This window comes from Engystomops pustulosus, chromosome 7 (genome assembly GCF_040894005.1).
Source record: "Engystomops pustulosus chromosome 7, aEngPut4.maternal, whole genome shotgun sequence".
Taxonomy (NCBI): domain Eukaryota; kingdom Metazoa; phylum Chordata; class Amphibia; order Anura; family Leptodactylidae; genus Engystomops; species Engystomops pustulosus.
In genome coordinates, this window is record NC_092417.1 from 37,951,893 (window position 1) to 38,008,572 (window position 56,680).

Genomic DNA, 56,680 nt, shown 5'->3' on the forward strand with positions numbered 1-56,680 from the left:
CGGCCACATGTGGGGGGTCTTTGTACTCAGGAGAAATTACATAACAAATTGTATGGTGGGTTTTGTATTTTTATCTTTTGGAAACGTGTAAGTTTTAGGGCTAAATGAACGTATAACCGGCACAATTTGACCATTCTAAATTTCGCCTCCATTTTGATGTAATTACTATGAAGATCTCAAGGGGTTAACAATCTTCGTAAATGCTGTTTCTGATAGCTTGAGGGGTGCAGATTTGAAAATGGGTAGATTATATAGGGGGTTTTGATGCTAAATATGTAAAATTTCATTCAAAACTGTATTTATCCCCAAAATAGTCAATTTTGAAAATCCAGAAAAGCGCTATTCGATTTGTAAGCCGCGTGACATCAAAATAAATTATCCAGACATTTCAAAAATGGTGAAAATGTAAAGTAGACAAATGGGAAATGTTATTCAGCAACTTATTTTGGTGGTAAATCTATCTGCCTGAAAACGCAATGATTTTGAAATTCAAAAATGGCAAATTTTTTAAAAAATTCATCATATTTTCTTTTTTTTTGTAAATAAACGCAAAACTTATCAGTCAAAATTTACCACTAAAATGAAGTACAACATGTTGGGAAAAAACAATCTCATAATCGCTTTGATAAGTAACAGTGTTCAAAAGTTATAACCATATAAAGCGACGCAGGTCAGAATCCAAAAAATGGGACTGAGCCTTAAGTTACAAAATGGCTGCGTCTTTAAGGAGTTAATAAATCTCCCCAATTGTTTGGAAGAGGCTGACATGACAGCCAGAAAATGAAAGAGAACTTCTCCAATCAAAGACGTCCTCTGTGGATCTCCAGATTTACAATAAGTGCTTGTATTACACATGAGCTCACAATTGTGCCACATCTCCCTCTCTCATTCCCTGTTATTTTTCCTTGGAGGGGAAGCTAAATGGAGACTTTATGTAATTTATTTTACCTATAGAGTTAAAGCAGCAGTACACAACTATACATAGAGCTACAGCGGCAGTACACAGCCATACATGGAGCTTCAGCGGCAGTACACAGCCATATATGGAGCTTCAGCGGCAGTACACAGCCATACATGGAGCTTCAGCGGCAGTACACAGCCATATATGGAGCTTCAGCGGCAGTACACAGCCATACATGGAGCTTCAGCGGCAGTACACAACCATACATGGAGCTTCAGCGGCAGTACACAGCCATACATGGAGCTTCAGCGGCAGTACACAACCATACATGGAGCTTCAGCGGCAGTACACAGCCATATATGGAGCTTCAGCGGTAGTACACAGCCATGTGTCACTTACCAGGGGTAGTGGACCCACTGGACCACCGCAGATGACATAAGCCCACACCTGGGAGCACTTGGTTTTCACCAGAGTGGGCCACAAAGTGGGTTTGACTTCCTGCGGTGTGGTACCACCATGTCGCTCCACAGGCGCAACTTTGTCCACGGTGGCAACCAAGTCGAGTTACTAAGTCGTGAGGCAGAAGCGTGGTTGAGGACAGGCAGGAGGTCAAGACAGGCAGCACAGGATCAGAGTCAGGGACATAGCGGTAGGTCAGGACAGGTAGCACATTAGCGAAGTCACAAATGGAATCGAGGTCACAACAGGAAATCTGTTTAAACGCGGGAGGCAAGGAATACGGCTTTCTCTAAGGCATAGAGCACAAAGATCCGGCAGGGGACACAGGAAGGGACTGGAATTTATCAGGGCAGGTCGCCAGCCATGGCCAATTATCGGCTTACAGAGCCTAGGAGACCGGGACGTGGGCCGGGCCGCAGGGACCACAGAGACCGCCACTGGTGCCAGGGAAGGTAAGTCTGTAGTAGGATAACAGAAGCACGATCAAGAATTTTCCGAAACTGTGTTTTAAATTTTTTACTTAATAGAGAATTAAAGTACTTATTGAGATGACATATGAGGAGAGATGCTGCTCTTGGCACCATTTTAAAGTGACACATCCTTGGCTGCTTGGGCTTGCAGTTAGGTGTGGACAGCGTTGATTATGTTTGGAGTTCCTCCTGTTAGCCCCATAAATCTACCTGTACAAAGGGACCCTGGAGAGAAGCTACAATGATAGTCCAAATTTGCTCTCTTCCTTTCAACTGTGTTAGTGTCTTTAGGAGGCTGATATGATTGAAAGTTGTGTAAGAACAAGGAGCAGTAAGTTGTTGTATTGGCACTTTACGATAGATAAGTGGCTTTTGGTTGAAGTTTGGCCACGCAGTCGCTAAAAGGTTTGCCATCACTGTGCTATGCGTAGAAGACTATGTTACATGGGGTAATTTGATGCTCTGTGCAATGTATTTCTGGGAAATAAGTCCTGACTTATTGTGAATGTTACTGTGACTGTAAGCATATGACTATGTTTTTACTCTGCGTTGTCTTATTTTATTTTTCTATATCCCCAATGTTTTGTAAAGTGATGAGAAATATTATTGGGTTATTCTTATTATTTCTGTGCCGTATACTTCTCATGTAAACTTCAGACTGAAACCCAAAATAAATACAGATCCCGATCCTCTAAATGAAGTCAGACTTAAACCTCCAGAACCAACAACCTCAATGGTTGCAGATTTACTTACCCGGTCCTGTCGCGATCCCACAGCGCATTCTCTGACGCTGATTCGGGTCTATCGGGATTCACTAAAGTTGTGCGCCGGATATCCACCAGGTGTCACTGCTGCGCTGAAGTCCACCGGAGTTCACCTTCTTCGTCCCGGTGCATGTAAGTGCTGATCTTGCGACACAATTTTTTTTTTTAATTCTGCGTTTTTTCCGAATCCGGCGGGTTTTCCGACGGCCATGCCCCCCCATTTCTGTCGCGTGAAAGCCAGTGCCGATGCGCCACAGTCGGGAAACCCAACAAAAATGCACAATTCGGACCCTTAGTAAATGAGCCCCAATGGGACTACCTTCATAAATCCCGTCCGGACCCGAATCCTGTGCAGAGAACGCGCCGCTGGATCGCGAATGGGCCAGGTAAGTAAATCTGCCCCAATGTATTCTGATTCTATTGGATACTGTGTGATCCAGTACACACTAAAACAACGTGCTATCAGGACTTGCTGTGTTCAGTTCTGACCGGGGAAGAAGAGGCCTATAAAGGAAGGAACCGCTAAATTAATAATGAAGTGTCTTTGCCCCACAGAGCGCAGCCTATTCACTGGAACTCCACTTCCAAGAAATTCCCCAGATGTCAGGTTGATCGATGATCTGAGAGATGTGCAGGAAAAGCAATTCTGACCCATGAAGACTTAATCTTGCAGCTCTGAACTCTGAACGCAACTGAAAGAATCAGCTGCTAACGTCTTGGTGCCAGATACCACAGAGCACTTCAAAATATCATGTGGAGTCCATAAATTAATAGGTTAATGCTGTTTCGATGCAATATTAGATGTTATGGATTATTTTTTTATATGTAATGAAGAACCGAAGTCACAAAAGTGACAGCGGATTGCTAGAAACAATTTATGACTCCAACATCAAATTTACACATTAGATTTCTGTAGACACCAGTTGTCTTTTACCTTCAACCTCCCACACTACGAGGAATTTATGAAGACTGACGTTTAAAAACCTGAATCCAATCCTCTGATGCTCCGGCAGAGTGGGCAGAGTTTCCACCTGGTCATTACTGTGTAGACCAGGTCTGAACTGGCGGAGATTTCAAACCCCTGCCCTCCAGCCTGATGTGCCATACGGGGTGGAGATGGGAGATTTATGTGCCTTCTCCACCAGAAAACTGTCTGAGAAGGCATAATAAATGTCACCCATTATGTAATACACACCTTAACACATCTTAGATCACATTTTGATTAAATTCCTTTCCTATACTGCAGGTGTTGTGTTGCATTGGTGATGGATGTTATGTGTGGCCTCATCAAATAGCTTATTCATGATCAAAATATGTATGAATACAGGCTAGTGGTGTGTTCACCTCTAGCGGATATATCCGCCGCTGAGTGCTAAGTGCTAGAGCTTGGCAACTGATATATCCGGCCCTGAGTGGCAAGAGGTAAATAAATGTGGGCCAATTTATGCAGATTATAGGCAACCTGCATCAAGTCTATGAAAAGCTCACCTGTAATTCAGATGAAAGGCATACCTGTAATTCAGTCGCCTCTATTCCAATTTTTAATAGATTAGTAGCATATTGACAATAAACTGCAGTACAGTTGCACAGTGTCTTGATGTCACCAGATTTGTCACCACATTTTTCACAAATACATCTAGAAGCAGGTTCCTACGGAGCCCTAGTAACTATCTGACTCTCTTCTTTTAGCGAAAATTGTTTCTCTCAAATCCCCATAAAATCAGAATTATAAACTTACCTGGTAACTAGGGATCTATAGAGCGAGTTGAGGGGCATGAACTAAATGTGATGTTACCAGGGTGTTATCATCACAAGTCCTTTAGCCTCTTAACATTAGCAAACTGGATCCCATGCAGATATCTGACCACATACAAATTACCAGCATGCCTGCTACTCCTCTTCATATGCTTAATATGCTGTGATTTCATGAGATATATGGTTGCCGTACAGTTTGCTAATGTTAGAAGGCTAAAGGACCTGCAATGATGTCACCCTGGTCACATACTGCTGCATAAAGAGAAAGCATGGGGGGAGCTACTGGATTTAGCCTGAGGAGGCCACGCCCACCTCAAATCGCTATAGACATCCGTGGATACCAGGTAAAATTCTAATGTTGAATATACGGGAATTTGAGGTGTCAGTTAGTTATTAGGGCTCCATGGGAACCTGCCACTAGCAGTATTTGTGGAAAATGTGGTGACAGGTTCCCTTTAAGAGCATTTAGACTGAAAGCTCTCTACCCCACTCTGCAGTGATCAAACCTCTCAATAGCAGAAAGAATCAAAAGGCTAGATTCACTTTTGCTGAGGAGCATGTTGTCTGGACAGAGGAGAAGGAGCCCACAGTTCATTTTACTGATGAAAGCAAATTTAATTTATTTGGAACGTTATGTTCGTTGACAAACTGGGGAAAGACTGAACCTAAAATGTGTAAAGAAGTCAGTGAAAGGCAGTGGAAGAAGTGTTATGGTTTGAGAAATGTTTTCTGCAGCAGGAATTGGACCTCTTATACAGCTATAGTGAATGCAAGTGTGTATCAGAACCTTCTTCAACAACACGTTGCTCCTTCCTTGCGTTCACTCATTTTCATGCAGAACAATGCCCCCTGTCACACAGCAAAACGGATAAAGCAGTTCAATGAAATGGCCATGATCTTAACCCAATAGGAAACCTCTGGAAAATCCTTGGTTATAATGTTATGGCCAAGAAACCCACAACAGTCACAGAACTGTGGAAGAGAGTGGAAGAGAATCCCAGCAGAGCCATGAGACTAGTGATGTCCTGTGGATGTGCTGAAGTCCTTCAAAGCTACAGTCATTGCTGTTCTTTAATTACGATCATCAGGGGTTTTGCAAAATAAAGGTTTTATGTTGATATATGGTAATTTTGTAAAACACTGCTCTAGTTGGATGGTTCAACCCTTACAAAAATTCCATCAAATGTTGATGAATGTAGATTACTGATCATACATTGTTCTCTAATTTTTATCTCCACTGTATGTATATCTAGCATTAAAAAAACAACAATACGACAATAAAGCCCATCAACAGCCATCTAGACTTTTCCTGAAAGCTGTGTATATTGTCCATACATGCCTGTCCTTTTTTTCCATTTCTCTACATGACATAGAACATCACTATGTGAACACTTACTGGAGCCTGTGTGTCCTACCTATTTCTGGCCATGCTGATCATCCTTCCTCCTCCCTCCTCTGTGTAGGGTGGCTGTTCCCTGTGTATGTCTCTTTCCCACCAGTCTCTGTGTTTTCCTCACCAGCTGTTCCCTGTGCTGCTCCCCCTCCTCCGCTGGCTGTTCCCTGTGCTGTCCCCCTCCCTCCTCCACTGACTATTCTTCACACCCTCCTCCTCTCCCTGCTATCTAGTCGCTGTCCGCCGCTGTGGTGCTGAAATCTCTGTGCTTTACACACCCGACTATTCACCCTGAAGTGGGAGATGAAGGTAACTGGGAATAACCTATGATGTGATTGAATGTCACAGTCATGATTGTGCATCGGTTAACCCTTGTTGTTTGTATAGTGTTGTGTCTCATATATAAAGGCTGCATCAATCACCTACATGTACGTCCTGGTGTATTGGTCTGGATTGTTAGCAGTGACAATGACAATGGAAGGGATAGTATGTTACAAGGTGCTGTAATCTCTATCCATTGTGGTGTCATGCTACTTCACAAGCGGTCATACCCTCCTCCTTCAGTCCCCATCCATCCTACATCCATCTGATTTTCTCAGAACTACTGGGGATTAGTAAAGCATCTGGCAGAGGGAGCGAATTACATTGGGTATAAGGACAGGGCAATGCACAGAATTGGAAATCAGTTTATAATATCACGGTGATCAAATCAGAGATAGGCCCTGGATGTTGGCCCCATACATGGAGGATGGTTACTCTCTCTAATATATATACATACACCACAAGGCCATATCCTCAATTCTACAAATAGGAACCTGTAATTCCCACCTTGCAATTATATGTAAAGTGAAGCTGTATATAAATGAGTATCTCTTACTATTACCTGTAAAGTGAAGCTGTGTATAAATGATATAGTAATAATCCTCTCTTACTATTACCTGTAAAGTGAAGCATACTAAAGAACTGCATATCAATCGATTTCCTAATATAATACCATGTCAATAATTGCTATTTATTGTCATCAGGATGAATATTGTTGGTACATTGACAGAATACAGATCCTGTAGCCCAAGGTGTGTAACAGGTTACTGTAAATGCTGTTCTTCCCCTGCGGTAAAACTTGTAAAGGGAGTTATTGCAATAATATTAATTAATCAATATTAATATTAGTTGTAATGTCAGAATACATGTTCTTGGGAAAATTCTGTGCAATGATGTGAAATCAGAATTGCAGATAAAAACAGGAGCTTCACGTTCACTTTCCACGCTGTGCTATCAATTAGAGATGCATGTAACACATCACTAATTAATGAATGTGCAAATGTATGTAAATGAAGGGCATATGGCTGTGTCTGTGTCTATTGACTTATAGAGTAAGAAAGGAGATCATCAGTAAGTAACATATGGCACCAGGACCTACCTGCATTGCCTCACATTGAAGGGGTATTTCATGCACACTTTTTGTACACGGATCTTTGTTTTTACTCACAAATGTATTTATTTTTTTGATTTTTCCATTTGTAAGACTCTATTCACATCAGCAGTCAAGGTTTTGTAGTTCTGCTCTTTTATAGAAACACAACCACAAGAATAATTAAACTCCTGATTTTCGGAGTGAGACTATAACTGACCCCCATAGATTCCATGGAGTACTATAATGGGTCAACTGTCCCAGTGTTTTGTTTGCAATTTTTGACAGAGATTTGATCTTAGCCCAAAAACTTAGCCCAACATTATTATTGTGTACTTTTTAAATTATATAATTTAAAATACCGTATATACTCAAGTATAAGCCGACCCAAGTATAAGCCGAGGCCCCTAATTTTACCACAAAAACCTGGTAAAACCGATATTTTTTAATTGAGTATAAGCCGAGTATAACTAGGCTTATCCTTGAGTATATATGGTATATATGGTATATATATATATATATATATATATATATATATATTTGTGCACAGAAATTGGACTAATAAACCTCCACCTGTATGTTGTGGAGCATCTGAGCAGCTTCTAGATGATGTTTCTTTCAAGGCCTGGTGCGGTGGTCATCCAGAAAATCTACTTTGAAGTGAGATGTGATTTGGTTTTATGAAGTCAAGGAGGAGGAGAGTTTAACACTAAGTCAAGCTTTCCCTGCCTTGGAACGTAATTGATGGTCCTGCGTCCAAGGACATCATTTCTCAGATCTACTGAAGTCTGGTGCATTAGGTCAATCACATGGGATGGTGTGTTTAGAGGCAGGGAGACCTTATGAAGGTTAATTAGGACTAGATAGCATTGCCTGACCCATTGAATGTACTGGAGAGTGTAACAATGTAATGTGTGTGTAGGCTCTCTGCCTTCTTCAGTGGATGGTGTCACGGATATGTAGGATTGGGCACTTCAGTTTCAAAATCCCCTCTCATTTTGTGCCCAGTTAAGATAATCCTCTTTCCCTCCTCGCCCCCAACGCCAGGTTTGGGAGTGCTGATCAACTCTATGTTAACCTTGGGCATTCGATCAAGTATCTTGGGGATGCCAGGGGCAGAACCTAGAAGTGGCAGTGTCATCCTATGCATGTGCATGCATGGACTGTACTAATACACTGCCACACATTAATATGCCAGGGTATTAGTCTGAACAAGTTATCATCTGATCACTTGTTCAAATCCCAGAGTGGTAAAGTGAAAATAATGTTAAAAAAAGGTAAAGAAACAATGGCCCGCATTTATTAAAGACCCTGGGCCAGACATGTTTGTGTCGCGGCTGCATTATACCCAATGCAACACAAATTTCTGCACCACCCGTCTGCACTGTCCAACAGACTTGTGTTGCACGCCCCATGTCAATGGTGGACCCAAAAAAAAAATTTAGTGCACTCTGTCAGAGCAGTGCGGGGGGCGCCAGATTCATGAAGAACGGACGCCACAATGTGGTCAAATATTTACAAATGAAATAAATATATTAATTTCCCCTAAATGGTTAATATATTATAAAACTTCCAAACTACATAAAAAAGTGAAAATCACCACACAAACCATCTATATTAGGCATTGCTTTGTCTGTAACAACCCCTAAAATAAAATATTGTTCCATATGACTGTTTGTACTCTCTTATGTAATATTATATTTGTATATGTCCCCTACGATATGTAAAGGTCTGTGGAATTTGATGGCGCTATAGAAATAAAGATTAATATTATTTTTAAATAGAATCATTACTAATCCCATACAGTAAACAGCAGGAAAATATTAAATAAATCTATGGGCCAGATTTATCAATAGTGATGCAAACTGCACTATGTGAAGTCTGCCTCACTTATTAGCAGAGTGCACCAGGTTACCTGCACACAAAAAATCTGGTGCCCCCTGCAAGTGCTGATTGTGTTTTTCTTGGTGCAATCAGTTTAATGGCCGTGCACCACATTTATGTTGAGTCACAGTAATAAATATGGTGCACAGTATGAATTGGCACAGGAACTACCCTTCAGGTGGAGAGTTTTGTGGCATAGGGAACACTTCATAAATAAAAAATACAAGGAGTTTGCACGTTCTTTTTAGTGCAGTCAGACCTAAAATTGGCAAAAACACTGTAATAAATATGACCCAATGGGGCACATTTACTTACCCGTCTGGAGGAGTTCACGAAGTATGGAGTGTCCGACTATAATGCACTCTGGCGTGATTCTCTAAGAAAGCGCGCCTGATATCCTGCATGTGTCACTTTCCCGCTCAGGTCCCCCGGAGTTCACCTTCTTCGTGGTGCATGTAAGTGCATTGTCTTGCGACACAATTTGAATCTTAAATCCCAAGCTCAGTCTGAATTATTCGGATCGTCTGATGCCCCCCCCCCCTGATTTTCAACCAAGCCACACTATAAAAACTGATTAAAAAGTCACATTTACCCTAACATGATACCAATAAAAAGTACAAATCGTCCTGCCAAAAATAAGCCCTAAAACAGCTCAGTCAACAATAAAATAAAAATGGTATACTTCTTAGAAGATGGCGAGGTAAAAAAACAAGTGACACTTGAGTTTTTATTCTGCAAAACAACTCAAACATCAAAAAAGTTTTACATGCCAGACTGTATTGCTGTGCATAGTAAAAGCCTCCAACACTTGACTGTGTAATTTGAATACTTACTCTACTACTATTTAATATTTACTTGTGTCACGGCGAAGACGCCGCCACCTCATCACGTGACTTGGGGTGCAACTGTAAGGGTTAATTTAGCCTACTCAAACTTGCGCTCACTTTTCACAAATTGAGCATAAATCACACCTCATACAGCTACAACACTAGACCCGCTGCCACCACTTATTGCATTTATACTGGGACCAATAAGTATCCCACTCTACATCAACTCTTGTTTCTCAAGCAGACACCTTGTCACACCACTAGACATGCACACTCAGCTCTCTAGCAGTCACACAGCTAACCACACTTCACAAGGCTATGATTTCGCAGAGCATACATGGACCAAAATTAAAGTGAAAAGCTTTAATTACAAAAAGTTGTTCAGTGCATAAAAAAAGGTAAAAACAAAAGAATTACAGAATAAAAAGGACACACACACAGGAAAACAGTTATAAAATAAAAAGGGAGAAAAATAACAGAAACTTAAAGTAAATCCGGATTCCCTGGAGGTGGGAGAAATAAGGAACACACTCAGCTTGTCAAGCAGCCCCCAAAATGTGAATCCATTTCCTGTATTTCATATTGTTTTATATCTTCTCAGTTTGGTTCAGGTTTAAGAACCTCCCATTCATTAATTAGTCCACAGGGTCATTCAGGATTGGGCAAAGTGTTAATGAGGGGGGAGAGTCCAGGAATATTTAAACAGTTCTTTGTTTCCAAGGCAAGATGTATAAATGGGGGGAGGGAGGGTAGGTGCAGAGGACAAGTGACCAAATGGCTTTTGAAGTCACCACATAACATTCTGCAGGTCAGAGTTTATCAGGTTGTAAAGATCTCCAGGATGTTGTAAAAGCTGCCTGGACGCTTCAATAGATGCCATATATTTCAACAAAGTTTGTAATTGCCCTGTAGTTAAACAAATTTTATACATACACAATTAATATCTCCTTGACAACTTGTAATAACTGAACTTGTCTATTTCTATCAGGTATGATGATGGCTGAACCCACAGAAGATCCAGGAGGAGAGGAGGCCTCAGGAGGGGCACCAGTACGGCAGAGAGAGCATTCCCCTATGTTACACTTGGACCTTTATAACTTTGAATGTGCAGAAGCAGAAGGAAGTCGATATGTATTGACCAGTCCCCGCTCCCTGGAGGCCTGTGCTCGATGTTTGGTGAAACCAGTAGAACTTTTATCTCGAAGTCTTTCCGATCTAGTGAGAGAAGCTCCAGGGCGATCCATGCGAGTAGCTACTGGTCTTTGTGAAGTTTATGAGATAGAAAGACAGAGAAAGCTGAAAATGTGTAGGGAAGAGAGGGAACGGATTATCCGGCAAGAAAAGAGAAGGATACTACCACTAGTGCTTAGCAGCAATCTTAGTTCTCCAGGTAGCTCGAAAGCGCCATCTCGGGCTGAACTTTCAAATACTCAAACATCTAAGAGAGGTGACACCCCATCAAGCACTGGTTCCCAAAGAAGAAATACACATCTTTCCAAAGACAGCGAGAAATCTCATTATTTACCTCCACAAGCCACACAAAGAGGCAAACCAACAAGACCCAAAAGGAAACCTGCCTCAACATCCACAGCTCAGAAGAGCAGTAGCTCCCAATCTGAAGATACTCAAAGCAGCACTGAATCAGTGGCAAAAGATTGTGTGAATCCAGTGGCAAGAAAAAATAAAAGTCAGTCTTTGGACTCCCTACAAAAAATGAGAGATGGTATCTCTGGCAGAACATCCTCTGAATCCATGACCTCTTCATACAGTGGGGATAGTTTACGTGGCAGGACAGCACAATTTATTCCAAAATCCAGGACTTTGGATACAGTTAATTCCCTTATGGGCCGAAGTTTTAGTCTTGGAGATCTTAGTCATTCCCCCCAAACAACAAAGAAGGTTGAAAAAATGGTCAAGGAAGTAAAGAAAAAAGGGATTCACGAATTACCTCCAAGAGACAAAAAGATTGCAGCTATTATGATTGCCAAGCATGAAGAGGAAAACATCATGAAAGAACAGCGTTACTGGGCTCACTTACAGTGGGAAACCCAAAGGAAAAGCTCCGATTTAAGAAAGGAGCTGGAGGAAAAAGAAAGACATCGAGCTTTATTACAAGGACAAAAAATGGTGGAAAGGCAAAGTAGACGGACAAGTGGGAAAATGGAAGGAAAGCAAAAGACGACCAGCCAAATAAAGAGTCAAAAGTCTAAACAGCAAGAGTCAGGCGATGAGGACATACAAGAAAAGTATCTGTTAGCCCAGAACAAAAAACAGGAGAGGTCCCAGCAGCTCCAGGTAAACAAAATACTACAGAACAAAATGGAGAAAATAAAGCACCAAGCCGTTCTCCAGGATCTAGCTCAGAAAGAAGAGTCTGACAACGAAGAGCGAAGGAAGACGCTTAAGCAACATCTACATAAGGCCCAGGAAAATATGGATCAATTACTTGAGAAAAGGAACCAAGAATTAAAGACTAGAGCACAAAAAGAAGAGCAACAAATTCTACGAGCAAGGCAGGCGGCAGAACAGAAAGAGAAAGAACGTGAAAAGCATCTGAAAGAACTGGCCAAGACCGCAGAAAGGAGGTTGCAGCATGCAGCTCAGGTAGCTGATGAAGTTGTTCAGCACAAAGCAAGGAAAGCGGTGGAAATTCGAATGGAGAAGGAGAAGCTCCAAAGGGAAAATCGTCAAAAGGTACTGAAAAGTGAAGATATGAAGAGGCAGGAACTTCTTATGTCCATAGAGAAGAAGCTGGAACGCAGTGAACAGATATTTAAGGAAAAACAGACTGTGCTGGACAATGCACGATCGGTGGCCAGGGCTTCCTTTAATATACGGGAAAAAGTAAGAGCGGAAACTAACACGCGTACTTTTGATAAAATGGCCCTGGAAGCAAAATTATATGCAAACATTAATAAGAAATGACGGACATAGGAGTCAAAACAACACAACCCCACGTCTATGCCAACCTCTGCTAATACAGGGCACAGGGTATGTCTAGTTTTAAGGATTGTTGTAAAAAATTGACATCACTACTGCCATAAGGGTTTACTATGATAACGACTAGACAGAGACAGTCAAAGATTTTTGTGTAGGTCAGAATCAAATGCACTTAATTGTAGTCATAACTATATATAAATGACTGGTTCCTATAAATACCTTATTACTTTTAAAAGTTGTCAGGATAGGCCATTAATTAATGGTTTCGGCTCTGTGTTTTGCTGGAACACATGATTGGGCACAAGGTTGGCCATCAGTAAAAATCCTGGACAACCCCTTTAAAAGGAATAAGCTGTTCGTATAGTCTGTCATAATTTAAGTTATTTGATAATTTATGCACAATGTTGTATAAAGCCACTTCTATTGTTCTCTTCCAGTAAAAACTGGACTTTAGTAGATACAACAACAACTGATCAGTAATACCCAATAAAACGGAAGGCAACAAAACCGTGTTATTTGTGTACTACCTGAATTTTTTAAGGTATTGGCCACAACCTGCACCAAAATTCTGTTTGCTATGGTTTTTATAGGATCATTTATGACAGTGAAATTCAGCTTTATGTTTATCTGCAGTTTTTTTTTACATGAAATCCGTGCATCAAATTCACATCACATCCCTGACAAATCTTGTATTAGTGCGGATTTCATGTGAATTTTAATCTTTGAATGTTATAGGATCATTGTTGAAAAAATGGTTAAAGGGAATCTACCATTTCATTTGACCACCAGTTCTTTGTAAAGGTTACAAATCTGACCCCTGACATACTTTTATAAATAATCGCTGGCTGTAAAAACGGATTTTCATCTTTATGTAGATTAGCCTGAAGGGCTCCCAGGGGTGTAAGCAGAGCTTTTAACCAACCCTCTGCCTCCTCATTCCCCGCCTCCCTCCTCCCAGCTGCTTCATGAGCCGCCTGATGTCATCATTAGAGGAGGGCCTGGGTTATAAGCATTATGGGAGCCCAGAGGTTAAATGATGTAGTAAAAAAATCTGCATCAAAACAATACAAATAACATAAATCTGCATGGAAAATAGATACAGAACTTGTGCAGATTTTCAAACTCCGATCAAACTTACTATTTTAACTGACCCAAATCATATGAGTTAGATCAGAGTTAGGTCAGATACAGTCCCAGTGCTATCTCTTCATCCGTTTCTTTAGTCATAGCCACATTTATCAAATTTAGTGCAGTTCATGCACAACTTGGATCAGGATAGTACTGTGAAAAGCATCTGATGTGTGAATAGCACAATAGATTATCAATAAGTCAGACTTCTGTCTGAGATGTAGACAGACAGCTCTGGTTTGAAAAAATTGTGTGTATCAGATCACAGAGTATCAGTGCAGTGTGTAGTTTCTCTGACTGAGCACTGTGCTAGAAATGGGAATCCAAGCATCATAGATGCTTGGATTCAAGGAATCCAAAGATTCAAGGAATCCCTACCTCCCAGTGGAAAAGCAGTACCGAAATCATTGAAAGTTATTCATAGGGGGACATGTATTTTAGCTTTTTTTTTCCTTTGGTGTATAATTGAGACTTTTGGTATTTATGATCATGTCTTTTTTTTAAATCTTTTATTTTTCACTCTTCCTCTCCTGGCAGGGGCAACTTTTTGCTTTTTAATTTTTTTTAATACTCTTTGTTGTAAATGTCTCAAATTAACCTAGACACAAGCCATGTGAGGGGTTATATATAGGAGTGGACACTACTGTGAATTTTGGATTTGAGGCCGTGGCCTGCATTTTTAAGCCCTTTAGTCACACCCCAGGGAGATGACAACATATGAGGGTGCAGTAATACGTGGCGTTTGGGACACATCTTTAAAAGCATTGCAGAAACGCATGCGTTTTACATATTACCATGCATTTGGTTGGTTTGAAAGCGTTTCCCTTCTTTGTTGGAAGCAGCTGTGTTAACCTTTTCACAGCTTCTTTCACTTCCAACAATTAAGAAAAAATACTTTCTAACCAGCCAAACATATGGCAACATGTAAAATGCATGCGTTTCTGCAATGCATTTAAAAAAGCATTTTAAATGCCACGTATGAATGCAGCCTTAAAGCATGTCAACTAATTCCAATTTTTTTTTTGTCCCAGTGACAATTGGAGTTTCAAAATTTTTGCAGTAATGGGACCAAGAATTATCAGTAAATCTTCATTACAGACACCTGATCACTGCAGTCTGGGGCTATAGTAAAGCATTCAGAAAGCTTCACCAGAGGTCAGAGGGGTCTGTCTGTAACTATGGATTGTCTGTAAGTCGGGTGTCCTTAAGTAGGGGACCGCCTGTACATTGCTTTACTACCACAGACTTATATACAACATCTCATTCACAACACATTTTAATAAAATGTATGATTTTGCCCTTAATATGGAGATTATTATTTGGGACAGATGGGGAAAAAAAACCTGATTGTATTCTGAATGTAATTTCCTCTTTTTCCAAGCCCCAACCAAAGCATTGTATCACAGACGTTAAAAATAATTCAATATCATCAAATGTAACACACAAAATAATAAAACAACTTTTAATATTTTGTGTTTCATCTGGAATGCATTATTAAGAGAAATGAGAGTGTTACACTACCAGTGGTGCTGGCGCAGGGGACTTTCTAATGTTATCAATAGAAGTACAAGGTATTTTTAGAACTTGCACAGTAGGAAACTTTTCTATGTGGGACAGTCAGGGAAACCCACAGCTGAGTAGATTGTAATTATCTGTGCAGGTTGTACATAGTGTCCTATCTGCAGGCAGCAGGTTATAGAGCAGGAGGAGCTAAGCAGATTCTACATAGTGTCCTGTTTGCAGGCAGCATGTTATAGAGCAGGGGTAGCTGAGACTATCATACATCGTGGCCTATATGCAGGAAAGATGTTATAGAGCAGGAGGAGCTGAGCAGATTCTACATAGTATCCTGTCTGCAGGCAGCATGTTATAGAGCAGGAGGAACTATCTATGTTAAAGCTGTGCCAAAATTGAGCGACAAAAAACAGACGCACGCATTGGAAAAGAAGTTTAATTGTGCCAACATATAATAAATATAGCTCTCAAGGTGTAGCAACAGAAAAAAAACACTAGCATGCCGCTGCTATTGTAGAGCATCATTGCTGCCTGATGACATCAATGAGCGACCACCATCTGCAAAATGGTCATATAAATGCCACTTGCAACTTTGCAACTGATTTCGGGTGTTACAGTTTGGGTTCTGGGTTCTGTAGCCGGACCTGAAGAGATTTTTAAAACCCGAATTTTAACGGGTCTGCTCATCATTAATGGAGAGCATACACACATAATCTTCTAGACATCACACATCAATATTAATCTTTTCTTATATATATCTTCTAGCAGCACTAACCTCTGTGCATGGCTTATGATGAGCATTGCAGATAAAAAAAATCATAAGAAAATCTAATAATAGACTGGGCTGTATGCATTCATTACATGTTTTGTAATAAAGCTATTAAAGAGAATCCTCTACAAGTAATGGTGATAACCCGGATCACTACGTATCAGTAAATAATTGAGAATTACTGAAAACCTCACTGTAGAGTCATAATATTGCATGGCCATGCACTGATAACGGCACGATGCGTTGCGATCCTTCGTCCTCCTCACTTTGCACCGTTTGATTTTTATTGCTTTGTGAAATGTATTTTTGTACAATAAATTTGACTACACTTGTACACTTCATTGTGCTGAGAATATTATTAATCTTTTGTCACAGAACTAAAATTTGACTGCTATAGGCCAGAGGTGCACAAACTTTTTTGGTCTGCGGGCAGGTGCGTGACAAAAAAAATGAATGTTTACTCACGTCACGCACATTATTTTATGTGCAAACTGCTTGCATATGTATTTAAAGGAAACCTACCACCGCTGTTCTAACTATTATGGTAGATCGGGTGGTAAGTGCCTCTATTGTACGTGAGGATAGCCCTTTTTAACGGCTAATCCTCACATCCCCTGTATCTTTTTCAAACATTTATTGTGTTAATATGCTGAGGCTATACGGCGTGGCTACTCCATGCCCCAGTAGCCTCTTTGATCCTCCTACCCACATATCTTTGGCGCGCAGCTCCTCATTCACAAAGCCGGAGTTCTGCGCATACGCAGAACGCAGGGCCGCAGCGGCACAGTCACTGCTCCAAAGCCGGAGCTACTGCACATGCACAGAACTCCGACGTCGTGGACGATCAGCTGCACACCAAAGATATGCTGGTAGGAGGATCAAAGAGGCTACTGGGGCATGGAGTCGCCGTGCCATTTAGCCTCAGCTGTAGCTACTCCACGCCCAGTAGCCTCTTTAGAAAATTAGCATATTAACACAATAAAATGTTTGAAAAAGAAACAGGGGACGTGAGGATTATCTCTTAAAAGGGCTACTCTCGCTTACAATAGAGGCACCTACCATCCGATCTACCTTAATAGGTAGATCCTTGGTGGTAGGTTTCCTTTAAGAAGTGTCCGTGCCACATATGTGTCACACAAGACCCTTTTGTGTCGCGGCTGCACTATACCTGATGTAACACAAAAAAAAAAGTTGGTGCACTCTGTCAGAGCAGTGCAGGGAGCACCAGATTCATGAAGAACGTGCGCCACAACTCTAGCGCCCTCTGCACACTACACAGGCAAACTGCACCTGGTACAGACTGCACTGTTTTTAGTAAATGTGCCCCTGTGTCTCTTCTATATTTACTGGCTCAAACTTAGAACAGCTGAACTCGGCATATTAGTTCAGTTTCAAAGTTCTATGCTCAGCCTGATATACTCACTTGTGTACAACAAGCCTTAAGATTTTTATTTAGCACCCATAGGGGCACATTTACTAAAAAACATTAAAACTGCACTATGTGCAGTTTGCCTGTGTATAGTGCAGGGGGCACCAGATTCAGGATTTCTGGTGAACCTGGCGCCTTCTGCACTGCTCCGACAGAGTGCACCACTTTTTCTTTTGGTGCACCATTAACATAGGGCGTGCGACACACTTCTGTCAGACTTTGCATGTTAAATCTGGGAAACGGTCCAATTGAGCACCGGAACGCCCCATTCGGTGCAGAAATTAGTGTCGCTGCGCCACAAAATGGTCACAAATATGGCGCAGACATTTCTTAAATACCTGTGCAAGCAGTTTGCATCTAAAAGCAATTGCAAAGTTCAAAAGAAAACTGGCCCTTGGCCCTTATTAAATGTGGGCCATAGAGTTACTCATATTGATTTAGGTCCAGGAGTAATCCTGTTACCACTTGGATCACTCCCATCATCGGCTGCCGGCATGACCCACTCTGTCGGTGCTGTGGGTGGATGAGATTTCAGGCTGGGGATTCAAGAAGCGGAGCAGAAGACATTCTAAGTAACACATGATAAATTATTAATGCACAGCGAGATGTTAGATGTTGCACTCTCTACTGCAGCCATGTTACAGCTGTATAATTGTCTAGCAATAATGCTAAAGAAATAGGTCAAATATACCAAATAGTAATCCAATACTGTAAAAGCCAATGACACTCATACAACTCATTCTTATGGGCGCTGATGCGATGAAATACCTATATATATCAATGGAAGCAAAAATAACATTCTTCGCTTTGATGTAGCAGTGCACAGATTCATAGTAGACCTTGAGGCTAGAATATATATAATTTTAAAAAATTGCACATTTTGTGATCCATTTTTCTTAAAGAAGCAGAAGCTTCCACTGAGATTAGTCAAGAGAATCCTCTAGTATGTGACTTCATATAGCAGTGAGATAGTGTGGCCTGTAGTACTGACTCATTACCAAGGTAGTAAGTTATAACACATAAACAGATTTATGAGTTATGAACACAGTTATAACACATTGGGGCACATTTTCTTACCTGGTCCTGCAGAGTTCACGAAAGTTTTTTTTAAACCAAAAAGAAAACATTCCACCTCGTTTTGGTCATATAAAGGTTAAAAGTCAATTTTATTGTAAATACATCTTAAAACCATTTTTACAATTAGACATGTGCTCAGGGGACAATATCCCTGGCTAGAAACGGCGTGGGTACAAGTCAGAATCTGCTAACATTTAACTTTCAAGTGAAAAAGTGCTATATACACATGGGAAGAGGGGAAAGGGAGCAATCCAGTAGTCGATGCCCATATATAGACAGAAAATATTAGTTGTTGTTACTTAACACATAAACCCTTACGACCCCGACGTACGTTTCAGCCGTCAAGCCTTCATCAGATGAAGCCTTGACGGCTTCATTTTGGTGCATATTTGACCAGTTTGAATTAAGATAATTGGTCAAACCTGTCAAAAACGCATGCGTTTTCAAAAAACCTGGCGCATGTGTTTTTTTTACGATCTGAAAAAACGGCCCAAAAACGGCCTAAAAACGCCATGTGTGTCACCACCCTCAGGCAGAGGAATAATGTCCTAGCATGTGCAGCAGATACAATGTATGTTTACAGGGTTACCCTACCTATCAACCTTCAATTAATACATTCCTCAAAACCCTATCACCTAATGCATAGACTGTACATCAATGTCTCAAATAGACAATAGGACACATTTAGCCAACAGGATCCTTTCAATGACAAAAATCAGGAAAGGAAAAGCTCCTACTAGGGGGGAGATTACTGTATTATGTTTTATTCCTCTACTATTGAACACAATAATTAAAGGAGATGGCCATCTTCTTATGGCTAAGCAAATCAGCCTGCAAGTGCAACAGGGTCAGGACTGATTTCTCATATTTGTCAACGGAAACCCACAATGACTCCGGCTCTCCTCTGGAATTGTCTCCTCTTTAGTCTAGAAATACACTCTCATCCTCTGCCTGTGTTGTGACGTATGGCATACAAGGCATGAAAAAAGGTTTGGATCTGACATCCGTAATCCCCATCTATCGGTTGCTCAATGCAGTCGAGGTACTTGGTGCACACTTCTTCCATACCCATGCCTGTGAGGACTTATCCATGCATCCCGTTTCAGCTCAGTCCCGTTCAAGCGAAGAGCGATGATCTGCAATACCACTGTATGACAATGTGCTTGAGTTAAAGAGACCCCTGTGCATGTGAGTGCTGCAGTCTCTCCATCAGTGGTCTCGGACTACCATTAATTCATCCCATAAAAAGCTCCAAATAAGTTATATTCCACTTGTTAATGTAGTTTTTCTCCTGAATATACTATGCAGATTTAGGCTGAATTTACACAAACGTATGAGGGGCGTATGTATGGCCGCAAGCTTACGGCTGTACATATGTCCCACATAGATGGCAATAGGCACACGGAGCAATATGATGCCACACACGTGCGGCACCGTACCGCTCCGTATACAGGGAAAAGATAGAACATGTCCTATCTTTCCCCGTGTGCGTGGCTGTACATCGTACATCTCTATGGAAAAGGGTCACCCATCCTCCTCTCCAGCGCACTGGTCCATAGTCGGACCATCAAACATTTGTGTAAATGCAGCCTTAATCCATCAACATATCTACTACCGACTATATGTCATCATACCTCCCAACTTTTGTTAAGGCAAAAGAGGGACAAAAGATGTGGGTACATTGTATGCCGTGGAAATTTTATCTGCCCTAAGCCCTGCAATTTACTCCACCACTACATACATTAAAGAAGACCTGAGTCTTGGGACTCTAAACCAACTACAGGTCCTTATCGACTTTTTTGACGTCTTTAATTTTGGAAAAATGAAAAAAATAGATATGTATACTTACCTAGATGTGAGTCCACTGAGGCTCATTGGACTCACATCTTCAGATGCCACGCAGGCACCTTCTCTCGATATGTGGGATATGAAGCCGGAACAGTATTAAGGCTTCACTCCAAATGCGTCGTAGTGAAGAAAGGAAGATATATTTGTCCTATATTTTATTATCAATCATGTAAAGTTTGCAGAAAATATGTTGATCACTTTACACGTGCAGGTATGTGATGGTTTATTAGGTGTTGTATTCGCTGTCTATAGAACATGATAAGACACATTGCCCAGATGGTAGAAAACAAAGATAAGAAATATTTTACACTATATATATATATATATATATATTAGTACTAGCGATGGCACATTATCTGAAAATAAAAGTGCTGGAGGTATTGGGGGAGCATATGTGACGCTTGGGAAGGAGCAACGTCATGGCTGGAGCGATCCTGCAATTTGAATGGTATTTCCCAGGACATGGAAGCTTTGAAGTAACATCATACGTAGTGGCTTGAAGATACAAGTACATTGTATTCCCTGGAACATGCCAATGGGCTTTATGTGGGCACAGTATAGCGCCGTATGCTAACAAGTATGTAACAAGATCATTTGATTTTAAGTGGCAACAACATAAAAAATGTTCATAAATCCCAAGGGTTAATGGATATCACTTGTCATGCCCTTGTGAGGGCTCCTTCTGAGTGATAATCTGAAAGAGGGTTTCCCGGAAATGTTTATCTCTGGTTAGATTTCTAGCAGCTTCTTTGAGGCTCTGAATGTCGGCGGCTTCACCCGGAGACATCAAGAAGGAATGTGAGTGTCGCACTGAGAATACAAAGAAAGGGTAAATGAAAAGAAGAATGAGGAAAAAGTTGAAGTGATGCCTATGGTATTAATATACAGTAAGTCAATAATAATTTCTATGATCAGTGATCCTATATTTTGTTTGCATTAGTTTCTATAGATAAGCCATATACTTAATGTATACCTAACCTTTCAATGCAACTTCGCAGAAGTGAGTAGTAGCCATAATGTGACTAGTAATTTGCAATTTCTAGTAGCTCTCATCTCTGAAGACTATATCACTGTTGGGTAGAGACCTAGCAGCTGTGACTGTCCTTCCCCTCCTCCATAGACTGTTATGTAATATTCTCACTTAGATTTTGTCTGTCAAAAAAGAAATTCAGAAGTGAAACCAATTTTATCAGAAAAGGAGCGAGGATGAGTGGAGCCAAGTCAATGGAGAAAGAAGGTCTTTTCTCAGATAAGATATACTAAACTTTCTTGTGTTGTTCACTTGTATCATTGATTTATGCTAAGTTTTTTCAATGTTATTAACTCTTTACAGAGTTTTATACCTAATATATAGTAATGGATTGCCAGAAATTTGTGAAATTATATGGGGTGAAAGATAATGATCGCATTAAGTTCAAACGTGGACCATTTATTTGGATGATACTTGTAGATGTCCGGCTCCTTTTCACCACAAAACAATGTCATCCAGATTAATCTTAACTTATTAAATTAGATAACTATAATAAAATTAAAGATGAATAGTAAGTACCTTGAGGTCAAAGTAAAAGGGGTCAAATAGCATTGGCGATATTGGCATTAGGACTTTTAGGACCATTAGGAGAGCTTTGGGTGTTCCCAAATTGGGTGTTTCGGCAAATTAATGTTATTTTTTGTATGATTAAAAGTTATACAATTTTCCAATATACTTTCTGTATAAATTTCTAGATCTCTGCTTGTTGATATTCTATAGAAAGCTTCTAAGTTACTTCCAGTGGATAGAAATCTGACCATGGTCACACAGGTGCACGGCTCGTTGTATCACACAGCTCTGATTACTCTCTATGATACTAATGAGCCGTGCACCTGTGTGACCATGGTCAGATTTCTGTCCACTGGAAGTAAACTTAGAAGCTTTTTATAGAAGTACAGCAAGCAGAGATCTAGAAAATCATGAGGAATTGATACAGAAAGTGCATTGGAAAATTGTATAATTTTTCCTTATACAAACAATAACATTTATTTGTTGAAATGGGAACACCCCTTTAAGCCACGGCTAGGTTTATGTCACAAATGTAGATAATCATATTATTATAGTTTGATGAACCATAAGATGATAATGTAGGAGCAGAGCTGTGGATACAAACCGTTCTGCAAGTTCTCTGAAGATGATGCAAACTATACATAAATGTAGCAAAAAAGAGTAATAAAGCAAACTCCTTCACTCAATACAGTATCCAGATATTTTACTGTTCTAGAATTTACTTGTTACACACAGAGTTTGCTTTTCCACTCTAGCGGATGGAGATGTAGATGGGTGAGCAGATTCAAGACTTTATACAAAAAGGGTCAAAGAGAGATAATCTCTTGACTCTTTTCTGCCAAATCCTGCCGTGCACGCACCTGTCAGGGTCGCTGCCTGCAGCTGTCAAATAAGAGAGAGAGTGGTCACTGAGCATGCTGCTACCAAATCCTACAGCCAAATCCTAAATCCTCTGAAAGGCCTTGAACTGATAAAAGTGAAAACAAGCATAGCAGTGCGCCTTAAAGCTGCTGGGCCTCAAATCTGTAGGGCCCCTAATGAGTTTATCATTTGTTGAATTCTCTCTTAATTTAGAGAAGATGCACAGATGCAACCATCCAGTTTCCTTAAATTAATTTCTGAATCTCCACCATAAGGAAAAAAGAGGAGAGCCCGAACTGTTAAAGGGGTTGGCCCCCATACCTCATATTTTTTGTAATGTGTGTTTAAGTATGGGGGCCAGGATATTAGGTAATTTACCAATATACATCTATTAAAAGTTCTCCACCAACTTCTTGAAATATAAATTAAAATGTCTTTTATCTCATCATCCAGACATTCCTGTCCATAACATAGCCACAGAAGGAGGGTCATGTGAACCCTAACTGTCCACTAACAATCTCCCTGCCAGGACCTTGATCTTATATTCATGAATACAATCATAAGGTCCTGGCAGGACAGTGTCTAATGCTACACTATAGAATACTAATAGTACAGTATATAGTCTAATGCTACACTATGGAATACTGAAAGTACAGTATATAGTCTAATGGTGGGAAATGCTTTTACTCAGGGACTGATGCAAAACTAATTACTGTAGATAACGTAATCTCATTCCTACTAAATATCTTATCATGTACATTTAGCATCTGCTAAACACAGAAAGATGACACACTCAAGGAGGATTCCCAGTATGTGCATGTATTCCCCATCCATAAGAGTAGATGTGGAGAGAACCCCGTTATGGGTTAATGCATTTTGCTTTGTTGAGGCAATCTGTTGCACCCATTACGCTGCTGGCATGGCTGGTATTTGTAGTTCCAAAAAAACTGTTATCATATAATATTCTAAGAGACTTCTCTTCTGTAGAAACACGTCACTCACAGTGAGAGAAAGTTGGCCTCTGTTGGTGGAAGCGGCAGCTCTTGATACGCCTGGTGGCTGCCCTTGGCACATATACAGAATTCTTCATGATTGCGGGCTTCATTGCCTCAATCTCTGCGTTCCGGATGCATTCTTCAAAAAACTCTACAGAGAATTCAGAGGCAGAGCAAGTGTTAATGACATATTGGCTGAGCTTTCTCAGTGCAAGACAGATATATCCTTCCCTTTGTATTTCACTCAGATATATTATATACCATCTCCCTATAGTTATGCTGACTTAAAGGAACACTCCAGTCAAAGCTAATTCCTTGAATATACACGGTGTATGGCCTAAAGGAATGAGCAAAACTCATTTTCATTGTATTTCTAGAAACTTTGCTAGAACCTAGAGGCCTGCGCTTCCCTGCTATTACCATCAATACAAGTTTCCTATATGTACTCAGGATAACAAAATAACACACTCTCTAATTCACTGTTATTAACAAATATGCAGCATTTCACAGATATATGTGCAACTTGTCTCTATCAGTCCTGCTGTACACAATGTCAGTTGCCCCTAGAAAAAACACTGTAATTTCTGACTTTAGGGGAAGCCATCTTGGATTTGCTGTGCTTTCTGAGTTTCTGTGTCTCTGAGCCTGTAGCCACGTCCCCTGCACAAGATCACACTTCCTGCCAGCACATTGTAAATAGAGAGAAGCTGCAAACTACAAACAGATAAGAGATCTGGGGGAAGGGGGAGGAAGGCACATATCTGTGAGAACACAGATGTAGCAGTGCTGATAGTGTGTAATAGGCATCTCATGTATCTCTGATCTGTCTCCTCTCTCTCTCTATGTGTCAGTGTGTTAGTACAATATCAGAAGGCAGATGAAAGTGCATTTACACCTGTACCCTAATAATGTGACCACATTGTCACCCCACAGAACTAGATGGATAATAATGTGTCTGCATAGAGAGTGAAAAAGGTCTGCCCACATCCCCTGTGCACCAAGAAGCCAATTTGCATCAAAACTAAGGGAGATTAATCATAAGTCTCTTAGAGCAGAACTGTTCTAGTTGCCCATGGTAACCAATCAGAGATCAGCTTTCATTCCCCACAAGTGTTTATAAAACTAAAGCTGAGCTCTGATTGATTTCCTTGGGCAACTAGAACCTCAGAATCTTGATGATAAATCTCTCCCACTAAATCTCTCTAATTATAATGTGCATGCATAACTATAAAACATTTTGCAAGTAAACTACAAGTAAAGTACAGTCTATACTAAGACATCAATCATATGACATGCATATACATAATATGGCAGTGTGTATTTTTAGTGTTATTAGCTACATGCATCGAAATATGTAAAGAAAAGAGTCCAGCTCACCTCCCTCAGTTCCTGGTGCTACAGAGCCAAACCTCGAGAGCCTCAGGTCCACCAAAATCTTTAGAAAAGGCATCCAGCACACATAGGGACTATTTAATCCAAAGCTTTATTCAATTAAAAGCATAGGGCATACACAGGTGTAGGAAAGTCAGCCAAACTCATGGAAAGTCATGGTCTGGACCATGACTAAGCTTTCATAGCTAAACGTGGACCTGGTCACATGAGGTCGGTGGACCTGTGTCCGAGTTAAATAGTCCCTATGCGTGCTGGATGCCTTTTCTAAAGATTTTAGCTACATGCATCATACAATATTTTATATTGTGGTTAGGACTAACTTCATGCACCAGTATTCAATGGGGTGATGGTGGCATTGAAACCTGACATCAGCAGTAGCCGCTGTAAGATAACATGGCAACTTGCTAAAACAGTGGGGATCAGAGATAACTATCATCCTGGCCATTGAAAGAATTGGATACCACAGTTAACTTGCAGGGTGCTCCCTCCGATACCCCATTAATGATGAACTAAATGGGATTTTGAGTTCAATATGGAGATATAGGTAACAAGACTACATTACACTTACTCTTCAGATGACTGACATCTGCCCGCATTTTTTCCTCTCTGTCTTGGTTTAAGATGGTGGAATTAAGGCCAGCCTCAAGCCTCCTTAAAGCCTCCTCTGCTTCATGAAGCTTTTTCTCAAGATCCATTTGAACTTTTAACTGCAGCTGATAAAAAATAGTAAGGTATGACTTAGATTTACATATATTACTAAATATTCAGAATTTGAAAAAAATTGTTATTACAATTGTTTAGCCAGGACACAGAACATTGTAAAATATAACATGATATATTTAGATCTAATCTAATACCAAATACTATACATACATGTTCTGTATGAGTATTACCACATTACACATTTATGGCAAATATGCCAAAATAAAGTTGTCCTGTCCCCGGTACTGGTGACATGAGGGCTGCTTCAAAAATGAATGGACTTCTGCCCACAAGTCTGTAGTTCTCTCCATTCTACATATAGAACTTATAGAAACAGTTGGAAAACCTCAGTTTGAAAAGTTTCCTAGATAAGTTCAGATCCTAGAGATGGAACCCATATGCTTCTGTCATGATGTGGAGGATATGCCATAAATACCCTAAGTGAGATGACCCCTTTACCTACATGGTGGATGCCATATTGGTGAGTATCTTGTCATTTATTTTTTAAGCCATTATATGCCATTTTAAACAACTTCCTTCCCTAAAATACTCCTTACAGTCTCATGTCAATTTGAGGTTCTATAAAATGGAAACCAATGACCACTTTTCAAGTCCACGTTTTAACATATGTCTTCTTTTTTATATTTACTACTATGGAACACATTTCCTAATGCCATTTTGTTTCCAGAATCACAAATCAACAGAAAATTAGAAAGCACAATATCTGTCCTAGTCCCGTCACACACCAGGGAGTGTGATGCATCCAACTCGCATCACACTCACAGCGCCTTTTGGCTGGAACGTCCGGCCCAAACTGAACTAACATGCTGAGTTTAGTTCCAGTTGCTCAGTATTCAGGCTGGATGTTCCAGCCAGCACACTTGCTCATGTGTAAGTGGTCAAAGAGCTGCTAGGAGGAGGCGTAGCGGCAGTGACTCACTCTCTGCATTAAGCATCTGTCTTATAAGGCTAAATTCACACTAGTGTTCCTTCCCTCTGTTAAAAACGGACATTTAACGTATCACAGAAACACAGTTGTTCGTGGTGCACAGTTTGCCCCTTAAGGAGCTACTCACGGTATAAGACCGGTCCAGACATTTAACGTATCAGTTAAAAATCCCATTGACATCAATGTAAATTTTATGTCATCCATTATGGTCAGTTCGTCGTGGCATCCATGTGTTTTTTTTTCAAATGGGGGAAAAGTAATGCAGTCTAATTTTTTCCATCCAAAAAGCACATGGATAAACAGATCCCTGTCTAAACGGAACATAACGGATGACATAAAGTTTACATTGATGTCAATGGGATTTTTAACTGATACGTAAAAAATCCATTAAACCTCTGTTCTTTACTTTTTTTAATGGAGGGAAGGAACGTTAGTGTGAATTGAGCCTTAGCAAGTTGGAATTCAGTAAGTGGAGAAAGGGGAACTGTTCTCAGATAAGAAATATTACATTTCATTATCAATGTCAAGGAAATATTAATCTTGAATGTGTAAGATTTAATAACTGGGCAATTACTAACTTCGTTGAACTATATGACAATTGACATCTATTGAAGTGTCCAGGCAGCTTTTACAACATGCTGGAGATCTTTACAGCTGGATAACCTCTGACCTGAAGAATGTTCTGTCATGACTCGGTATGTCTTTACTTTTGTTATGTTGTGAAAATTCAATAAAAATAATTTTAAAAAAATTAAAAAAAAAACATTTGGTCATCTCTTCTTCACACCTACCCCCACCCCTGCATCAGTTTGAATATTCCTGGACTCTCCCCCTCATTAACACTTCCTCCAATCCTGAATGACACTGTGGACTAATTAATCAATGGGAGGTTATGAAACCTGAACCGAACAGAGATCTTATAAAACAGTATGAGATACAGGAAATGGCGTTCACTCTTTTGGGGGCTGCTTGACAAGCTGAGTGTGTTCCATATTTTTCCCACCTCCAGGGAATTAGGATTTACTTTAATTTGTAAGCTTATGTTACTTTTCTCCCTTTTTATTTTATAACTGTGTTGTCTGTCATTTTATTTTTTGTATTAAAGACTTTACTTTAATTTTGATCCATGTAGGCTCTGAAAACTCGTAGCCTTATCAAGTGTGATTAGCTGCGTGACTGCTAGAGAGCTGAGTGTGCATGTCTAGTGATGTAACAAGGTGACTGCTAGAGAGCTGAGTGTGCATGTCTAGTGATGTAACAAGGTGACTGCTAGAGAGCAGAGTGTGCATGTCTAGTGATGTAACAAGGTGACTGCTAGAGAGCTGAGTGTGCATGTCTAGTGATGTAACAAGGTGACTGCTAGAGTGCTGAGTGTGCATGTCTAGTGGTGTGACAAGGTGACTGCTAGTGCGCTGAGTGTGCATGTCTAGTGGTGTGACAAGGTGACTGCTTGAGAAGCAAGAGTTGATGTAGATTGGGATACCTATTGGTCCCAGTATAAATGCAAAGTGGTGTCAGCGGGTCTGGTGCTGGAGCTGTATGAGGTATGATTCATGCTCAATTTGTGTCCTGAGTGAAAGGTGAGCACAAGTTTGATAAGGCTAAATTAACCTGTACAGTCTCACAACGTGACAAAGCAGCGGCGTCCTCTCCATGACAATCATTTTAGCCCCTGTCTTGCTCACTTTATCGTATAAACATAGCAATACAAAGACCATGACCCTTTCATTCACCACATGTACATAAAAGATCTGTGGTATTTTTATGACTACAGGTGTACAGATACATAGTAAACAGCTATGCCCTCAGTTCTTGTGACTATCCGGTCTTCATAACTCATATACTAATCCCTTATTTGGCAGAAGGTTCTTCCTATATCAAAGTTTATGTGCCTGATTTATCAAAATTGAGGCAAAGTGCACAAAAGTGCAGGGTCACCAGATTATTGAAAACTGCTGCAAGGTCTTCAATTGTCAGTAACTCGCCCTTTTAGGTACACATTTTTTCTGTATCGCCGGATACAAATCAGCCGCGACACAAAACTGGCGCAGACACTTTATAAATACATGTGCAAGTCGCAAAGATGTTCTTTCTAGCACAAAGTCAAACAGAAAACTGGCACAACCAGAATAATAGACCTGGGCCAATGCGTTCAGACAATGGGCTGCTGGTAAAGGTCTTACAGATTGTATAGTAAAGTTATATTTCTACCTTTAGTTCTTTCTCTGTGTGTTCTTTCTCTACGGTGAGTTCAGCTAGAGAGTTCTGTAGAGCCTGAGACTCCGAGACATAGAAAGCCCTCTCCTCCTCCAGTAATCGGAAGCGCTCTTCATTTTCTTTCATCCTGAGGGGCAGATGATAGCGCGGTATAAGAACATGAAATGTTGCATTCATAAAAATAAGCATCAATGGTTCAATAGCTTGTATAACTTTGAGAGGAATGTGTCCTTTGGTTCTTCACTGGCATTTAATAGAGGCCGGCTACACAACTGTGTCTGTGAGCTTCAATGCTTACTACCGGTATCTGCCAAATCTGCTAGACTATTACAGATTTCTAGTAGCAATCCTAGAAATCCTACAAGTTCTTACATGTGGAACAGTTCTCATTTTTATCTATTTGTTACTATGAAAAATGTAGTGTGAGGGTACATGCACACGGACCTCTGTTATTATCTACAGTTGCGAAAACGATAAATAAAATAAAAATAAAGCAACTTTGTTCCTCGAGTGGGACATCTTCTTTAAAGGGGTTGGCCACAATTTATATAAGTTGCCCTGTTCGATTCAGGGATTATTATTAAGGCAGTAATAATGCCTTTACTGCGTTAATAATAATCTCTGAATATTCATCAAGTGATTCAACATTAATTATACTGACTTTAGTGCTGTCTGCAGAATCTCCATGATTCTTTGTTTACATGTCTGAGCTCTGCTGAATAGGAGGAGCTGCAGCAGAAAATTATGACTCATCATGCACTCCCCCCTCCCCTCTCCCTGTGTGTGTCAGTGCGATGGACTTTGAGAGAAAGGGGCACAGTGGGTGATGCGATTAGGAAGGACTGAAGGAGTGAGAAACAGGAAGCTGTGTATATATGCAAAGGGCAGCATGGGGAGAACAGGGAAAAGCTGATGCTGTCAAAGAGGGCAAAGGTACAGGCACATATACATGCAGAGACATGTCTAATGGAACAGGTTTACTGAAAAGTGGCCAAACCCCTTTAGGTTCAAATGACATTCATAGATAAATCCTGAGAATGAGAATTATCTCTCATTTGTTATAAACTGCTAACACCCAGTGGCTGAAGGGGCCCAATAGCCCTGCCATATGAGACACCAGTACTATAATCAGTATATGAATTACAAATGTGGACAAAATTGTTTGTTCCCCTCTTTAATAAAAGAAAAACCCACAATGGTCACAGAAATAACTTGAATCTGACAAAAGTAAAAATAAATTACATTTCCATGGAAATTAACAAATTAAAGGCAGACATTGTTTTTCAGCCAGGCTTCAACAGAATTAAAAAAAATAAAATAAAACACATGAAACCGGCTTGGACAGAAATGATGGCACTGAAAAAGGGTGAGCAAAGGGAAATGTTAAATCAATGTTTCTACACAGGTTTCTACAATCTGTGACTAAAGATGCACATATTATTCAGAAATTTAAGATCTATGGGACTGTAGCCAACCTCCCTGGATGTGGCATCAGGAGGAAAATTGATGAGAAATCAACAATACAAATAATATGAATTGTAACAAAAAAGCCCAGAAAAACTTCTAAAGAGATTAAAGGTGAACTTCAAGCTCAAGGAACATCAGTGTCATATTGCACCATCTGTTTGAGCCAAAGTGGGCTTAATGAGAGACGCCCAAGGAGGACACCATTGCTGAAAACAAATAATAAAAAAGCAAGACTGGAATTTGCAAAACACCATGTTGATAAGCCAAAAAGCGCGTGTGAGAATGTCCTATGGACAGATGAAACTAAAATTTAACTTTTTTGCAAGGCACATCAGCTTTATGTTCACAGATGGAATAATGGAGCATATCTTGAAAAGAACACTATCCCTACTGTGACACATGGAGGAGGTTCTGTTATGTTCTGAGGCTGCTTTGTCCTGGATCTGTGCAGGATACAATGAAATGTCAATGCTATCAAGGAAGTCTAAAGCGAAATGTGCTGCCCTGACTTGGTCTCAGTCGCAGGTTATGGGTTTTCCAACAGGATAATGACCCAAACCACAAAGCAACAAACACCCAAGAATGGCCAAGAGGAAACATTGGACTATTCTGAAGTGGCTTCTATGAGCCTCAACCTAAATCCTATTGAGCTTCTTTGGAAGGAGCTGAAACGTGGAGTTTGGAAAAGGCCAAACCCCAGACACCTGGAGCAGTTTGCTCATGAGGAACGGCCCAAAATACCTGCTGAGAGGTGCAGAAGTCTCATTGACCAGTGGCGTAACTAGAAGCTGATGGGCCCCAGTGCAAAGTCTGTGCCAGGCCCCCGACTATAATGTATGGTTTATAGTAATAGTCTTCTCATATGGGAAAGTGACACCAATAAGGGCCCCCTAAACCTCTTTGGGCCCGGGTGCGACCGCAACCTCTGCACCCCCTCAAGTTACACCTTTTTGTTGACTGTTACAGAAATCGTGTGATTTCAGCGATTGCTGAAATTCTGTTGAAGCATGTCTTCCTTTCATTTGTTCATTTTTCATAGAAATGTAATTTAATTTTTACTTTTGTCAGATTTAAGTTATTTCTGTGACCATTGTGGGTTTTTCTTTCATTAAACAAGGGGAACAATTTTGTCCACACCTGTAAATGACCCATTCACAGATTTTGCTCCACAGCAGTTTTGCTATGCTGGTACCACATATTTTATGCCTTTATGTTTCCCCATCACCTGCTTTCAGCCTGAAGCTTCTCTTCTAGTAATTTCTGCATCTTGTTCTCTATCTGCTGTAGGTCACCATGCACACTTGGTCTTGCATTTTCTGTAATATTGTCTGCTGCCTGAGGTTGTTGGCGGCTGGCTTCTAATATAGCTATGGCCTTCTGCTTCTCTACAGACAGCTCCTGTCAAGAAGTTTTTAAAAAAAAGGATACTGCATTAAAAACATATTAAATACAAATTTTACATTCAAGAATTAGGTTACATGTATTATGGACTGTTGGGGGTCTGATTGCTGAGACCAATTGGATGCCTCAGACTACGTGTCTGCAACACTTCATTAATAACATAATGGGGCTTATTTACTTAGGCCGGCGCCACACAGGGCGCTTTGTCTGCGCTTGCGAACGCAAACGCAGACAAAGTCGCGCCCACCGGGGCGGGCCTCGGCCCGATCGCATCGGCGTTTCTATGGAAACGCCTGCGATCGGGAACGAGCCGCCGGTGTTTCGCGTTAAATTAACGCAAAACACCGGCGGCTCGTTCCCGATCGCAGGCGTTTCCATAGAAACGCCGATGCGATCGGGCCGAGGCCCGCCCCGGTGGGCGCGACTTTGTCTGCGTTTGCGTTCGCAAGCGCAGACAAAGCGCCCTGTGTGGCGCCGGCCTTACCCGGTCCAGTCACGATCCTGCGGCGCGTTGTCCGACGTTGATTCAGAGCCTGCCGGGATTCACTAAGGTCGTGCGCCCGATATCCACTAGGTGTCGCTGCTGCGCCGAGGTCTGCCGGAGTTCATCATCCTCTTTCTGGTGCATGTAAGTGCGTGTCTAGCGACACATTTTTTTTTTTTAAATACTGCGTTTTTTTCTGAATTCGTCGGGTTTTCTGACGGCCACGCCCCGTTGTGTAAAAACCCGCCGCCGATGTGACACAATCCGATCGCGTTGCGCAAAAAACCCGGGGCAAAACGGAGCAAAACAGTAATTTTTGGAAAACCCGACGAAAATGAGCGATTTGGGCCCTTAGTAAATGAGCCCCAATATGATATAATATAAAACTTAAAAAAAGACTCATCATCATTGAACTAGATATCCTGGACGAACCTCCATTGTCTTCTGCAGGTTCTGTGTGAGGCTGCAGAGTTCCTGTTTCTCTTCTCCCACTCCTTTGAGACTATGTACCGTCACCTGCAGCTCCCTAAGATCACAGCGTAGTTCAGATATCAGGAAATGTGGGATATACAAGTCATAAAGGGAACAGAGAAAACTGATCATAAGAACATGGGAAATAATGTAGAATATCAGGAGTATCAGAAGAGGATCGGGTGATTCCATGATCTCCTTATTGCTTTCATTTAGAAAATCAGAGTAGATCTAAGCTCACAGAATCAGACCAAATGCCATTTTCTGACCCTAGAATAGATGAAATGTCACTTTAAATATCAAAAACTACAACACTGCAGATACATATGTGTATTAATTGTCTCTTCTTATCTGCTGCAGTATCTTTTAGAAACTACTATTAACTTAATGGACTTTTCCAGTTTCTTATTTTTAATTAATGTACAGTGATTTTTTTTTTTTTAACTTCATGTTAAATTCATTAAAATTCAATTAGCTAAAAGCCTGAACCGAGCTGAAGCCTCTCAGAGCTGGAAGGTTACTACAATTCTACCTAGTTTAGATAGTTGGGGAGTGAGTAGGTAACTTTAGGTTTGTTATCAGAGCTAAAAAGTTAAAACTGATAATCTGATAGTAGCCATGATGACGTATGTGACTATAGACTATTCTATAGAGCGAACCTATTACCAGGAATGTCATTTTTAGCCGATGCCTGGTTCCAAAAGCCTCTGCTATCACTATTTTTAAGAACATCTATCACTAGATCAAGGATTGTAAGGCCCCTTCCACACTAGCGAGTGTGATGCGATGAACTCGCATCACACTCGCAACGCAAGCTGCCGGGAATGCACGGCCCGAACGCTGCACCGCGGGAGTGAACTCAGCATGTCAGTTCACTCCCGCGGTGCAGCGTTCGGGCCGTGCGTTCCCGGCAGCTTGCGTTGCGAGTGTGATGCGAGTTCATTGCATCACACTCGCTAGTGTGGAAGGGGCCTAACCCAAATATACAGACATACTGGTGTGTGCCCCCTCTGGCAGGATCTGCTGTTCTTTCAGCTTCTTATGCCCTTGTTTTTAAGAAAAGGGGGCTTTCAAAATTATACAAATGAGCCTGAGAGGCTCCAGGCTCCATTAACTCCTCACACTCATTTGCATAATTGTAAACGCTTTTTTTCTTAAAGGAAACCTACCACTGCCCGCATGATGAAATCATGCGAGCAGACCACCCGGTAGGCTACTTAATGCTGATGCCGGCACACAGTTTTGTTAGGCTCGGCAAACTTTAGTTTAGCTAAAAAAAACTATTTTCTTACATATTTAAATGAGCCCTCCGGTGCTACCCTGCGCCATCTTCGGGCTGGCGGTGGCTTCCGATGTTTATTTATTCCTCCTTCAGGTGCTGAGAGCTGTGACGTCACCAAGCTCTCGGCACCTATCGCCGGCCGGCTGTGCGAGACTTAGTGTCTGCGCATGCGTGATAGGTGCCGAGAGCTTGGTGAAGGAGGAATAATTAAACATCGGAAACCACCGCCAGCCCGAAGATGGCGCAGGGTAGCACCGGAGGGCTCATTTAAATATGTAAGAAAATAGTTTTTTTAGCTAAACTAAAGTTTGCCGAGCCTATCAAAACTATGTGCCGGCATCAGCATTAAGTAGCCTACCGTGTGGTCTGCTCGCATGATTTCATCATGCGAGCAGTGGTAGGTTTCCTTTAAATACTAGCGCATAAGAAGCTAAATGAAGAGAAGGAGCACACCAGTATGTCAGTGTGCTTGGTTTACAATTCTTGATCTGGTGATTGATGTCCTTTAAACATGTCTTTGTCAGCATTCTGAACCATTTCAGTACTTTATATAAGTTGAATTCACATAACGGGTATCTGCATGAGTGTGGGGCAGAGGAGACTGAGCCACAGTCACACACAGGCAGCAGCTGCCCTCCTTCTCCCCCCAGACTCACTACAGGGGGCAGGCTGTGCTGGCTGTATATTACAGGGGTCAGGTTGGGCTGGCTGTATACTACAGGGGGCAGGCTGTATACTACAGGGGGCAGGCTGGACAGGCTGTATACTACAGGGGGCAGGCTGGCAGTATACTACATGGCGGCTGGCTGTATACTAAATGGGGGCAGGTTGGCTATATACTACCGGGAGCTGGCTGGCTATATACTACTAGGTGGTTGCTGGCTATATACTGGGGGGAAGCTGTGATCAATGCATTTCCCACCCTTGGCTTATACTGGTGTCAATAGGTTTTCTGAGCTTTTGGTGGTAAAATTAGGGGTCTCGGCTTATACTCTGGTCGGCTTATACCCGAGTATATAAACTTCTGAAATGACACAAAATGCTGACAAATTCATTTTAAAAATCCTTTCCTATAGACATTTTAATTCAGGATTTCGGTAACATTTGTCTCTACTTAGGTACAGGCTCAGCCGAGTATCCGCTAGACACATGTTCTACTTTATCAGGAATAATTAGATACTTCACCGCTTGATTTTCTCTTGCTCCAGTCTTAACTCTTGTACAAGATCTTCAAACCGACTCTTTTCTGTCTCCAAGACCTGATTTAATTTTTCTAGCTCCTGTAGGGAAATGTAAAACATCAGAGAGATTATATGCTGAAGTTGACCTAAATATTGTTTTTTACATAAAATGAAGTCCTGCCGTTGAAAACGGTATCTGCACATTTTAAATGTATCTTATCTTTTAACTTACCATATATACTCGAGTATAAGCCTAGTTTTTCAGCACATAAAAATGTGTTGAAAACCCAAACTCGGCTTATACTCAAGTAAGAAAAATATAGGTTTTACCAGGTTTTTGTGGTAAAATTGGGGGCCTCAGCTTATACTTGGGTCGGCTTATACTCGAGTATATACAGTACATTGCAGAAATCCACAGTATAGTGTGTGTTCATCAAGAATGACAGTATTTCTGGCTGTAGTATAATGTTTTTATGTACCATAGTTTTGGCCGATCTGTGATTCTCAGTTTTCTATGAGCTGGTGACTGGAGACTAGCTTCTAGCATGTCTCCCATACACAGCTCATAGAAGCTAGAGGAGATTCTGCTGATTTAACTCTCTTTCTCTCAGAACCTTCCGAAGGATAATAAAGGACATCCATTAGAAGAAATCTGCACTGATGTAGAAACTCGCTATTTCACTTCTGTGGCATTTGTATTTCTCTCTGATGCTGGTGGCTTTTTTCGAATGAATACAAAAACTGATCCTTCTAAACTTTGATATGCAGGTAGTACAAGATAGGGTCCGGAGGTTTGTTCTTAAAGGGGTTGTCCGAGTTTTGAAAAAAAACTATAGGTGGCCGGGAGGGGGCTGCTTAAAACAATAAAGCTGTACTTACCTCCCGGTGCCCTCCGGTATCCAGCGCTGCTGTTGCTCCGGTCCGGGCGCCATGTAAACAAACATGGCCACCGGAGCAGCGCTGCATTCAGCTTCTGGCCGGCGGTGGCCGGGTACGCCTATCCATCCCTATACACAGCATTGTGTATGGGGGCCGGAAGGTTGTCGGGTCCGGCCGGAAGCTGAATGCAGCGCTGGTCCGGTGGCCATGTTTGTTTACATGGCGCCCGGACCGGAGCGACAGCAGCGCTGGATACCGGAGGGCACCGGAAGGTAAGTACATCTTTATTGTTTTAGGCAGACCGCTCCTGGCCACATATAGTTTGTTTTCAAAACTCGGACAACCCCTTTAAGTTGAATTTGTTTGTAAGTCGAAACTGTATATTTTATAATTGTAGATACAGACAAAAAATATTTTGGCCACAGTGACAATTGGAGTTTCAACATTTTTTGGGACCAAGGATTATCAATAAAGCTTCATTACAGACACCTTACAGCTGATCATTGCAATCTGGGACTATAGTAAAGCATCCAGAGACTTCACCAGAGGTCAGAGTGGTCTGTCTGTAACTATGGGTTGTCTGTAAGTCGGGTGTCCTTAATTAGGGGACCGTCTGTATTCTTTCACCAATTTGTTACTACATGGCAGATAAAAAACAAAAATCAACATTCAACTGTTTGTTCAAAGGACAATTAGAGGAAATAACAGTTTTTTCACACCTCTTTTTGTTCTCGTTGTGAACATAGTTCTTCTGTTTCTTCCATTAGTTTATCTGCAGGAAAAACAATGAGATGAATGTGCAGGATGTGGAATAGTTGGTACGTTAGTGACAATGCAATATAGTCTAGAACCCCTTAAAGGTGTATTCCTCCCACAAAGACAAGTTTCTTATATGTACTCAGGACAAAAAAATAACACATTCTCTATCAGTCCTTTTGTACACAATTTCAGTTTCCTCTAGGCACGATCTTATGACTTGGGGTCGGGCCGCCATCTTGGATTTCTGATGTGAGATTGTGGAGATGAGATTTCTGTGTCTCTCTACTGTGTGTACTGTAGCCACTCCCCCTGCACGGAGCTCAGAGACACTTACTGATCACTTCCTGCCAGGAGATCGTGAGCAGAGAGAGCAACTGCAAACTACAAAGTGATCCGGGGGAAGGGGGAGACAGGCACATATCTGTGAGATGAAGCAGAGCTCACAGTGTAACAGTTTACAAGTCTGCAGCCTTTGTCTGTCAGCCTATGTGTAAGCATCTCATGCATCTCTGATCTGTCTCATCTCTTTCTATGTGCCAGTGTGTAAGTATAATGTCAGAAGCCAGATGAGAGTGTATATACACCTGTACCCTGATAATGTAACCACATTGTCACCCCACAGAACTAGATGGGTCATAATGTGTCTGCTTAGAGAAGTCCTGCCCACACCCTGGGATTTTACACTGAGCAGCCAAGGGAGTGATAGGAGCTAAAACAGCAATAAAACACATTGAGTCACATTGTAACAAAATGAAGGGTTAAAATGAAGATAAACTTTATTGTGTTAACATTACTAGGGGATAGAAATCTGAGAATTTTCTTTCGTGGGAAAACCCCTTTAAATCCCTGCCTTGGAATTGTTAATCAAACCAATGGACACTGGAGGACTCATAATATCAGCCAACCATCTAATGTGTTTGGTGGCCTCCTAACTCTGCCATGATAGCAGATGTCGGGCAAGCGTTGGAACACACCTATACAGATAAGCAGGTCAGTCAAACCCAATAATTTCTGCTGTACACATAGTTGTTACATGTTTCACTGCCATGTTTTATAAAACTTTACATTTGATAATGCAAACTGACCAAAATACTCCTGTCTTTCCTTGGCTAGCTGTAGGCCCTGAGCCTCCAGGCTCTCAATCATTGCTTCACCAAGCTGGGCGTTCTGCCAGGTCCTACGAGGAGAAGGAATAAGCATTAGCACAATTAGAACTTTATGTCCGTATCAGTCAAATCATTGCGTGGGACAGATATACTAAGCAGAGATATGACTGAAGACCTAGCCTGACATGCAGAAGAATAGCCTAGAGCAGTGATGGCGAACCTTTTAGAGACAGAGTGCCCAAGCTACAACCAAAACCCACTTATATGTTGCAAAGTGCCAACGTGACAATTTAAGCAGTAACTTATTGATCCCTGCTGTAGTACAGGTTTTAATTGTATTGGCATCCTGAGGACACCAATACAATAGAAAGATGATGGAGAAATTTGAATTGTAGTTTCCCTCCAGGGTCTCCTGAAGAGGAAGAATCAGGGGACCCAGAGAAGGAGCTACAACAATAATCCATCTCTATCCACACCTTGTCACTCCTCCTGTAGTTCTGGCAGACAAGGATGTGGCTTTAAAATAGCCCTGAGCATGGCACGTCATGGGCTGTATTGAACTACAGGAGAAAGCCCTGTGTTGGGGTGATGGCCCGGGTGTCCACAGAAAGGGCTCCGAGTGCCACCTCTGGCACCTTTGCCATAGGTTTGCCACCATTGGTCTAGAGCTACTGGAGATATCCAGTTCCATTTTTGTAACCTGCAAAGAACATAAAGGCTTAAGCGCTACAGTAATATTTTCAATGTTTGGGCAGAGGCATGTTCTAACTTTAAGCAAGGACCCCATATGTATAGAGCACTGGTGTCCATTTTTGACCAGAGCTCCCTTAACTTCTATAAATCTTTGGTAGGCATAGAGGGAGACGTTGTTGGTGCTTTTACACAAATTTCTGGGGCAAAGCTAGAATTTGCAATTGCTTTTGGCGAGGAGGGAGTGTGAAGGGGGAGCATGAAGGGGGAGCGGGTAACATCTGCACACTAGTCATAGACTGAGTAATTTTAACATTTTTTAAAGTTTGCTGTCTTTTACTGTAGTCCCACACCAGGCTGGGCTGTGGCGGATATGTGAAGAGGCCCATAGCCTGATGATGTATCCGCTGCGGTGGGTCGGAGGGGCCTTTGTCGTGCGGACAGAGCATTAGCTATGATAAATGTCCCCCAAAGTGGGCATAGCCGGCTCCAGTGGTCAGGATTAGTTTTCAGCCTTCTTATTTAAATAAGAAATGTTTCAATTCACTAATCAGAAAACAAAGATCTTAAAGTGAACCTAACTTTTCAATAAACTCTGCAAACACAGCACAATGGCACAATGTAGTGTGCAGTGTGCGCCAGATTCATGATTTATGGCGCACGTTCTTCATGAATCTGGCACTCCCTGCATGGCCCCCAGCAAAGTGCACTAACTTTTTTTGGGTGCACCTTTAACATGGGGCATGCAACACACTTCTGTACTTTGTACCCTGGACATTGTATGATAAATGTGGAAAATGTGTTGATGAGGGGGAACAGTAGATCTGCCCATTGTGCATTTATTAATAGGATTAGCCAACTTGCATAGCCAACTCTGCATTCGGCCCAACCACAGTAAGGGGGTTAGTGCAAGTACCAGAGGTGGGAACCACCTTAGGGTACATGTCCTAAATGTTATTAATGATAATACAACTATAACTCAATGGCAGGTTGCTTAGGTTCCTACACACGACAACGTTCCATTCTATTTTTCACAGATATGGAACTCACAGATAAAAGATCATAGACTTCTATTGAAGTGAACAGGTCTATGATAAAATGTCCCACACACTATCTGATTCACAACCATGAAAAAATCGGGTGAGAATCAGCCACGGTCATGTGCACAGAGCCTAGGGTTCCACATTTTTCATGGATCACTTGACTATAAAACTTGCATGTGTGAATAGATCAATAGATTGTCGTGTAGGATTTCCAGTAACAGAAACCTCTGAGCGGGTCCAATAGAATGTATGGAAATAATATATATTTCCATTTTACCTTAATCAATATCAAGATAAATATTAAAGCAGGAGCTCATAACAAATAAATGCACATTGTTCCACAATAATATACAGTAATTACGTTATATATACAATTTTCCAATATACTTTCTGTATCAATTCTTGTTTTCTAGATCTCTGTTTGCTGTCATTTTATAGGAAGCTTTATTGCATACTTTCTGTGCATAAAAAAACTGTTCTGGTCATGTGATGTCACACAGGTGCACGGCTCGTTATATCCCTGGTCAGGTAATATCACACAGGTGCATGGCTCGTTACATCCCTGCTCATGTTCAGTAATGTTACACAGGTGCACAGCTTGTTATATCCCTGGTCATGTGATGTCACACAGGTGCATGGCTCGTTATATCCATGGTCATATGATGTCACACCGGTGCACGGCTTGTTATATCCCTGGTCATGTGATGTCACACAGGTGCACAGCTCGTCATAACACACAACTCTGATTACTCTCTTTGATATAATAAGCTGTGCACCTGTGTGACATAACATGACCAGGGATATAACGAGTCGTGCACCTGTGTGACATCACATGACCAGGGATATAACGAGGCGTGCACCTGTGTGACATCACATGACCAGGGATATAACGAGTCATGCATCTGTGTAACATTACATGACCAAGATTTTTCCACAGGAAGTAAACAATGAAGTTTCCAATAGAAGGACAACAAGCAGAAATCAAGGGAAAACAGGGAAGAATTAATACAGAAAGTGTATAGGAAAATTGTATAACTTTTTATTTCACAAACAATATCAACTACTTGATGAAAGTGGACAATCCCTTTAATATATTCCTGAAATCAGGTTCTGTATGAGTGATCATAGTCAGAAATATTTATGCGATTGGGTGTTAGGTGATTACTCTGTATAAACTATAGACTCCATTATGGGAATTATGTTCTTTTAAGCTTTTTTTATTCATTTAATTGTACTTTTTTTTTCTTTTTGGCAGGACAACAGCAGAAATATTATGACACTTACACTTTGCCAGATTCATGCAGCATTTCCAGCCACTGACTTTGCTCAATCGCAGACTCGGCTGCCAGCAGTATGTTCCCCTGCAGAGTACAAGGAGAGAGCTGCAAGTGCTTGTAGACAGGATAGGGAACCAGATATTCCAGTACTAGTAGGGAACATTTCCGTCATGTGGCCAAGTATGTGACGTGTCCCATTGGTAAGACAAAAAATCCCTTGTGTGTGGATACCTTTCCCAAGGAAAATAAAGCTGTCTATTCATATGGAATCATGGTAGGCCATAAAATAGACAATATATTGTTGCACAAAGTTGCAAATGTTCAGCTTTGGCTATGTATATAGGATTATGTTTTGGCTTATGTTCTAGTTTTGAACATAAGATGAATATCAGCAGAATCCAAAAATTTTGAGAATTTGATGTCTATTGGAGAGTCTGGAGTTATCCCTACAGTAGAATTTAAAGGGCATGTGCAACACAGGTGAAGTACACACCTGTATTCCATATCCACTTGTTTTCTTTATGACACAACCAATTGGTCGAACCAAGTGTGCATGTGTAATTGGTAGATGAAAGGAATAACTGAAGACTGAATGAGCAATCAACTAGTGGTTATCTAAAGTGTATGGTCAGGCGTGGAGGCTTTTGGGACTGCAATAGGGGCTTTTGATCAGGTATGGTTGCCATAGACTGACTCAGGGCCGGCCTAAGGTTCCGGTAGGCCCCTGGGCAACAGAGCCTCAGTGGGCCCCTTTGTAGTGAACTCATTTTGTGGCATTACAAATTCAGAAAGTAACTTAAATATATCAGCTATGTCATGGTTCATGGTTCTATTATATACAGTCCCTTCTTTTCAGGTTCTGCCAGGCTACTGGGAACTAGGATTAGGCCATGTGGGCCCCCCAGCAGCTTTGGGCCCCCAACATTTGCCTGGGTATGCCTAGTGCTGGTGCTCAGAGAGATAAACCCTCCTGTAGATCATTTTAATGCTTCTGTGAATTGTAAAGAACCTTTATTACAAATTTCATAACTACTAAAACTTACATGAAGACGACATTGATCAGCCCCCACTATAAAAGCATAAAAGCAACTTCAATAGACAGGAAACATCTGCTTACATTATCCGTATTTATAGCACGCTGTGAATTAAAGCGCTTGTCATCTGAAACATTAAGGCGGATGTGTCCTGAACTACCGAGTTGTTTTCATCCCTGTGTATTAACATGTAGGAAGAAATCACGGATGATCTACTTTGTTGGAAACTTACTTCTGTGTGTGTGTTAGGCGCTATAGTATACAAGGAATGCGGATAATGCTACTGACCCAAGAATAAGAGGTGTGGAGTCTAATCTCATTGTATGTGAGAAGCTGTCATACTAAGATAAATGCTGTACATACATGGAAATCGTCATGTGAGATCTTTATGGCATATGGCATCCCAGGCTCTTCCTTGGCATCCACCCTGCAGCCACTGAGCGGTATCACCCCCTAAGACAAGACCACTTGTTAGGTATGTTACACAAGCAATTGGCAGAAGCATGTGAATATAATGGTCTATATTGCATCATATAGACTTTAAATATTCTGATAATACGATATACATCACTATCATTAATACCTTTGTATTACAAATAGTTTTAGACAACATAAGATATGGCAGGGTAATACCTGGTGATTGGATTTATTCCTGGTATATAAACTACAGGAAAAGTTGTCAATCACTCTGTGCAGGGAGCAGCCTGACTTGTGGCCCAGGAACCATCTAACCCTTTAAAGGACATCTACTACCAGGATTAAAGACTGTATATAAATGAACCTGAGGGGCTCCAGGCTCCATTAACACCTATGGAGCATGGAGCCCCTTAAGCTCATTTGTATGCAGTCCTTCATCCTAGTGGTAGATGCCCTTTAAGGACCCAGATAAATTTGGTTTAAAGGGAAAATAATTTACGACCTATTCATAAAATAGGTAATGGGTCTGATTGGTCTAGTGTTCCTCACTTGAATGGAGTATTAGTCGCACGAGTGGGCTCCATTCAATCTCTCCAGCACTTGGCTAAGCTCATCAGTGTGACAGACATTGGTTGCAGTGCAGAAAGAGTTAAATAGTAAGGGTGTGAGCTTTCTCCTACGCCTAGGGTTAGCTATCACAGCTGCCCTTTAGCAGATGATCTTGTGGGCACAGCTTTAGTTCCCTGTGTGATCACCATCAACGTCATGTGTGTTGTGATAGATGAAAGGGTCACTCACAATGTACAATGTATATATATGTGATGTAAATACTGAATCAAAACATTGTATCCCCAAGTCCAATGTAAGAAAAGTAAAATCAACACATTTACATTATGAATAATACTAAATATTAACAATTAGAAGCAGAAAAAATCTTACTGATGCATCATTGGTAGGTATGGTTAGTATATGGTTAAATAGATCCTATACGCCATATATATCAATGACGTAGTATGTCACTCTTTATGATGATACAACTAGGTCTAGCTGTTAGTACTTACCTTGGGGTGTATGTTAAAATATCTGTTGCTTTCAAAGTTGCGTCTTTCATTCTCTGCGTAATAAAGCAGAAAGCTGTCCTTTATTATAAAAAACCTGAAACAAGCAGAAAATGTGCATCTCACTTTATTCATCCAGTACCAAAACCTCTATCAATATGACATCCAGAGACACTGCTATATCCTAGGCTTTGTATGACAATGCTCTATACGGTGTCCCATAACTTATCTTACCTCTTAGACCATTTAGCCGATTGTCTCCCGAAAGGTCTCTTCCATAGCACGCCCTGCAGCTGCACCTTGGTCCTTATATCCAGATTATCCGTGTCTGTCTGGTCCATGGATGGAGAGGGAGAAACAGAGCTTGATTTAGAGGTGAACATCTTCTTCCAGGCGTGGTCCTAACTAAAGGCTGCCAGAGGACAATCGGATATTATGGCCTGGATGTGAGGGGGGACAGGATACTGGAAGAGAGGGAGGGAGAGCAAAGTCAGGGGAGGGAGGAAGAGACGGGATAAAAGGATGGATGAAATAGAGTTCTGAAGCAATTCCAGAAGCCAGTGCTCTGTGGGGTGATATTATATAATAAAAGAATAATTAGAATCATGGAGGACGGGGCAGAGGAGACTGATGGGAAGGTTCCACTTTCAATCAATAGCTGCGCTGCTGAGTCAATACATGCCTCAGTAAATGAAAGTTCATGGCCATCGCTGATCATTTGTCTAATGACACAAAAAGCCAGGAGCCAGCAATCCGCCTCCAGGGGAGAGAGCAGTCACCGCACTCCAAACGCACTCCGGCCCCTATAGAGCACTGCGTCCTGCTACTCGTTACTTACTCTACATGTCAGTAAAGGTCAGACAGCACCCGCACAACCCGTATAGCCGCAGTCTTCAGTTTATTCCATGATCAAAACTACACTTTGGAGTTTCCCTTAGCAAGGGGTAAGGCTTGGCTCTCGAGAAAATCTCAAGTAATTTCTGTAATCCGAGCCGGGAGTCTTAGCACAAGGCACCTACTGTCTGTTTACTCTGTATTATGTATTGCACAATTATTTGGCTTGTGTTAAGAATTGTAAGATGTAAATACAATAAATATGAAACAATAGGAGGCTGTACCACTATAACAGGGCATGTCATATGCTGCAAGAATGACTGACAAGACATGTCACGTAATAGTCCTAGCACCGCAATATGAAGCCCAAATGGAAAAAAGATAGAACAGGCTTGTGACAAATTCAAGAGATTCTACTTCTGTGTGATCTCTAGCCTGGCAGCATGTTATTAATCTTTAAAGACGCCCTGCCATTGCCCCATGGGGATGCGTAGAAAGGCAGCACACACCACATGTGCCCCCACACTGAAGCCTGTGCGGATTATAGCAGAACTGCGGAGGTGGAGGTCCTAATGTTGTCCCATCTTCATCTTCTTACCCTCTTGTATTTGACAAATGTTGCTTATTATTCCTCCTCCAATGATGTTGAGCCTATGGTTCATGTATCATGTATGGTTCATGTATCATTATATATAATAATGGAGCCAAGCGGCTTTGTTTATGCCTGTGGGAGATAAATTGCCATCAGGCACATTAAGGATTCATGCTAAAATCAAACATGTCAAATCCTTCTTTGCTTGACTTGTCTTTTTACCTAAATCGAACCACCATAGTGTTAGAGTTTGACCAACATTGATCTAAATGTAGATCCATTGTAATGTTTTCCATTGTATTAAAATTTTTACTTTAGATCATCAGTGAAGACATAGTAGCATCATCAGGGGAGTAAAAACAGCAGTGATCATAAGGAAGTCACAAATTTGCTGAACATTCCCAACCTTGCACCACTCGTCTTGACTAGAGATGAGCGAACATACTCGTCCGAGCTTGATGCTCGTTCGAGCATTAGCGTACTCGAAACTGCTCGTTGCTCGGACGAATACTTCGCCCGCTCGAGAAAATGGCAGCTCCCGCCGTTTTGCTTTTTGGCGGCCAGAAACAGAGCCAATCACAAGCCAGGAGACTCTGCACTCCACCCAGCATGACGTGGTACCCTTACACGTCGATAGCAGTGGTTGGCTGGCCAGATCAGGTGACCCTGGGATAGACTAGCCGCTGGCCGCGCTGCTCGGATCATTCTCTGTCTGGATGCCGCTAGGGAGAGAGCTGCTGCTGGTCAGGGAAAGCGTTAGGGTGTTCTATTAGAATAGTGTTAGGCAGGAGTGATTCTACAAGAACCCAACAGCCCTTCTTAGGGCTACAATAACGTTATACTTTTTTTTTTTTTATTTGCAGCTAGTACCATATTGTGAGGAATTTGCAGGGGGACTTGCTACCGTTGTGTTTAGCTCTTAGTGACACACATATCCACCTCAAACACCAAAGTGGGAAAATTTATTAGGGGTTTGATTTCAATTAGGCACAGTCTGCCATTTACTTTTTATTTTACGTTTATTTTTTTAATAACTCAGTGTCATCTCATCTGGCATAGCAGTGTGCTTTCATACTTGGCTAGAAAATAGCCAAAGGAGAATCCAAACGGCTTACTTACGCCTACAATAGCGTTATATATATTTTATTTCTGGTTGATCTGCTGGTGGCTGTCCTTGCTGCAGTGCATCTACTACCAAATTGTGAGGAATTTGTAGTGAGACTTGCGACCTTTGTGTTTAGCGCTTAGTGACGCACATATCCATCGCAAAGACCGAAGTGGGACAATTTATTAGGGGTTGGATTTCAATTAGGCACAGTCTGCCAGTTTCTTTTTATTTTACGTTTATTTTTTCATAACTCAGCGTCATCTCATCTGGCATAGCAGTGTGCTTTCATACTTGGCTAGAAAATAGCCATAGCAATAGGATAGCATCGTTTGGTTTTAAAAACTAAAAAACACAAAAAAAAAAAAACACAAAAAAAACACAAAAAAAAGTTAAAAAAAAATTTAAGTTATAACTTTCATTTTCAAAATGTTTAACCCGAGGGCTAGGGGTAGAGGACGAGGGCGGGGACGTGGGCGTCCAACTACTGCAGGGGTCAGAGGCCGTGGTCCTGGGCGGGGTGAGACACCACCTGCTGATGAGGGAGCAGGGGAACGCCGCAGAGCTACACTCCCTAGGTTCATGTCTGAAGTTACTGGGACTCGTGGTAGAGCACTGTTGAGGCCAGAACAGTGCGAACAGGTGATGTCGTGGATTGCCGACAATGCTTCGAGCAATTTGTCCACCAGTCAGTCTTCCACGCAGTCCACCCATGTCACCGAAATCGGCACTCCTCCAGCTCCTGCACCTCAGCCTCCTCCCCCCCAGTCTGCCCCCTCCCAGGAAAATTTGGCATTTGAACTGGCATACTCTGAGGAACTGTTTTCTGGACCCTTCCCACAGTCACAAACCACTTGTCCGGTTGCTGCTGAGCAATTTTCAGATGCCCAGGTTTTACACCAGTCGCAGTCTGTGGGTGATGATGACCTTCTTGACGTAGTGGAAGAAGTGTGTAAAGAGGTGTCCGACGATGAGGAGACACGGTTGTCAGACAGTGGTGAAGTTGTTGTCAGGGCAGGAAGTCCGAGGGGGGAGCAGATGACCGACGGACTGTGGTGTGCAACCTTTGCCAAACCAGGATCAGCAGGGGTTCCACCACTACTAGCTTAACTACCACCAGTATGCGCAGGCATATGAATGCTAAACACCCCACTCAGTGGCACCAAGCCCGTTCACCTCCGGCCGTGCACACCACTGCTCCTTCCCCTGTGTCAGCTGATAGTCAGCCCCCTGCCCAGGACCCTGGCACAAAAACCCCATCGTTGCCTCCACGATCCTCCACAGCATCTACCTTAATGTCCACATCTCCAGATTGCTTAGCCTGGAGATGCTGCCCTATAGGCTAGTAGAGACCGAGGCCTTTCGCAACCTCATGGCGGCGGCCGCCCCTCGGTATTCGGTCCCCAGCCGCCACTACTTTTCCCGATGTGCCGTCCCAGCCCTGCACCAGCAGGTGTCAGACAACATCATCCGTGCCCTGACCAACGCCGTTTCTGACAAGGTCCACCTGACCACGGACACGTGGACGAGTGCTGCCGGGCAGGGCCACTATATATCGCTGACGGCACATTGGGTTAACTTGGTGGAGGCTGGGACCGAGTCTGACCCTGCGGCTGGTCATATACTGCCGACGCCGAGGATTGCGGGGCCTACCTCGGTCCAGGTCTTTCAGGCATACTATGCCTCCTCCTCCTCCCACCCCTCCTCCACCTCCTCCTCCGAACTACCATCCGTGGGCATGGCGCCATCAGTCGCTAGCTCTAGGCACAGCAGCAGTGCCGTCGCTAAGCGACAGCAGGCGGTGCTCAAACTGCTGAGCCTAGGCGATAAAAGGCACACCGCCCAAGAACTATTACAGGGCATCACGGCGCAGACTGATCTGTGGCTGGCACCGCTGAACCTGAAGCCAGGCATGGTTGTGTGTGACAACGGCCGTAACCTGGTGGCGGCTCTGCAACTCGGCAGACTGACACATGTGCCATGCCTGGCCCATGTGTTAAATCTGATAGTTCAGCGTTTCCTCAAGACATACCCCAATCTGTCTGATTTGCTCACGAAGGTGCGCCGCATCTGTGCGCATTTCAGGAAGTCCAGCACAGATGCTGCCACTCTCAGGGCAGCGCAGCGCCGCCTCCAACTGCCCGCTCACCGACTGTTGTGCGACGTGCCCACGAGGTGGAATTCAACATTAACCATGTTATCCAGAGTTTACCAGCAGCGCAGAGCGATTGTAGACTGCCAGATGTCAACTTCCACCAGAACTGGTAGTCAGGTCAGTCAGCTTCCTCAAGTCTACAATGAGGAGTGGACGTGGATGTCTGATATCTGTCAGGTGCTGAGTAACTTCGGGAAGTCAACACAGATGGTCAGTGGCGATGCCGCCATCATCAGCCTCACCATCCCGCTGCTTGGCCTGTTGAAAAACTCTCTGATCAGCATGAAGTCGGAAGCTTTGCGCTCGTCACAAGAGACGGGGGAAGAAGATTCCCTTGTTGATAGCCAAAGCACCCTTAGGTCTGTTTCTCAGCGCATATCGGAGGAGGTGGAGGTGGAGGAGGATGAGGAGGAAGAGGAGGAGAATGTTGGCGAGACACAAGAGGGGACCATTGTTCAGTCCTTCACTGTTCAGCGTGTATGGGCAGAAGAAGAGGAGTTGGAGGAGTTGGAGGAGGAGGAAATGGACAGTCAGGCCAGTGAGGGGAGTGAAAGGAGTGTGAGAATGCATGAATACCAGCAGGCCCTGGTGCACAAGCTGAAACACTATTTCCCTTCTGACAGCGCTAGCGGCAGAGTGCGTAGTTCTGCGGGACAAGTAGCGAGGGAGAGTAGGCGAGCAGGCAGCTTGTCCAGCACTGGCAAGGGTACGCTTTACAAGGCTTTTGCCAGCTTTATGTCACCCCAGCAAGACACTGTCACCTGTCCCCAGTCTCGGCAGAGTAGGGCTGATCTTTACAGAAAGATGGTGAGGGAGTACGTAGCTGACCATACCATCGTCCTAAATGATCACACAGCTCCCTACAACTACTGGGTTTCAAAGCTGGACATGTGGCACGAACTGGCGCTGTACGCCTTGGAGGTTCTTGCCTGCCCTGCCGCTAGCGTCTTGTCCGAGCGGGTTTTCAGTGCAGCTGGTGGCATCATCACCGATAAGCGTACACGCCTGTCGACTGACAGCGCTGACAGGCTGACGCTTATTAAGATGAATAAAGCCTGGATTTCTCATAATTTCCAATCTCCACCAGGTGAAGGAAGCTCAACCTGAATAATTTATGCACTCCTCCTCCTCCTCATTTTCCTCCTTCTCCTCCTCTTTGCACACTAAAGCAGAGGAAACTGGCTATTTTTTGACAGGGCCCACTGGCTTTAGCTATAGTACTTTATGCATTTAATTTTTCTGGAGGGCCACCTACCCGGTCCTCTGTTTTAAACAATTTTTGGGAGTGCCACATACAGGCACTCAATGTATTCAATTTTTCTGGAGGGCCACCTACCTGCTCCTCTGGTTTGAAAACTTTTTTGGACTGCCACATACAGGCACTCAATCTATTTCATTTTTCTGGAGGGCCACCTACCTGCTCCTCTGGTTTGAAAACTTTTTTGGACTGCCACATACAGGCACTCAATCTATTTCATTTTTCTGGAGGGCCACCTACCTGCTCCTCTGGTTTGAAAACTTTTTTGGACTGCCACATACAGGCACTCAATCTATTTCATTTTTCTGGAGGGCCACCTACCTGCTCCTCTGGTTTGAAAACTTTTTTGGACTGCCACATACAGGCACTCAATCTATTTCATTTTTCTGGAGGGCCACCTACCTGCTCCTCTGGTTTGAAAACTTTTTTGGACTGCCACATACAGGCACTCAATCTATTTCATTTTTCTGGAGGGCCACCTACCTGCTCCTCTGGTTTGAAAACTTTTTTGGACTGCCACATACAGGCACTATCCAAATTAAATTGTCTCCATAGCAGCCTCCACACGTTGTCTCCATTGCTACCTCCAAAAGTCGTCCATATAGCTGCCTCCATACATCGTCCCCTTATCAAACGAGGTGTGTCAGGCAGAAATTTGGGTTGTTTTCATGGATTCCACATCAAAGTTGTTAACTTTGTCGCCACCCTGCTGTGTTATCCACAAAATATACTGGCAAACTTTTACCATTTAGGGATATTATTTCAGCGCTTCTTGCGCATCTGTTTACATTCCCCTCACCCGCCATATCCCAAACTTATAAGAACGCTACTACACTTAACTTGGTGCAGGCTGGGACCGAGTCTGACCCTGGGGCTGGTCATATACTGCCGACGCAGAGGATTGCGGGGCCTACCTCGGTCCAGGTCTCAAAGGCCTACTATACCTCCTCCTCCTCCCACCCCTCCTCCACCTCCTCCTCCTCCGAATTACCATCCGTGGCCATGGCGCCATCAGTCGGTAGCTCTAGGCACAGCAGCAGTGCCGTCGCTAAGCGACAGCAGGCGGTGCTCAAACTGCTGAGCCTAGGCGATAAAAGGCACACCGCCCAAGAGCTATTACAGGGCATTCCACATCAAACTTGTTAACTTTATCGCCACCCTGCTGTGTAATCCACAAAATATACTGGCAAACTTTTATCATTTACCGATATTATTTCAGCGCTTCTTGCGCATCTGTTTACATTCCCCTCACCCGCCATATCCCAAACTTATAAGAACGCTACTACACTTGATCTTATACAAAAGGTTCTTAGAAGTGCTGTTTGGGGAGTAGCCTAGAGACAGGGGCTTGGATTGGCGAAAGCTCGCCTGGCAGCGGAGCGCCAGCTCCATCCCAAGATCCAACTAACATAGTTTTAACTGCAGCACCTTTAATCTACTACTAGTTCACTGCCTCCATAATAATAATAATAATAATCTTTATTTATATAGCGCCATCATATTCCGTAGCGCTTTACAAATCATAGGAAACAAATACAAATGTAATGTAACAGAGCACAACATTTGTATGGAACAACAGGAGTGAGGTCCCTGCTCGCCAGAGCTTACGGTTTATGAAGATGATGGGGTAACACGAGGTAAAAGAATATTTAATGGTCAAGCCATTCTTCTTAGAGAATAGAACAAAATATAATAAATGGAATTGCTGTCGCTTGAACCACTCAGCCGTCATCTTATATACCAGGTCCAGGGTGAATGGGACTGCAGACAAGTCTGGTGCCTGTTGGTTGCTGAATAACAGATGGGAGGACGACACAGGACGGGTTAGTAGAAGAGTTAAAACTTCATGCAGTTAATGAGTGTTATAGGCTTGCCTAAAGAAATGGGTTTTAAGAGCACGTTTGAAACTTTGGAGGTTAGGTATTAGTCTGATAGTCCGGGGCAGAGCATTCCATAGAATTGGTGCAGCTCTAGAGAAGTCTTGGAGACGCGAGTGGGAGGTCCGCACTAGGGTAGAGGTTAATCTAAGATCACTGGCGGATCTAAGAGCACGGGTTGGGCGATAGACTGAGATAAGAGAGGAGAGGTAGGGGGGTGCAGCATTATACAGAGCTTTATGGATGAGGGTTATTATTTTAAACTGTATTCGAAAGGAGACTGGCAGCCAGTGCAGCGACTGGCATGAACTGTAGGCATACATGGTCCCCTTATCAAACGAGCTGTGTCAGGCAGAATTTTGGGTTGTTTTCATGGCTTCCACAACAAACTTGTTAACTTTGTCGCCACCCTGCTGTGTAATCCACAAAATATACTGGCAAACTTTTATCATTTACCAATATTATTTCAGCGCTTCTTGCGCATCTGTTTACATTCCCCTCACCCGCCATATCCTAAACTTATAAGAACGCTACTGCACTTGATCTTATACAAAAGGTTCTTAGAAGTGCTGTTTGGGGAGTAGCCTAGAGACAGGGGCTTGGATTGGCAAAAGCTCGCCTGGCAGCGGAGCGCCAGCTCCATGCCAAGATCCAACTAACATAGTTTTAACTGCAGCACCTTTAATCTACTACTAGTTCACTGCCTCCATACATGGTCCCCTTATCAAACGAGCTGTGTCAGGCAGAATTTTGGGTTGTTTTCATGGCTTCCATGTTAACTTTGTCGCCACCCTGCTGTGTAATCCACAAAATATACTGGCAAACTTTTATCATTTACCGATATTATTTGAGCACTTCTTGCTCACCTCCTTTGGTTCCTCTCTGCCACCCATTGGTTTGAAGCCTGAGTCCATTTAGGGTATGTCGCCATGCCACTCTCTAGCCTGCCGCTGCTGCCTCTGCCTCTGCATGCCGTCCCCTATAGTGTCAGGGTCAATTATTGGATGTTTTACATGCTATCTAGCTTCATTCTGTCACTCTGTCATGGCCATGCTGTTGCCCATAATTTTGGCATAATGGTGCGATTAAGCAGCCTCAGAGGCATCCATGCATGCTGCCCCTGCTGTTTCCTGTCCATTTCCGTGGTGTTTCCATCCTTTTCTGAGGTTCCCAGGTGTTTGGCCAAGCTTCCCTGTGCAGAGCCTTGGTCCCCTTGAAAAATGCTCGAGTCTCCCATTGACTTCAATGGGGCTCGTTATTCGAGACGAGCACTCGAGCATCGGGAAAAGTTCGTCTCGAATAACGAGTACCCGAGCATTTTAGTGCTCGCTCATCTCTAGTCTTGACCTTTCTACAGGTTGTTGTGTCTTCTGTTGGCAGCGTTGGGCTGAAAGTTTGGTTACAGTTAAACCCTGGAATGGTTTAGTTCAGCTGCTTATGTCACTTTATTAACCAAGTCTAAAGCCTTCTTGAGACTGGACTATAGATGCATGACATTTTTTGACTTTCCCTTCACATTTCTGTTTTTGCAATGTGCCACCAACTTGTAACTATGGTTTGTACTTAATTCTATTGTTGATTAGTTTGCCTCTACTTTTCCTGATCCTTCTTGTTTACAATGAAGAAAATGTTGCACAGTTGGGGTTAACATCAGGAATAATATCAGGGCTGACGTATCTTTACCTCAGGCACAAGCACTTGGCTGACCAATAAAAGAAACCTCAAGGAAGGGGGTTATCACCTAAATGTACCCACTCGCTCGACCCTAAGGCCATAACTACACACCGAAAAAAGGCGAGAGTACAACAACCACGTTATCAATAAAAGCTATCCATATTTTATTAGAGCATGATAATCATACAAAAACATGTATATAAATGCAGTGATGACAAGAAACATATCAAGAGACCGTGAAATAAATAACACTACAATGACTGGCTAAAATGGGTAAATACTAAAGCTACCACAGCATGAGTGTGTAACTGGCAAGAGACTGAGGCCAGAATCTATGAAAACAATACCAGTTATAACATGTCTTCACAGGTGATCTATAAGCATATAATAATGTAGGTAAATAGCGATGGCCAAGATATAACGTAGGAAACAATGAAATGCAGAACTACCAGCATCTATGACACAAATACATAGGCAGGAAAGTGTCCAATAAGAGCTAGATAATGGTCAAATAGGCTGGAAATAGAGAGAAGGGAAAAATCTCATGGTAATGGAATACACCCTAAAGGTCAAACGTTATATTCAAACCTATGTATACCTTGCATCATCTTGCCAGAAAGAACACAGACACCATGCGGCCCAAGAACCTTGACGTACGTTTCACCCTGCGGCTTCGTCAGGAGGTATTGGCTGCTTGGCTGAGCATGCTTGTGTTTTTAGGAGGGGATGGAAAGTGAACCTCTTGTCATGTATTACCCATTGCTGAGAACCAAAGGATTGGGCATATTGAAATCTAACAGCTCAATCCTTCTTTCCTTGGCAGGAAAAATTGTCCTTTTCCCACATACAGTAGATGGATGGCCATTCCTGCCAAAATCGGCACCCTCAACTGACATAATAAAATAAGTCAGGGATGGCAAGCTTTCACTTCACCACAATGTCATAGCACAAAAATATTGACCCTTTAATGTTCATTAATATAACAGAGGTCAATATATTGTATCCCCAGGCACTTGGCATCATATTAATTCTTAAAAAACAAACTGAAAACCTTTATTATTATATTAAAAATTAAAGGGCATCTAACACCAGGAAAAAGGATTGTACACCAAGCACACTGACATACAGGTGTGTGCCCCCTCTGGCAGGATCCACTCTTCTTTAAGCTTACTATGCCCTTGTTTTTAAGAGAAAATGGCTTTCAAAATTATGCAAATCATTTGCACAATTTTTAACAGCCTTTATTTGTAAAAGCCTGGGCATAAAAAGATAAAACAAGAGCAGATTCTGCCACTGGGCGGCGAACACCAGCATGTCAGTGTGCCTGATTTACAATACTTCATCTAGTGGTTGATGTCCTTTAAATAATTGTAACTTAATGGGAGCATTAAAGTTCAATTGTTGAAGTGCAGAGGAATAGGAAAGTCAGGGATGATACACAGATTCGCTATGTCTAATATGTGGCTGTTACTGGCATTACCACCAAAGCATCCTGGGAATTCTGAGTCTCCTGGCAGCATATAGAACTATAATTCTCGAACACAAACTGAACACCGTCCTGTACTGGGAGTTATGGTTTTATATGGTATTTGACAGTGGGATTTATCTGATTATTTATTAAATATTTGAACTGAGCTTGGTTCAGCTGCAGTCTTGACACGCCGGTATCACCTACAAAAGAAACTTATAATTAGTAACCAGGAGTGTGGGGATAAGATGTCCAGTGTTCCGGGCTGCTAATTATGCATTCCACCGCACCTCCATCTCTTGGGAGCATGAGAGGGGAGTGAATTCACGCATGGGAGAGGGAGTTAAAGGGGCATGCAGAATTAGCAGCCCGGATTGGCGGACATCTTGTCTCCACATTCCTGGCTACTAATTATAAGTTTCTTTTTTAGGTGATACCGGCATCTCGAGACTAGCAGAGGACAGCACCAGGATCAACATGAAGAGCAGCGGAGGTGAGTATTTCTATTTTTTTTTTGCTTTTTCAAGTTATTTACTTTAAGCAATATAAGGCTGATTGCTCGGTTTTCTGTGGAAGAACTTTATGCTGTTAATAGAAAAAGGTCCTGGTTAAGCATGTATGTATTCATCATAGGGAGAGGGGACTGAGGTTCCGATCATGGCTTTTTTTTTCAAGAACTATAGGATCAGGCATATTAAAATCAAACATGACGATCTTTCTCAAATCATCTGAAAAAATTAGATATTCCCATCAGTACCACATGAGCTATGAGGCAAGATGAAAATTCTTATTCTTGTTTTGTCTTTGTCTGTATGTTTTGCACAGTAACTGTCCACCGTCAAGGGTGATACAAGTAAGTAAGTAGGGTGAGATTGGTGGGTTCAGTATCAAGGTTCTGCTTTCTGTTCCTATTTCCACCAGGTGGTCAGGTGCCTCAGTAGTGAATGCCTGGCCACTGCTGTTAGATTGCAGAAGTGGTCATATCCAAGGACAGCCTTCTTGTTTCTAAGGGACAACATGACATTGGTTATCTTCACACGGGTACATATATTTTAATATCATGCAATTGATATAATGTCTACACTCACCGGCCACTTTATTAGGTACACCTGTCCAACTGCTCGTTAACACTTAATTTCTAATCAGCCAATCACATGGCGGCAACTCAGTGTATTTAGGCATGTAGACATGGTCAAGACAATCTCCTGCAGTTCAAACCGAGCATCAGTATGGGGAAGAAAGGTGATTTGAGTGCCTTTGAACGTGGCATGGTTGTTGGTGCCAGAAGGGCTGGTCTGAGTATTTCAGAAACTGCTGATCTACTGGGATTTTCACGCACAACCATCTCTAGGGTTTACAGAGAATGGTCCGAAAAAGAAAAAAACATCCAGTGAGCGGCAGTTCTGTGGGCGGAAATGCCTTGTTGATGCCAGAGGAGAATGGGCAGACTGGATCGAGCTGATAGAAAGGCAACAGTGACTCAAATCGCCACCCGTTACAACCAAGGTAGGCAGAAGAGCATCTCTGAACGCACAGTACGTCGAACTTTGAGGCAGATGGGCTACAGCAGCAGAAGATCACACCGGGTGCCACTCCTTTCAGCTAAGAACAGGAAACTGAGGCTACAATTTGCACAAGCTCATCGAAATTGGACAGTAGATTGGAAAAACGTTGATGAGTCTCAATTTCTGCTGCGACATTCGGATGGTAAGGTCAGAACTTGGCGTCAACAACATGAAAGCATGAATCCATCCTGCCTTGTATCAACGGTTCAGGCTGGTGGTGGTGGTGTCATGGTGTGGGGAATATTTTCTTGGCACTCTTTGGGCCCCTTGGTACCAATTGAGCATTGTTGCAACGCCCCAATTACGAAAGAAGGTCACGGTCCAGCCAAAAGCTCCAATTCAACAAGGCTTTATTTTGCACGTATCAAAAGAAGGTT

General features: G+C 42.2%; 2 protein-coding genes across 5 annotated transcripts; one reads left to right on the forward strand and one right to left on the reverse strand.

Moving 5' to 3' along the window:
• Nucleotides 1-5,920: 5,920 nt before the first annotated feature.
• On the forward strand, nucleotides 5,921-16,555 carry CCDC177 (coiled-coil domain containing 177). The gene is made up of 2 exons (XM_072115480.1): nucleotides 5,921-6,051; nucleotides 10,853-16,555. Exon 2 carries the CDS (start codon nucleotides 10,855-10,857, stop codon nucleotides 12,787-12,789), a length of 1,935 nt encoding a protein of 644 aa, XP_071971581.1. The 5' UTR covers nucleotides 5,921-6,051; nucleotides 10,853-10,854; the 3' UTR covers nucleotides 12,790-16,555.
• A 4,223-nt stretch (nucleotides 16,556-20,778) lies between these two features.
• Nucleotides 20,779-44,773, reverse strand: PLEKHD1 (pleckstrin homology and coiled-coil domain containing D1). 4 transcript variants are annotated; one of them, XM_072115483.1, is made up of 15 exons: nucleotides 44,614-44,773; nucleotides 44,010-44,239; nucleotides 43,779-43,872; nucleotides 42,664-42,753; nucleotides 41,274-41,350; nucleotides 38,236-38,327; nucleotides 37,111-37,163; nucleotides 35,517-35,611; nucleotides 33,011-33,104; nucleotides 31,919-32,091; nucleotides 29,221-29,353; nucleotides 25,927-26,071; nucleotides 23,974-24,117; nucleotides 22,971-22,992; nucleotides 20,779-21,380 (listed from the first exon to the last, which is right to left on the reverse strand). In XM_072115483.1, the coding sequence occupies exons 2-15, from the start codon at nucleotides 44,156-44,158 to the stop codon at nucleotides 21,344-21,346; spliced, it is 1,398 nt and encodes a 465-aa protein (XP_071971584.1). In that variant the 5' UTR covers nucleotides 44,159-44,239; nucleotides 44,614-44,773; the 3' UTR covers nucleotides 20,779-21,343. The 4 variants fall into 4 exon arrangements, with proteins under 4 accessions (XP_071971584.1, XP_071971582.1, XP_071971586.1 ...); XM_072115481.1 differs by lacking the exon at nucleotides 22,971-22,992; XM_072115485.1 differs by lacking the exon at nucleotides 22,971-22,992 and having other exon boundaries at nucleotides 43,779-43,831; nucleotides 44,010-44,107; nucleotides 44,614-44,749.
• Between the last annotated feature and the right edge of the window lie 11,907 nt (nucleotides 44,774-56,680).

Bases quoted from the DNA above. Each gene is read 5' to 3' on its own strand.
- CCDC177 (XM_072115480.1), top strand. From the start codon at position 10,855: ATGATGATGGCTGAACCCACAGAAGATCCAGGAGGAGAGGAGGCCTCA.
- PLEKHD1 (XM_072115481.1), bottom strand. From the start codon at position 44,158: ATGTTCACCTCTAAATCAAGCTCTGTTTCTCCCTCTCCATCCATGGAC. The intron at 43,873-44,009 runs GTAAGATAAGTT...TGCTTGTTTCAG, and splicing joins TCGGCTAAATGGTCTAAGAG to GTTTTTTATAATAAAGGACA. The intron at 42,754-43,778 runs GTAAGTACTAAC...GTCTTGTCTTAG, and splicing joins ATTTTAACATACACCCCAAG to GGGGTGATACCGCTCAGTGG.